The 72089-nt window shown below is 35.6% G+C and overlaps 5 protein-coding genes, 1 long non-coding RNA gene and 2 pseudogenes across 6 annotated transcripts in view; 2 read left to right on the top strand and 6 right to left on the bottom strand.

Moving 5' to 3' along the window:
* The window catches only part of LOC146728988 (uncharacterized), a 1398-nt gene extending 724 nt beyond the window's left edge, over positions 1-674 (bottom strand). The window contains exon 1 of the mRNA XM_085495733.1: positions 1-674. This exon is cut by the window's left edge and continues 724 nt beyond it. Coding sequence (XP_085351859.1) covers positions 1-674 — 674 coding nt within the window.
* Positions 675-805: 131 nt separating this feature from the next.
* On the bottom strand, positions 806-3469 carry LOC146728987 (uncharacterized). Its single transcript, XM_085495732.1, has 2 exons — positions 3355-3469; positions 806-3060 (listed from the first exon to the last, which is right to left on the bottom strand). Exons 1-2 carry the CDS (start codon positions 3467-3469, stop codon positions 806-808), a joined length of 2370 nt encoding a protein of 789 aa, XP_085351858.1.
* Positions 3470-29611: 26142 nt separating this feature from the next.
* LOC100373729 (glutamate receptor 2-like) lies at positions 29612-36327 on the top strand. Its single transcript, XM_085495731.1, has 8 exons — positions 29612-29780; positions 30350-30543; positions 31302-31407; positions 31630-31814; positions 32321-32425; positions 33977-34288; positions 34622-35680; positions 36085-36327. Exons 1-8 carry the CDS (start codon positions 29612-29614, stop codon positions 36325-36327), a joined length of 2373 nt encoding a protein of 790 aa, XP_085351857.1.
* Positions 36328-41658: 5331 nt separating this feature from the next.
* Positions 41659-44497, bottom strand: LOC146728986 (exonuclease 1-like; annotated as a pseudogene).
* A 7201-nt stretch (positions 44498-51698) lies between these two features.
* Positions 51699-52505, bottom strand: LOC146728985 (uncharacterized; annotated as a pseudogene).
* A 2163-nt stretch (positions 52506-54668) lies between these two features.
* LOC146728984 (uncharacterized) lies at positions 54669-56983 on the bottom strand. The gene is made up of 5 exons (XR_014928186.1): positions 56572-56983; positions 55990-56207; positions 55690-55777; positions 55116-55228; positions 54669-54852 (listed from the first exon to the last, which is right to left on the bottom strand). It is a non-coding gene; the product is annotated as an uncharacterized LOC146728984 (long non-coding RNA).
* Positions 56984-59273: 2290 nt separating this feature from the next.
* Positions 59274-61667, top strand: LOC146728983 (uncharacterized). Its single transcript, XM_085495560.1, has 3 exons — positions 59274-59317; positions 59539-59617; positions 60435-61667. Exon 3 carries the CDS (start codon positions 60540-60542, stop codon positions 61053-61055), a length of 516 nt encoding a protein of 171 aa, XP_085351686.1. The 5' UTR covers positions 59274-59317; positions 59539-59617; positions 60435-60539; the 3' UTR covers positions 61056-61667.
* Positions 61668-63119: 1452 nt separating this feature from the next.
* On the bottom strand, positions 63120-67539 carry LOC146728982 (uncharacterized). Its single transcript, XM_085495729.1, has 2 exons — positions 67044-67539; positions 63120-66649 (listed from the first exon to the last, which is right to left on the bottom strand). The coding sequence occupies exons 1-2, from the start codon at positions 67537-67539 to the stop codon at positions 63120-63122; spliced, it is 4026 nt and encodes a 1341-aa protein (XP_085351855.1).
* Positions 67540-72089: the final 4550 nt, after the last annotated feature.

Raw genomic sequence — 72089 nt, 5'->3', positions numbered from 1 at the left:
GTACTGTCTATATGAAAGGTGACACTATCGATAGTGTGTCTAATCTCTGATGTTATCTTCTGTGCTAGTTGAGTGGCTAATACTGCAGCACAAAGTTCTAGACGAGGTACTGACACGGCATGTGTTGGGTTTACCTTTGCTTTGCCAAGAAGGAATGATATGCTCACTTCATCATTGTGATTAATCAGTTGTAAGTATGCGACTGCGCCTATTGCTTTATCACTAGCATCGGAAAAGATATGACACTCTCTTTTCTTGGTCTGTCCAAAGGCAGTTGGACAGTAACAATGTTGCATGTGAATGTTCTTGACGTGTGAGAGACTGTTGCACCAACGAGTCCAATAGTGATGATACTCTTCGGAAAGTGGGTCATCCCATCCAGCACGTTTTGACTTGTGTTCTCTGTCTGCGAGCAATCTGCGTAAAATGTGCTTTCCCTCTATCGTCACCGGAGACAATATTCCCATTGGATCATATATTGAATTCACTGTTGCTAGTACTCCCCACCGTGAGAAAGGTTTTTCTTGTACGCTGACTTTGAATGTGAAGGTGTCTGCTTGCAATGACCACTGTATGCCTAGTGATCTTTGTGTAGGTAACATATCTTGGCTGAAATCGAGACACTGGAGATCTTTAGCATGTATGTCGCTTGGAAGAGCTGTCATGACTTCCATTTTGTTTGAGACTATTTTATGGAAGTTGATATTATTGGTCGCTAGCATATCTCTAGTTCTCTCAATTAGGCTAACTGCAGTTGCGGTATCTGGTTGAGAGGTCAGTCCAGCATCGACGTAGAAGTCATAATCTATGAATTCTTTAACATCTGCTCCAGATGTAGCTTGGTTTTCCTCGCTTGGTTTTCCTCTGCAATCATTCTCAAACCGAATGTGGCAATGGCGGGTGAGGACACATTGCCAAATAAATGTATATTCATGCGATACTCGATTACTGGTTTCTCTGTGTCATTGTCTTCGAACCAGAAGAAACGTAGATAGTCTCTATGTTCTCTATTAACATGGAAGCTGTGAAAGATTTGTTCTATGTCTCCCATTACGACTACGGGCTCACGTCGAAATCTCATCAGGACCCAGAGGAGACTGTTCATTTGGTCAGGTCCCTGCAATAGTGCATCATTGAGAGATACTCCATTATGTTTTGCGCTAGAGTCAAATACAACTCGTATCTGTGTTTTTTTTGGGTGATATACCGCAAAGTGTGGTAGATACCATACGTTGTTGGAGTCAAGCTCAGCTGTCGGTACTGGACTAGCATGATGACGATTGGTAGTTTTCCCGATGAATTCTAAGTATTGTTTCCTCATCTCTGGCTTGCGACCGAACTGATTTAACAAATTGTCAAATTGATTGCGTGCTGACTGACGGTTATTTTTCAGTAAATCTGGTGGGTATTGTCTGAAGGGAAGAGGGAATTCTAAGTTGCCATTTTGATTCACATGAGTGTTCTGCTTCATGATGCTCAGGAACTGTTTGTCTTCTAAGGAGAATGCCTTTGTCTCATCCTCCGGCGTTTCTTCAAATATGTTTGTACATACTTTGATGGGTTGCGGTACTGCTGGGTCTCTGATGTGTATGTGGTTATTACACCCGAGAGGTTCTGTCATCGGTTGAGTTTTGCATATATCATTGTAGCATGTGGTCATGGTAGTGCGGTGTATAGAAGCTCTAAATACACCTCTTACTGTTTCTAGACAGAGTTCACCTGAAACAGTCCACCCAAGGTCAGTGCGTTGAGCCCAGGGTGAATTGACTGGTCCATTTCTGGTTTCTCTAACTTTCAAGGGTTCTGGACAGTTTCTACCTATCAGAAGGTGTATGTCAATGTCTTCCCATACTGTTGGGAGTTTATCTGCTATGGGTTCTAAGTGTCTGAATGATTTACATATTTCTGGAATGGGTATCTCATTCTTGTCATTGGGTATGTCATCATTTTCAAGCAGAACCGGCAAAGGGAATGCTTTCTTGCCATCTATAGACTCAATAATGATGTGGTTACCACGCCTTCCTGTTCTGAGTTCTCCTTTGCTACTACATGTTGAGAGTTCATACTCGTGTTCAGGACCCTGTATTTTCAGTGCATCAAAAAGTTTGGTGGTCCCCATACAGGCATTAAATTGGTCATCGAGGACAGCATATGTTGCTATGGCGTTTGCTGGTTCACCTTGTTTGTATACCTTAACGAGAACTATTTTCCCACAGGAGCGTCCTGCTGGGCATTTACCAAGTTTTGTACACTTAATTGTTGCCTCCTGTGTTTCATAATTTTCCACCAACTGTGTTGGCTGTTGTTTCTTGGACTCTCCATATGTATGGTGGAGGCAAGTTATGTGTTTAGTGCTTTGACATGTTGTACATTTCACCTGAGTGTTGCAGTCCCTTGCTAGATGCTTTTGTGTACATTTGAAACACAAACCTTTCTTTCTACAAAGTTCCATTCTTTCTGTTATTGGTAGCTTGATGAAAGCTTTGCATTCAGTTATATGGTGACCTGAGGTATCATGGTATGCACACTGTTTTGTGTCACTAGAAGTTGTTGTGACATTGACATGTGCTACAGTTCTTGACCGTTGACTGGACCTCACCTTGTCTGATGTGGTGATAGTAACGTAGGATTTAGGAACATCTGGATCATTTTGTGTTCTAGTGACAGCCTTGATGAACTCTGCAAAGAAGCTAAAAGATGGAAATATGCCATGTCTTTGTTTGTGTGATGATACTTGCTCTCTCCATTTGTTGAGTATGAATGCTGGCAGTTTCTCTATGATAGGATTTAATCCATGTGGAGCATTCAGTGTACTAAGGTGGGTGAGTTCTCCCATGTGTGCTACTGTATCAGCACACAGATCAGAAAATTCTAGTAGACGTTTGTTGTCCTCCCCTCTTAATTTAGGGAAAGAGTTCAGTTTTCTGATGATAACACCTGTAATCACAGCTGGGTTACCAAATCTCTCTTGTAATTCTTTCCAGGTTTCTTGATATGCAGTTTCAACGTTGCTTACATATCTGTGGCGGTACCTATCAACCAAGGTCTTGGGTGTATCGGCTAAGAAATGTCAGTTTCTCAGATGTTGGAATGCATGCAGTTTGTACCATTGATTCGAATGCTCTTTTCCAGGGCAAGAACATGATGGGATCTCCTCCATAAACCTCAGGCTCCTGCACTGGCAGACGCTGACGAGCCAAGATTCTAACGTATTCACTGGTCAGTGGTACATAATTATTAGGACTGTCTGATGTGAACGGAACTTGTTGTGGGAAACTTGGTTGTGTCGTCGGCGTCTCCAATGTACCTTGTCTGGTGGAATCAGTGGTGCATCTGAATTAATATTTTGGATACTAAAATGTAAGACATGATCATTTGAGGACTGTAAAGGTGAGGTGAATAACTGTTGTGCAGTTTCGTCCTCCATTGCTTTCTCCAAGGCGTGTGCAGTTGCCTTTGCAATTGCCATTTTTATAGCTTCCAGTATTTTTATGTTAGCTTTAAAGTCAGCTTCTTGTACAGCCTGCGCTGCTTCCTGTTTTGCTATGGTTTTTTTCAAATTCAACTTCCTCTGCTGCTGCAGCGGCTTCAGCAAGGGCATGTGCTCTAGCAGTGCTAAGTTTCGATGATGTTCTGGATGTATAAGAACCAGAGACCGACAGTGAGCCTTTGGGTTCAGGTTTGATAGTTGGAGTCCAAGCACTCTGTCTGATTATATTTTCTTCCAGCTCTGAATCAATGATCTGTTTGTTTCTGAGGAATTTTGACTCCATGTATGATGCATCATCTTTTGTCTCATCTGATTTGTCAAGAGAGTACAGTCTCATCACTTCTCTGAACGCAGTATCATATTGTTCAGTGAGTTTTCTGATTTCACTTTTGTCAACTGGGACTAATGTTAATTGTGCACTGGACAATGTCGTTTTTATCTTTGACCAGATTGTTGTCATCTGTTTCTCTGCACCAGTTATTGCATTGATGAGGGCTTTAGCAGTCATGGTTCTCTGCCTTTGAGGACGCTCTTTTCGTGTGTCAACACCCTTATCATCTTTTTCTGTCACATTGGATTCAAGATCATAATATTCAGTGCTTTTAGGTAACTCATGGTCTACTTCATAATGTGCCATGTTGGTTGAATAGTATTCACATTCAAGTGGAGGTTGTTGTTTGAGATTCTAATTTCCTAGCTACCAACCTGTATCTGGATATTTTCAGATGATTTTCACTGTTCCGGGGTCTATGCTGCATCTATACCCGTACTGTGTCAACCACTTCTCGAAATAACCACCCTCAAGTGCGTTAGAATAGGTATGGTTTAATCAACAAGCGGTAAAACTACAAAACAAAAGTGTAAAAGGTACACTGTCAATAAATCATGGCGACCTGCATATATTGTACAGCGTAAATGTAAACAATTGAAATAAATTGAAAACGACAGTAAATTCGATATAAATTCGAAAATAACTAGTCCTGGGGAAGGTTGAAACATCAAATAAACATCGAGATTAAAAATAAACTTACATCGCTGAGTCTACAATGCGTTTCGACAGGTTGACAAAATGTGTTGAAATCTGCTTGTCGTCTGAAACTTTCCTAAGTAGTATGACCTCTGACCCTAGCTAAAACAAAAGAACTGAGGGCGCTATAACGAAATCGAGAAACTAGTGTACAGCACACATATCTCAGCTTATCCGTTATGGCAGAGCATGTAGTATGTATTCTGATTTTTTACAACGACATCGTCTTCTCTGTTTTAAACTATTAAGTCAAGGAATTATAAGAGAAAGGCTGATCTATGGTAAGTATTATCAGCTGATGGACAAGTATCATGTTTCTATGAAACAGATGGTAATAGAAGCGCTGGATGTCAATTGTCTTGCACGAGGATGACCTAAAATTTACGATTGTGACTCAGAGAGATATATGGCGGGTGCCACATGTGGAGCAGGATGTGCTTACTCTTTTCGAAACACCTGACATCACCTCTTGGCTTGTGCCTTGAGGTCCATGTATCTCTCTCATCGATTTGACAGTGTGTTGTTTGTTTTGTTTGTGTGTCCCCTGTGTGTTCTCGGATTTGTAAATATTGCCTTTTGACATTGATTGGTTGGATTATAATTGGGAATTGTTGCTTTGATTTTTCCAATATATTATTATTAAATTTGTGCAAATCTAGAGTACAATAGTATTGTTTCTGAAATGTTTGCATACAAACTAATGTGCTTTCCTGTTATTTTCATTCACTGTGAGCCACTTAATGTTGGTGAAAATGAAAATTATATTGAGGCGATGCTGAGAGAGTGGCTTAATCACTCACAATCTATTTGTCATCGCAATTTGGAGAAGAACTGACAATGAAGAAATGATGCAGACTGACATGGATGAAACTAATCATGTGTTAGTAGATAGTTGTTATATTACACGCTCAAAATATTAAGCAATTTGTATGTAATTCAGTCTAGAAATAAATACAATTTAATGTACTTTATTTATTTATTTATTTATTTATTTATTTATTTATTTATTTATTTATTTATTTATTTATTTATTTATTTATTTATTTATTTATTTATTTATTTATTTATTTATTTATTTATTAAATATCTTTATAGAGAATTATGGTACTATAAAGGTAAACGAACATTTCAACAAAGAGAGCAGTGTAGTTTTTTTTTTGCCACTAGAAGTAGATTACTTTACAAGAAATAAGAAGATGCAACATGATGATATACCATTTTTGTTGCAGTTTGCTGATAGGAGGTACATGTTCATCCTTTATTATCTTTACTTTTAGCACATAAATAATATGTATGTAATTGTATTTACATAATTAATTGATGTCTTATCAGAAAGTAGGCTTCATTTCAATCTTCCTGCCCCCCAAGATATCAAATGATCCTCCCCTAACACAAACTGTTACTGCTCCCATTTTTTATCTTTTTGGAGACATGTTTTAAATGACATAAGTTAACACAAAATCGGATAAAAAGTGTTCAGACTAACTTATTGTACATGATATTTGCTCCCAAATGTTGTTTTTAGACCAATAATCACAAACACTGGTGGCAGCCATGTTTGTTTTTATTGTTAAAGGACGCTTTCGCGCGTATTAATCATTCCTTATTTGGAATTCGCATTTCTTATTATAGTCAGATGAAAATGCCTTGTAAAATACCGCAAAATTATGGCACGCTATAATGCATTACGGTGACAGATGTTTAATAATAAATAATATATAGAATGTGCAATATTGATAGTACTGTTACATAAACGTAAATTATTAACACACGTAGATAATCATAGATAAATCGTACTAAGGATATTATGAGTTAAGTTAATATTTAATCTGTTGGTTAATATTTGAGACTGTTCAAATTATAAATTTAACGAGTAACGACCATATGTCATGCAGTGTATGCAGAAATTATACAAGCAGCATCTCTGAAAAATGAAATAAACACAAGCACAATAAAAGTTGTTTCTTTGTGAAATATAGTACGTTATGCGAGTACTCTCAGCAGAGATGAACAAACTCTGTATCAAAACGTACTTATAAAAATGAGAGTACGAGGATATTATAATTTGAATATTTACGCATGATCACTGAAACATGCGCGAGTCAAGTGCATGATTATAATCTGTTTTAGTAACCATGACGGCATGCCATTGGCTTTGAATTTTTGCAGCGCATTGCAACTGGCGCTTTATGCCCAACTTTAACAGCCTCGCGGAATTTTATTTGCTTTAATTTTCCTAAACACACAGACGTATGGTCCGAATTAAGGGCGTGTCAATATACGAGTAGGTTAAAGTGCGATAGTCGTCGCGCCACGTATGCGCGAGATAAAGCATAAACAAGATGGCGACATTGACTGTTGCACAGGTCAAAGATTACAAACTGAGACGTTACCAGGTATCGAAGGAGTCACCGGCGGTAATTAGTGCATGTCGCGCCCAGGTTCAACCTCATACTTGTGATTTTCATTAGCATATTGGATTGGGGGAAAATCAATGTTTATCAACGAAAATGTCTCACATGCTCAGTGCGACGACCACCACCCTTTATTAGTATGGCAAGTCGTTGTTATATGGACCGTGTCGTATATAAAACGTAGACAACAAATTGGGAGAATAGTATATGTACATGTCTGTTGAAAGAACGCTTTCACCGCTCTAGAGGCACCGTACAATATTCGTTGCCTTGATCTAACACGGTGGTAGCGCTTTCTCGGTTAACCCGCTGCATACGTACTGTTCAAGGCGTCATCCACTGTAAAACTCCAAAACTCGTGTATTATTTGTGTTTTGTCGTCGGTTTATATGTGTAACTGTGTAGCCTTCGCCTTTCGTAAGCTTTTTTGACTTGTGTTATCGCTGTATCTGTGCATTATATTAATTATGGGTGCGTCGACAGTTTGTCAGATATAGGGGCTAAGGTTGGTGTCTAGGTACACGTACGTCATTTAATATATAACGTATTTATTGCCAAGTGACGTTATTATGGGACAACTTGACTTTTTAAAATCCCACAATACATTCTAACATGGCTGAGCTGTTTCCGCTAGTTAGATAGCATGTTTCGCGATCTGAAATGGTTGTATATATTCCAAAAAATATCAGGAAGTATCAGTAGGTACATGGGCCGCCATCATTGATAAGGGGATCCACGTAAGAACGCTTGCGATTAGACGGGCCGCCATCATTGATAAGGGAATCCACGGAAGAACGCTTGCAATTAGACATTGAACTGGAACATTGTAGTGATGTATATACTGGGTGATGGGGATGCGTTTGAACAATGCTGCTACACACTTGCGTCATGTGATCTAGAACAGACTAGACTAGGCCAACCAATTTACGACAATCCAATTCACTAACAAGAATGAATAAAAAATCTACGGATCTGACGCCAAATTGTAGTAAATTGTCAAATTCATCGTTTTTAAAATAAATTATCATTAAATTGCCAGTGCTGGTTGCTGAAAGATTTGTTGAAAACAAAATTGCAAGCTAAGTATCGAAAAGAAAATGCATGCAAGATGTTGCAGAAACAATTTTTAGCAAAAGTGAAGAAAATGAAAAAATGTACTGATAAGACAACGAGAAGAAAAAAATGCACCAGACACACTACCAGCCACCCCATGATTTCAAATGGTTGACCCCTTATTTCCGATTGGTTGTCGATAAATGTAATCATAGTATCACAACATCGTTTAGCTCTGTGTACATGTCCATGAATGTGAAAATGTTCATTTTTATGGAGACGTTTGTCGACACTGTCAAAACCTCTTAAAACCGCCATATACGCAGGACTACAAACGTTAGTACGGTGTTAAATCCCGGGGAGGAGTAACTCTATATTAAAACCTAACACCATGTGCATTCTTGCTAAAAAGAATAATAGGCCCATAGGGCTGGCAGCACATTGGCAAACCATACCCCTATTGTGGAATAAATGTAAATTTTCATCGGGCCGGCTAAACACGACACTCAAATTTCATTCTTGCTCACGTACTAAATCCTCACATCCAAGACACAAACTATTATGTCCTCGGTTGTACCTGCTGCCCACGCTCGTGAATGTTACTCTGTTTTGTGTATAGGAGTGAAACCGCAAAACACGTTGGTTAACGGTGAATGGGCATTGAGTCTCCAGTTTCCAACATCTGAATGGAAATCATACATAGTCTATATTATAAACAAATTCGAAAAACATTTGAAATTTGAAAGTTTGGTAAATATACGTTAAATTTTCGCAAACCACTTTTTTTTCAAATAACCGTGTTACATATCATGTTAATCTGTAAAGAATTAGTTTTCTTTCTTTCTGAACATCCGCTTCACCTTTCCCCGTAATGGGCGTACTTCGTGTTCATGGCGATTATCTAAAAACACCACACGGGGGTTGGTGGCTGAGTTCCATTTCTACATAATTAGTAGTATATTAATAATAAATTACATCAACTCGTACCACGCAAACGATGGTATTTATCTAATACTCGGTTTGTACTTTAACTACCACGCAGATTAAGCTGCAAGCACTGTTACGACATTTCAAATCACAAGTGTCCAATCACAGCGTCGTTTAAACTCGACGTAACGTGACAGGTTACGATTCATTCATCGGAGGCTATAAAAGCAGACAGGGCGACTCCGAAATCATCACTACAGAGGTAACGCCGAAGAGAGAAACAAGAATCAAACTAAAATTTACAACAAACCTATAATGAGGTAGGTTTTTTATTTTATCTCATGTATCATAGGTTTGTTGCGAAATTCAGAGCGAGTTCGGTTGTCCTACGATGGGAATCACTATCTAATTCTCTATTATTCGTTGGTAATTCTCACGGTTCTCATCTCGTAAAGTGCTCCGTGAAATCGGCTTCTGTGTTGTGTGAATCTAGCGGGGTTCGTTCACACACCTGGAATTGTAGCGTATAATGTCGCGACAGTTATTTAAGGTCAATCGTATCGTCTGCATACAGATCGCATCTTCATCGTCTCTACACACAATATGCCTCATTGTCGGCGATGCAAAAGCATTCACCACATCTTTGAGCGCATCGTCTGAGGTTGCTATTATCGAGGTACATCGTAACTAGTTAATAATTAAACCACAGTTAAAAAAATGCGTGTCATAACCTGCATTTTGTCTATGCCGTGGTCAGAAATCAGCACTAGAAACCCAATTTCAAAAAATGGAAAGTGATTTAAATATAAGCACACATGTAGCCGTTAAACCTACCAAGTAATGCTACTGTATCAACAAAACAAGTGTACCTTATTCAGCGCCATGCTGGGATAAACATATCAAAGGATTAACAGTGGCTGACATGGATACAATAATATATCTTATGTTGCAGCTATATTTTTCCTTGAAAAAAATAGTGAATCATCTGCTTATGTAAATGGAAAATAAACATATATCTGGTAAGCTGCTCTATGATATCTGTAGTAATGAAACTATGCAACGGATAATGAACGCATAGGTTAGCTATGTGATAAACAGAGTAGTTTTATCAGACTTACAGATGACATGAGATATTACATTCATTAAAACTATGCATGTTTACACTTGCTTAAATCGATGTACCGCAGTTTTGAGTTGGAGATTAGATAGTAACAACAGTAAATCATGTTTGCCAATCAAAAATTCAACAGGGATCGCCAGACACTGTTACAGACAGACGTGGGTGTATTTTATACTTATCGTTAGGTGGTAGAACTGGAGTGGGTGTTTACGTATGTTCAGCTTCCACTGACAACGACAGCAAGAAGAGTAAATACAGTTTTAGAGGTGCAACTTCACATTCTAGCTAACAATCGTTTGAGGCAGACTTTGTCCAAGATGTTAGAAAATGAAGTCAATCATTGTTGGTCGCATATGATCTTTAAACAAATTCTCCGTATATTATAATTTAACCCCTCGAACTCAATAACATATAAGTTTATTTTGCGGAAGTTTCATAGCTCTTATAACACTCGCTTATTGCAATTGTGGCAGTCTAGTCAGTTGCATAATAACCCACTATGAATATTCATATTTCAAAAGGCATTCCTAGATAATAGTATAGCTTAGAGTGGTAATGTGATGGCTTAGCCCAAAATAATAAGTCCGCTGCCCTATGGTCATCACTCAGAAGCTTATGCCACACTATTTTTGAGACTTAACTGTCTCAACTAACTCTCATCTTCTCTTTCAACAACAACACTGACACTTCTGGGGAATCTGCTTTAACATTGACCAGTAACACCATGACTTATCTTTCTTTACTGTTGAACATCACCATTGCAAATTGGCAACTCGTTCACTCAAGCTTTGTAAGTTTGTGTAAACGTTCTAGAAGAATTTATGAAAAAAAAAACTTATTTGACGTGAACCCAGTTGTATGAACTCAAAAGGCCAAACTCGGACACCTTCCAGTTCATACCTAAGACGTTTTTTGTGGGATGTCTTTGTATACCAAAATACTCTGCAAGTGAGGTAATTATGTCATTCAAAAATATTATTCCAAACAACCAATGAATATGGCTTGTCCTGGGGAAAGAACTCAATGTCTTATTACGTTGCTCATGACTGAACACACCTGTGTATGAATCGGCTGGTGTCATTCAGTAAAAAAAAATAATGAGATCAACGTATTGACTGACTTTATTGAAACATCTACTAATGCTTGAAGGGATTGTTCCATGGTTACACTTTCGGTTGTCGCGTACTTTAGAAGGCAGTATAAAACAGTATCATACAAAAAATAAAACGATTATTCGGACCACCTCCATTCAGGCGTAGATCTCTTAAGAAGCCTATTAATTTAAAGGCTGTTTTTTTCTGTCCCTGCATTATGCATAAAAAGTAATTTTATTCGCATGAGGATATTGTGGAGTAACAGAGCAAAATGATAAATCACTTTCTGCATATAATGCAGTCACTGGACTTTGTATCATTATTATTACATCACTACTTCTTGGGTAGAATCAAAGGGGCGCATGTCTGACTTACAATTTGCTCGATTAAAGTGCTAGATTTATTAAAACACTCGTCTTAGGTTTGAGTTCGAAACTTGATACGGCCATTTCACTAACATAAAGCTCCTGATGAGTGAGGTACTTGTACCTTACGAAACAGTGCTGTCGAGTTTCAATGTTCATGTAGTCGTGTATTAATTCCTCTACTACCGTATACATATACATATATGTTATTGTTCGATATCCCATACTCAAATTATGAACTATAATGAACAAAAATGTTGTATATTTCACATTTCACTGGCGGCTCGACAAGCATCAATAATAAACATGTCTCAACCACTGTCTTATGTTTTAGAGCAGTTCTTTGCATGCTCTGGTTGCCCGGATGAAAATGAGATTAACATTCATGGCAATAAGTATATCGGTTGCTAGGTAACATGTATTGGTCGTTTTTACACATTTTTTTGTATTTTTTGGAAATTGTTCCCTAATTTGAAAACGGGATCATGCATTTACTATTCACGTCAACACTTGGCATTTTATCACGTAGACACATTGTGAGAATGTCACACTCACTCAAACGTTGCCAAAATCGGGAACATTCGATACTATAATTATATATAATAGCCAAAACATTTTCTCTTTCTTTGTCTGATAAACTATGGAAACTAGTATACAATGAATGATTGATTATCTGATTCAAATTATGGCCTTCCTCAACCAATTAAAAACTCCACATCTGATGTCATATAAAACTACTTAACCACGTGAGCTCTACTGCCCAATCAGTGGCATTCCGCGTAGGCTGATTGGGTATTGAACTAGCCTCGTCGCATCTTCCTTAACCAGTATAGAAAAGTCAAACTTTGAAACGCGTTTGCGAAGAAGACGTAGAAGCTACAGACATGAGCTTCGACCAATACTTCTATTAACACACTCGATTCCTTTTTTGCACATGAGTTTAATCTAATCTTGCTTTTTCCTCTTCAACAGATTTCAAATCATCTCCATTTTGGTGTGCGTGGGTTTAATCTGTATGAAAGGTAGGGTGCAAGTTTCATTTGTTCCGTTCCGTTCCGAGAAGCTCAGTATTATGAATTGTTCCACCCTGAATATTTATATATATTCAGAATAATAAGTATATAATTCTACACGATATTGACCAATAATGGATGGAAATTGATGAAAATACGAATAAAGTGTCCCCACAATGCCATATATGAAATTAGTTTATATTTAGTTCATATTCTTTGAATGTTACAAGCTCAGTCAAGTAAAACATTCTGTTTCATATTTACAATATAATATTTACTTATTGATGATGTTATGTCATTCTAACGCTGGATATGGGGGACAATGCTCTTCATCTAATTCAATATTTTATAATATTTTAGACACAGATGCATGTACCAATGACAACGAGTGTCAGAATGGTGGTACGTGCACGTCTGGTGTTTGTAACTGTGTCGATGGATTTGTAGGAGACAACTGTGAGACAAGTAAGACAACACATGACTTATTAATTATTATTACTTTTTTGTTGGTATTTCAACAATGTTAAAAATACACATTTATATATTTTGGATACAGCTGGATAATTTGTTCAGAACGTGTACAACTAATGCTTGTAGTTGTACCACTGGTTATATGTACAGTATTGTGTACAACTTAATTCGATATCAACAAAAAGCCAAAAAACATTGAAACTAATCTGTGGTGTTCGAAATTCATATAATTCAATTTATAATGCGGTAAATGACAGTCTTGTCAAGAAATCGCGTGTTTCAATATACCAGGACTTCAATAAAGTATGAATTGATTTGCACTCAAATACATGTCCAATTGTCTAGATCAGATCTCATGTTTTCTAATTAGATCGCGGACGATATTTATATGCCCAGAATTCCGGGCACTATAATTTTAATCTCACAAGCCAAACACTATTTTGTACTGAAACGTCATTCATTGACGCAAATAACGAAATTGAAGTGTTTGTTTCATTTGAATATAAATCGCTGCTTAAAAATAAACTAGACGAAATTACTTTAAGTGATAGGAATTGGTCAAACAAAACTCAGACATATTAGCATTCTTTTGTAGCGCCGTGAAATCTTTATCTATACTAATGTATTCCTCAAATTTGCTGTCACTTAGTATTAACGGAACTCAAACTTTTCATTTTCTAGTCATATTGTTTAAAAAATAAAACTAAAAATGAAAGCATGTATGTGCGTACTACTAGTGGCAACTGTGAAACGGGTAATACGAAATATTTTTGTTGAAAGATGAAAATAACAATAACAATTATATATATCTATATTGTGGGTCTAGCAACATGTAGCGGTGACGCTGATTGTCTGAATATTTTTTTTTTATTTTCGTTTTAAAAATTCATTTTCATTTTTAAAATCCCTTTTCTTTTTTAAAATTAATTTTTGTTTTTAAAATCCATTTTTGATTTCAAGATCCATTTTCGTTTTTAAAATCCATTTTCATTTTTACTAATCCGTTTTTATTTTTTTTTATACACGTATTGTTCACGTTGAAGCAAATTTTCCATCAGAATTGACATAAAAATCACTGGATTCTCATTTCGATTCGATATTTGATTTGTGTTTTGTATATCAATTCAACTTAACCTGATAGTATTTGTTTTATTTCTACTAGTGATGTTTTCATGGTAAGGCTTCTTTACGTAAGTTATTCTTCAGGATATAACTTTAGCCGTGGTTCCACGGCGATTTTTGTCCATAAAGGGCTTTTAGCTTCATCGGTCGGCTTACACTTTGGCGTCATATGCATTTGTGGTCAGGCTTGTCCACCGACGACGCTGCCTTGTTTACCTACAATACCCTACCCAGTACCAAAATGCAGCAAAACCACGGCTATAACTTATTCCAATCAACCTTAGAGCTCTTATTTTATCAGCTGTAAGGTTGATAATCAGATTAGAACACGTTATAGTCGTTTTTCTGCTGTGTTATCGTATATGGTATACAAAGCAGCGATGTATATACAGGCATTCGACGTCACAGTGTAAGCCGACAGATTAAGCCAAGAATCATCTATTGATCCAAAAATTCAAAGGTCAACGAAAATGAAAATGGTTTTCAACGGATTTTAAAAACGAAAATGGATTTTAAAAACGAAAATGGATTTTGAAAACAAAAATGGATTTTAAAAACCAAAAATGAATTTTAAAAACGAAAATAAATTTTTAAAAACGAAAATGGGATTTGAAAACGAAAATGAATTTTAAAAATAAAAACGGATTTTAAAAATGAAAATGGAATTTCAAAATCAAATAGAAAATGGCTTCAAAACGTAATTTCATTCTGTAAGTTACTCTACTGTTTAGACAATTTGAAAATTAGACACGAACTTGAGTCGCTACCTTAAACAATGTTACACATATAAATTTTAAATAAAATAAACGACAGTAATTGTCAGAATGTTGGTACGTGTACTGATAATGCATGTGTGTACGTACCACTGTGTATGTAGGAAACAACTGTAATTTCATTAATTATACCTCATTGATTTATTCATTTGAACAAAAATAAATTTCTATATTTTGAGTACAGTAGGATATTGTGTGGGTAACGATGATTGCCAGAATGGTGGTACGTGTACTAATAATGCATGTGACTGTGCCGATGGATTTGTAGGAGACAACTGTGAAACAGGTAAGACGAAAGCAACATTTGTTTTGTGAACTACCTTTAAATGATTTATTTATTTGAAAAGTCTTAAAAATATAAATTTCTATATTTTGAGTACAGCTGTATATTGTGTGGGTAACGATGATTGCCAGAATCGTGGTACGTGTACTGATAATGCATGTGTGTACGTACCACTGTGTATGTAGGAGACAGCTGCAATTTTGTTAATTATACCTCATTGATTTATTCATTTGAACAAAAATAAATTTCTATATTTTGAGTACAGTAGGATATTGTGTGGGTAACGATGATTGTCAGAATGGTGGTACGTGTACTAGTAATACATGTGACTGTGCCGATGGATTTGTAGGAGACAACTGTGAAACAGGTAAGACGAAAGCAACATTTGTTTTGTGAACTACCTTTCAATGATTTATTTATTTGAACAATGTTAAAAATATAAATTGCTATATTTTGAGTACAGCTGGATATTGTGATTGCCAGAATGGTGGTACGTGTGCTAATAATGCATGTGTGTACCACTGAGTTTGTAGGAGACAACTGCAATTTTGTTAATTATACCCCATTGATTTATTCATTTGAACAAATATAAATTTCTAAATTTTGAATAGTTGAATATTGTGTGGATAATGATGATTGCCTGAATGGTGGTACGTGTACAGATAGTGTTTGTGTTTGTGCCGATGGATTTGTAGCAGACAACCGTGAAACAAATAAGACGGAAACAACATTTGTTTTGTGAACTATTGTTCAATGATTTATTTATTTGAACAATGTTAAAAATATAAATTTCTATATTTTTAGTACAGCTGTATATTGTGTGGATAACGATGATTGCCAGAATCGTGGTACGTGTACTGATAATGTACGTGTGTACCACTGTGTATGTAGGAGATGGCTGCAATTTTGTTGATTATACCTCATTGATTTATTCATTTGAACAAAAATAAATTTCTATATTTTGAGTACAGTAGGATATTGTGTGGGTAACGATGATTGCCAGAATGTTGGTACGTGTACTGATAATGCATGTGTGTACGTACCACTGTGTATGTAGGAAACAACTGTAATTTCATTAATTATACCTCATTGATTTATTCATTTGAACAAAAATAAATTTCTATATTTTGAGTACAGTAGGATATTGTGTGGGTAACGATGATTGCCAGAATGGTGGTACGTGTACTAGTAATACATGCGACTGTGCCGATGGATTTGTAGGAGACAACTGTGAAACAGGTAAAACAAAAACATTTTTTTTGTGAACTACCTTTCAATGATTTATTTATTTGAACAATGTTAAAAATATAAATTTCTATATTTTGAGTACAGTTGAATATTGTGTGGATAACAACGATTGCCAGAATGGTGGTACGTGTACAGATAGTATTTGTGTTTGTGCCGATGGATTTGTAGGAGACAACTGTGAAACAGGTAAGACGAAAACAACATTTGTTTTGAGAACTACTTTTCTATGAATTATTTATTTGAACAATGTTAAAAATATAAATTTCTATATTTTTAGTACAGCTGTATATTGTGTGGATAACGATGATTGCCAGAATGGTGGCACGTGTACTGATAATGCATGTGTGTACCACTGAGTTTGTAGGAGACAACTGCAATTATGTTAATTATTGTCATTGATTTATTAATTTGAACAAATATAAATTTCTATATTTTTAGTACAGCTGTATATTGTGTGGATAACGATGATTGCCAGAATGGTGGCACGTGTACTGATAATGCATGTGTGTACCACTGAGTTTGTAGGAGACAACTGCAATTATGTTAATTATTGTCATTGATTTATTCATTTGAACAAAAATAAATTTCTATATTTTGAGTACAGTAGGATATTGTGTGGGTAACGATGATTGCCAGAATGGTGGTACGTGTACTAGTAATACATGTGACTGTGCCGATGGATTTGTAGGAGACAACTGTGAAACAGGTAAGACGAAAGCAACATTTGTTTTGTGAACTACCTTTCAATGATTTATTTATTTGAACAATGTTAAAAATATAAATTGCTATATTTTGAGTACAGCTGGATATTGTGATTGCCAGAATGGTGGTACGTGTGCTAATAATGCATGTGTGTACCACTGAGTTTGTAGGAGACAACTGCAATTTTGTTAATTATACCCCATTGATTTATTCATTTGAACAAATATAAATTTCTAAATTTTGAATACAGTTGAATATTGTGTGGATAATGATGATTGCCTGAATGGTGGTACGTGTACAGATAGTGTTTGTGTTTGTGCCGATGGATTTGTAGCAGACAACTGTGAAACAAATAAGACGGAAACAACATTTGTTTTGTGAACTATTGTTCAATGATTTATTTATTTGAACAATGTTAAAAATATAAATTTCTATATTTTTAGTACAGCTGTATATTGTGTGGATAACGATGATTGCCAGAATCGTGGTACGTGTACTGATAATGTATGTGTGTACCACTGTGTATGTAGGAGACGGCTGCAATTTTGTTGATTATACCTCATTGATTTATTCATTTGAACAAAAATAAATTTCTATATTTTGAGTACAGTAGGATATTGTGTGGGTAACGATGATTGCCAGAATGTTGGTACGTGTACTGATAATGCATGTGTGTACGTACCACTGTGTATGTAGGAAACAACTGTAATTTCATTAATTATACCTCATTGATTTATTCATTTGAACAAAAATAAATTTCTATATTTTGAGTACAGTAGGATATTGTGTGGATAATGATGATTGCCTGAATGGTGGTACGTGTACAGATAGTGTTTGTGTTTGTGCCGATGGATTTGTAGCAGACAACTGTGAAACAAATAAGACGGAAACAACATTTGTTTTGTGAACTATCGTTCAATGATTTATTTATTTGAACAATGTTAAAAATATAAATTTCTATATTTTTAGTACAGCTGTATATTGTGTGGATAACGATGATTGCCAGAATCGTGGTACGTGTACTGATAATGCATGTGTGTATCACTGAATTTGTAGGAGACAACTGCAATTTTGTTAATTATACCCCATTGATTTATTCATTTGAACGAATGTAAATTTCTAAATTTTGAATACAGTTGAATATTGTGTGGATAATGATGATTGCCAGAATGGTGGTACGTGTACTGATAATGCATGTGTGTACCACTGAGTTTGTAGGAGACAACTGCAATTATGTTAATTATTGTCATTGATTTATTCATTTGAACAAAAATAAATTTCTATATTTTGAGTACAGTAGGATATTGTGTGGGTAACGATGATTGCCAGAATGGTGGTACGTGTACTAGTAATACATGTGACTGTGCCGATGGATTTGTAGGAGACAACTGTGAAACAGGTAAGATGAAAACAACATTTGTTTTGTGAACTACCTTTCAATGATTTATTTATTTGAACAATGTTAAAAATATAAATTGCTATATTTTGAGTACAGCTGGATATTGTGATTGCCAGAATGGTGGTACGTGTGCTAATAATGCATGTGTGTATATCTGAATTTGTAGGAGACAACTGCAATTTTGTTAATTATACCCCATTGATTTATTCATTTGAACAAATGTAAATTTCTAAATTTTGAATACAGTTGAATATTGTGTGGATAATGATGATTGCCTGAATGGTGGTACGTGTACAGATAGTGTTTGTGTTTGTGCCGATGGATTTGTAGCAGACAACTGTGAAACAAATAAGACGGAAACAACATTTGTTTTGTGAACTATCGTTCAATGATTTATTTATTTGAACAATGTTAAAAATATAAATTTCTATATTTTTAGTACAGCTGTATATTGTGTGGATAACGATGATTGCCAGAATCGTGGTACGTGTACTGATAATGCATGTGTGTATCACTGAATTTGTAGGAGACAACTGCAATTTTGTTAATTATACCCCATTGATTTATTCATTTGAACGAATGTAAATTTCTAAATTTTGAATACAGTTGAATATTGTGTGGATAATGATGATTGCCAGAATGGTGGTACGTGTACTGATAATGCATGTGTGTACCACTGAGTTTGTAGGAGACAACTGCAATTATGTTAATTATTGTCATTGATTTATTCATTTGAACAAAAATAAATTTCTATATTTTGAGTACAGTAGGATATTGTGTGGGTAACGATGATTGCCAGAATGGTGGTACGTGTACTAGTAATACATGTGACTGTGCCGATGGATTTGTAGGAGACAACTGTGAAACAGGTAAGACGAAAACAACATTTGTTTTGTGAACTAACTTTCAATGAATTATTTATTTGAACAATGTTAAAAATATAAATTTCTCGGTAACACCACAATAATCACAGCTTAATAGAAATATACAATTACTCGGAATGCTTGGCACTTCAAGTAATTGATCAATTACAATATACTGTCATACAAATACAAATCATATTGATTCAATGTAATTACGAATATGTACGCAAACACTTTAGCTCAGTTCGTGAACACAGTCAGTTCCATAAGAAATACCTTGGGTTATGGTAGTGCGGAAATACACAAACGCTGGAACGGCGACATAGAAATACTGTGACGTACATGCACCTTGCAGTTCTCTGACCATACATTTGAGATAGTCAGTCGGCGATGTTCACGCACCTTATGGTTCAGTTGCAGTCGACAAATACGACATTGAAGTACCCGTTGTCTCATGGCAGTTTGTTCCATATTTGAAACACGTTGTATAACCCGCCATCTGTGTATAACGAAATGTGTTTAAGTGGTTTATACTTATTCTGTTGATATACAATAGCACTGTGAGGGCCTGGTTATTTTTTAGATTAGTTTTGTGCCAATACATTTGTGTTTTCAATGCAATCATTCAATATAATTGTTGTTCATTTCTATTAACAGAACTTATTCTTTATTTCTGATACAATGCTTCTTTTCTGATTCACAGCGGAGAATAGTGGTAATATTCAGAAAGTCGATTTCGTCATGATTGTATCCCTGTGTCTGATATTTCCTGCCTGGTTCATATCCAATTAGGAAAATAATGGTGAGTTCATAATTGTAATTTTAATGTGCGACAATGCTCAGTTGTTAATTCTACATTAATTTCGCATTCCGTAAATGAATCTTATAAAATGTAAATATATGAAATTGTATGAAGTATGTGTTTTAATTATTTTTAATTGAAAATCATGTGTTCCTTTTTTTCTTTCATTTTTACAGACGATGTATTTTTCATAAAAAACGAAGAGTTGATGTTGGCAGTTGTTAATAACAATGTTTTTCTCAATTCTAAAAAAATAATAATATTAATAACATACTAAAAAATAATATTCTTTCCAATTGTCTCAGACAAAAATTTGTTTTCATAGAAATATTACGATCGTAATATCGTGTGTAATTGGAAAATCAATGATTGTCACAGATGGAGGCGCATCTGACAGCTGACCTGGAAGTGATTAATTAATAATAAGCAATAATACTATGTATATATGTAAACCACTATCACATTTTAACAGACTGATACTATTTTCTTTTTAAATTTTTTTGATTGATAACAGAATATACACAACGATAAACGTGTAGATTGCCTTTGTTTGGATTTTGATGTCAAAGTAACTTCTTGCCTTGATTAATGACGCCATGCCTGTATGACAACTGATTCGAAGCAGATGACGACTCTTAATGGACGATGTCTTAATAGATGTACATTACATTACGTAATGTTTATCTATAGTTCAAACGACTCCGAGTTCGATGTTTTGATTCAGTAGAAAACTTCAGGTCACACTGACTTGGGTCCATGCATGACGTCATTCAATCAGGGGTCAAGTTATTATCATCGCATCAAGATTTGATTAATGATTTGCAATAAAGAGAAGCAGGCAAATATTTTTCTTGTTTTTGTTTTCTCATGAATGCTGAATTACACACAATCAACTAGTTGGATACTAAACCAAAACCGCGCCCATCCACAGTTTATATTTCAGTGCCGACAATACTCTTTGTAGATCGAAACGATAATGGGCAAGTGCGCAATGTAGCCACTGCTATTAAAATAATACATTTGGCGTAATACATTTGGCGCGAAAGTATTAAAAACAGTTTTTTGTTGTTGCCATGGCAACAATGAGCCAGTATTTTTTTTCTTCAAATTTTTATACCCAACTTAGCGTGAAGGTGTTACCTGCATATAAGTATGTCCGGAATCGGCCCAGCCAAAAAATTACAGAAGAGTTAAAAGCCGCTCCTGGTGAAAAGTTACCACAATTTTTAGGTCAAATTTCTCACAAATGAAACAAGATATCAAAAAAATAGTAACATTGTGCCCATACTCGTGCTCAGTAAATTTAGCTATGTTCCAGGCTGGTAATCGTGAGTATGTAGGTGGAGATACATTTGTCGCGAAGCTATTAAAAAATCAGCTTTTTTGACTATGCTATAGCAACGGTGGGCAGAATTCTTTTCAGATTTTACCTACTAACTAGAGTGAAAGAGTGACCTTCCTGCCAAGTTTGAGCATAATGGCCCAGCCAAACAAATCGCAGAAAAATTAATACATGAAGATACTGGAAAATATACACAGGCAGACGCACACACGCACAAAGAGATTTTAAGCGCAATCCTAGACTTGCTTGCAGTCTGTTGCGATTTCCATGGAAAATTCTTGAAAAATAAATATAAATTGCGTAAACGTGGGGTGAACGCGAAAGTCGTGTTACCGCGAAATCCCAACAGACTTGCCATCAGTGTAAGAGCCCTCCCATTACCGGCCAGATTCGGGCTTGTAAATAGTCTCTGCTGTTAACCGGTGGCTAAATACAACTATTGTGTTGGAAGAAAGTTCTGGCAACATCGGCAATATAAGTTATACAAACTGTTTTTTTATTTTATTCAGCGATTGACTTGGGCCTTACATGCTTTAGTGATTATTAACAAAGAACGTTCTAAAATAACTTGCTGCAACTAAATTATTCCACTTTTTGTTCCCATAGACAGTTTGAGTCAAAGAGGTCGATACCCTTTTAAAAGTTAATTTATCGATCGACCAATAAGCCTATAGGTAATTCACAATTCTTAACTTGTTACGTTTTGTTAGCAGTTGTATATACACAACAATAATCTTTTTTTTATTTGATTTTATTGCTGACAGTTGTATATTTATTGTATTGCATAAATTCTAGCATCTCTGATGGTAATTCAACGAATGAAACAGGTGAATATTTAGTAGTGAAAATTACAGTAAAAAGCACAGCAGTAGTTGCGCAATGCGGATTCGAAATTTCTGTCAAAACAATGTTTTTAACGAAGTTGTAAAAGTCACATGGAAGACACATTATGGTCCCTTGCAGCTACAGTGTATCTCAGATAAGATTCAAATTAAAATTTTAATTAATGCCAACAAGCATGACGAATGATAATAAAGACGGCAGCACTTCAACTAACTGTATAAGAAGAAGCAAACGCGGCAATACGTACATTATGTTGTTACACCCGCGCAGATATGTGTACAATGTAAGTACAGGCATATTACAAAATATAAATAGGTACACTCACGGCCGCAGCAGAGCGTCTTTCCATAGTTGGCGAACCCGTGTCACAGTACGCCAGAGTCACCGACGTTAACAAGTCAGCGCCATACAGCTCCCTCACAGTAACCGGATGAACATATGTAAACCGAATCCATAACACCACTGACACTGACATACAAATATATCTCGGTATTCATGGTTAGTATTACCTTTGCAGTTAAGGTTTCCCCCGGGAACACGAACATGCAGTGGCAAACATCTAAGTGGAACTGATATAAGTACAGGCAAATTAAAACAAACAAACAAAAGAATCCACTCGCCTCTCAGACAACAAACAATTTTTCAGTAATTGTACGCCTTAGATATTTTAAATTCGTGAATTCACTGTAACCACCAGGAAAATCCACAAGCTGGAGAGTACTCTTCTAAATATGTTAAAGGGCAGTAGTCGTCTCGCCACGCATGCACGAGATATATGGGTTGCATATAAACAACGATGGCGACTTTGACTGTTGCGCAGATCAACGAGTACAAACTGAGACGTTACGAAACTTTATTTAGGTATTTTTAGGTGGTTGGAAGGTAACCACCATCAGGAAAATCCACAAGCTCTCCTAATACATTATTTTGTATTATAAAAATAAGCATTAAAAAAGACAATAATTGAAAAAAAATGCAATGGCATCTACATATTAAAACTGATATTTTTACACAATACATAAACATGGTTACCAAATAAAAATATTACAATATGTAAACTGCATAATAGTATTCACTTGTACCAACTTTATAACAAAGCTGAATTTGAAATTGACAATACCAATGTTTAATATCACACATTGTCATGTTGATTGCTAATAAATGAATGATTTTTTTTTAAATTAAACATATCATCGGTTTATTCTGATGAAATCAACACATTCCGATATCAAAATGATTGTCATGTTCACATAATGTTTACATTCGCAGAAAATTTCGGTTATACGTAATTACGGTTTCAGTCATTATTTATCCCTATTAAAAGTAGAACAATTTTTAAAATCCACAAAGGTTTTTCTCAATATTAGTGTGCACGTCGCGTGCTCATTGTGCCATTCTACATATCGTTGCCATGGGTACAATGTCGCTTTATATTGTCTGTCTAGTCTTGTAAACACTTCAAGGCACTGTATATCTAAGCCATTCAGTCAATGGTTGACCTTTAGAACTGAGGCTGCGTTTTATGCACGTAATATTAATACAAGGAATAACCTTTAATCGGCCGTAGTGGGTGTGTTCACCAAAAGGCAGACAGGTCATTGGCGTGATGTCCGGTTTTAAATGAGATTTGTGGTCATATACTGGTGTTTTGTTTCGTAAAACTCGACAAAACTGTTTGTAACCTACTGAAAAGTGGTGAGAATGTGCTGAAGTTCGCCTTGTGTGTGCCACTACGTCAAGTCCTGGATTATCCCACGAATTCTCAACGAATAACGCATTGCCGATTAGGCGGTTCTAATGTTCATCTATGGGTGGTGGTACCTCCAAAGCTGTCAAGTTTGGTTCCAAATCTGTGAAGTCATTCAAAGACAGAGACACGGGTTATATGACATTGGACCTGAAGGACAATAACCTTGATCAGCTACCTGCTACAGTATGTCGTCTGAAAAAGTTACAAGTGTTAGACACCAGTTTTAATGAGTTGTGTTCACTGCCTGCAGAAATTGTGAAGCTCCGACAACTCCGCGCGTTGTTACTTTACTCCAATAGGTTTGAAGTCGTCCCGCAGTGTGTATGTGAACTGCACAGACTCACTGACCTAGTTTTGACAAGAAATAGGATTCAGGCGGTTCCCATTGAAGTTTGTCAATTGACGAACTTGCGGTATTTATCGCTACACGGCAACCGCATAGAACGATTCCCGGAAGTGATCTGCTGCCGTGAACTGAGTGGACTGGAACGACTTGACCTTGGGGAGAACAAATTAAAAACGGTTTCAAGCTCCATAAGCAGGCTACATCAACTAGAAACTCTGATACTGTCAGACAACCAATTGGAGAATGTACCTGACACGATATGCAAATTAACTAAGTTAGTCTCATTGTGGATAAAGAACAATCAATTGACGTCACTTCCGGATAAAATGGCAACGCGTTTAAATGAGTTGGATGAGTTGGTTATTGACAATAACCCACTTCCACGGGAGTTGTTAAACGCCGCCGTGAGAGGCGTTAATTCAGTACGAAGCTATGAAAATACGGTATAATTACTGTGTGTGGTTTTCTTTTTAACTCGGCTCTGTGGCTGAAGTGACGGGAAAACCATTCAGAGGCGGCTGTATGTTATGTGTGTATATGGAACAAATACGATTAGTTCACAATGTGCTGGAAGCAGAGGTCTAGATTTTGTTACTCCGTACATGAAACTTGAGATCTATGCATGAATTCTGGCGATAAAAAAAATTATGTGCTGTGAAATTACCTAAATATTGGGTATAAAACACGCTGTGAAACAGACGAAAGCTTCTTTTTGCATGGCGTCATTTCGCCTCTAGTGGGCGTTGGTTAATGGCGTCACTAAGGAACATGATGTCTTAGCCATATCGCTATTACAAACAAGTACTAGTATCCGACTGTGGCTCTCCCTTTGAAAGCACGTATACGGGAAGGCAAAACTATGGACAACCTGAATAATAGCGAGTGTGATACAGTACTCATTTCGACCAACCTCCCGCTTGCTTCCGTTTTTCGATCGCCTTCTTTTTGTTGAATTCGACCGAATAGTTTTAGCTTCACTCATGTACGCGCACACAATAATAATAGACATTCACTGAAACGGCAGTGATTGGCGGTGAATGATATGAGCAGAAATGGACAATAAAGTATGATGCCGTTCGGCCGGCGAGGGCGCTACTATGTCTACATGTCAGGCTAAAATGAACATAAATAAATAGTTTCCATGCATGGGATAGTTACTCTGCTATAAAATACTAGTACTGCACATTATGAGTTTATTTAGTTTTTGCTGAATATTAGACTTCTGTATTGCCTATGGCAACCAAGCAATCAAGTATGGAGCTTTACAGAAATACAATACGCGTGGGCAATATTTCTATATACATATATATAACAAAATAAGCAAACCAGGAGGGGTAGCACAGAGTTCATGGACTCTTAGATCTATTCTATAAATCTCCTTGACTTTTTTTGAAATAATGACTAATTGTTATCTTCCGAGTATGTGGTAGCTCCCTCTGCCAATAAAAGGATTCTCTGGCGGAAAAGTAACATCGGTGGATGACGAATGTTGTTGTCAAACTTCTAAAAATAATATATTATCTAAAATTTCGACATTCAATGTTTAAAAAATGTTCCGTGTCCCAAATTTATGTTGGAACGAATTCGCCCAAATGAACAGGTACAAGATGTGTAATTGATGTGGGTGTTCGTATCAAACATAAATAACGATTGACATTGCGTGTTGATTGATTTAAAAATACAGCGCATTTAACTTGATTGATTCTCCTTTTATGAACATCTGTGTATAGCCACTGATGAAAGTCGGCCATTCTTAGATCTAACTGTCCCCAAGCATTGTATAAAGACAATTACATAAATGTAATGTAATGTAATGTAATACAATGTGATACAATACAATACAATACAATGTAATGTAATGTAATGTAATGTAATGTAATGTAATGTAATACAATACAATACAATACAATACAATACAATGCAATGAAATGAAATGCAATACAATGCAATACAATGTAATGTAATACAATACAATACAATGTAATGTAATGTAATGTAATGTAATGTAATGTAATGTAATGTAATACAATGTAATGCAATGCAATGAAATGAAATGAAATGTAAGGAACCATATATTCTCTTTTTTCAGTTATGCAATTCAAACAATTTTTTGCTCGAGATATTTGGATTACAATTGGTTGGCTTTGACAATAACAATCGCGTGAGGGCGCACTGAGTGACCGGCGTTTTTGAGCCCTGTTCTTTTCTATCCGACGCTTATGAACAAAGAAATCAGCGATCAAGTAGTACACTTTTTTTCTTTATTTGTGTATAAGTGTATAATAATAAGTTGTAGTTTATCAAAGGCTTCTTCGATGGAACGCGATTATCGCAGAGTGAGTCAGCGGTCGATTCTAACTACGTGTACTGTTGTCATGTATAAATATATATTTGATGTGAGCCGAACTGTCGTGGCAGGCGGCATACAGAAAACAGCATTATCTAAATCGTACGGGGGATTGAACATTCTACCAATTTGAATGTAAAAAAAATATTCATAGACTTAAGGTAGAGATGCAGGTTCGTAGGCACTTGGGAGTGAATTTTTTTTGCTTTTTAATATCCAAACAGTCTTGGCTATAGACTGTTAAAATTTTGTAGAATTGTGAATAGTTGAACATACTCAAAAAACGAGTTTAAAATATAGATAACAGGTGCAAACATTCTCTCTTTTGAATGCTTAGCAAGATTTAGCAAGGCTGTACATAAATGACAAAAAAGAAACATGGTGAAAAAAAATGACGGGATCTCCATATTATGCACTATATTTAACTTTTAACAAAACGATAATACATTTAAATTTCGAACGGTTACAGCCATTTTAATTATGAGCATTAGCAAACTTCTTACTGAGTGAATTGTGTTTCTCTTCAAAACGCCGTCGGGGCATTGTTTTTGGTTGAACAGTGTTACAACAATCGCACAGAAAACTAGTCTGGGTGTTAATTTATGCATAAACTTGAAGTCGTGAAGTTTGAGCTGCTGCCCTGTAAAATTGACAACTGGTAGGCAGTTTTCAAGACGGCACTGTTTTATAGTAAACAGATGTACCCATAAACCAATTTTGACAGGAAACAGAAGCATGATTTAGAAGCTAATTTTTTTTAAATCACTTTTGACCAAAAAAGCACATGTTTGTGCATATTTCAAACTACAGTGTCCATAAAAAAAATACTAACAAAATTTTAAAATTCATACACTAAGCTTTCCGAAAATATATAGTTTTGTGGACAAGGGAGGTCATCTTGCTTTTCTAATTAACTAATTAAAATACCTGTCAGGTAAACTGCATCTCTACCTTAACCAAAGACAAATTTTAATATATACATAATAATTAATGTCAGTATGTTTTATATTTGCATCGAAAAATTCTAGCCTGGAATCGAGTCATTTCAAGTACACTCAAGAAGGGTCTGGTGAGTCGCCATGTAACCACGTCATCGGCACAAAAGTCTGTACCATCACTGATTGGCTGTCTCCATGACTTCACTTCATTACCATGTGAACTCACATGCACAGACTGGCTCATGCATAAGGCCCACCCACAACAATCGCGACAAAAACTCGTTCGTTTAAAAAAATGTTTTTATTGTCTAATTAATTGTTGTATTGTTCTCGTCATAGACGATGGTATTCTTAAAAAAAATGTATCCAGCATTGTAAAATACACTGCGCCCTCTACAAACCAATAAAATATAGAAATGAAAGTGAATCAGCGAAATCAATATGGACCATACATACAGCGGTGCATTAGTTCAGAGGCATATTTACTTTCCAGTGTTTGCACAATAACTAATATTTGCAGAATAACCGGACGAGTACACAGTTAAATTTGCTTCTCTGCAGGTCTCACTTCACTACGATCAGATCGGCCGCTGTGTATTATGCTATCGATGACGGTCTGCGTTTCGCGGTTTCTCCTCATTTGTTACATGTCTGTGTGTGTCTCCTTTTGTACGCCCGTCTCGGTGGGTAAGTAGTTGGTTCATGTTAATTTAATTTGAGGGCACTACAAACAATATATTCTCGTTTTATGATATAAGCTTTACGCGTATACGTTTAATTGTTCAACGTGAGCTGTAATATATTTGTATTTACTAATTGACAATCGTATAGTTTTTGTCTCCAGGCTGGATCCATGGTGAGAATGAACGAATGGATTTGTCGTTTTTCAATGATGTCATTTCTGATCTATGTATCAGAATGCACAACAATACCTGCCTCAATGATATACAAGTGAAAGAACTGACGATATCTGTTCAGAATCCAGTAAGGCAAACAATAGACGGTAAAACAAGTGGTCTCTATTTTTTGAATAACACTGTATATGCCTGCATGGTACCGAGTTCGTCCCTCCTTTTGTCGACAAATTCTTGAATATGTCGATACGATTGGCACACATGTACAAGCCTAAATTGCTACCATAACCGATACTAAATACTAAATCGGTATTTTAACTAGTCTGAATTCAGTCTGGTGCTTGGAAAATAAATTTTACTGATGATACAATAATATGCAGAATTTCTAAGATAAAATATGTCTACATCTACGCGCTGCAATGAGGTGTTAATCGGCTACAGGCTACAAATATGTCATTTTGTCCTCTATGGAAGCCACTCTATAAATGAACATGCATACACAAAAATCAAAAACCAGTTTTGCGCTGACCAGGTTTATTCTATACAGTAAAAAGCTACTTCAGGGTCAAGTAATTGTTAAACTTTCCAGAATGTTTCGTTGCATCCACACAAAAAACATTACAGGTATACCATAACGTGGCCGAATGTTGGTCTATTACTTAACCTTTTCAGCACCAGACTTTCTCGCAAGAATTTTTCTGTACTTTTTTCTTATTTTCTTGAATATTTCTGGAAACCAACCATAATTTTAGGGCCAATAGACAGTATTTGAGTCAATTGTGACTTTTTACTCAAAACATTTGGCTATTTTTGTCCCAAATCTTCTGAAGGAAAATACAAACTATAAACGGGGCTATTTTATGAATTTGTGATGAAAAAAGAGAACTAGTGGGGAGAACGTTAAATATTGACGTAGATTTTGTTTTTCAGTTTGCGAATTCCTATTAAATCATGACGTAGTAGCAGTTATTATCACGAGTTCATGTAGTGATATATGCGACAGTGCCATAAGTTTAGCGAAAGCCATGGGAATTGCCGTCCTTCAGAGTTATGTGTACGAAAACAACGGCAAACAAGACGGCGTTTTACACTTATCACCGAGTCAAGGCGACATTTCCGACGTAATTGTTGATTTGATAAAGTTTTACGAATGGAACTCGGTAGCAATTGTGTTTGACGGTGTAACATATCCAGGTATGTCATTCTAATAATTGACTTCGTCTGAAAGGAATATGCAAAAACACAAATCCACAATTTCGAGAAAGCAGAATTTTATTTAGAAAGATATATATTATTATACATTTATCACCGTAACGCCATAAGTTACAGCATGCCGTAATTTTTACAGGGTATTTTCATCCTACCATAATAGGAAATGCGAATTCTAAATATGGAATGATTACGCACGTAAGTGTCCTCAAATAATAAAAACAAACATGGCTGCCACCAGAGTTTGACCGGATTCAACACAAGAAGTTCGCTGATTCAGTTCTAAACATTTTGGGTTTCGACATTTCCATGATGTATGCTTGGAAGAAAAACGTGTATAATAATAAGGTTATTACGATGATACCTCAAAGTATGCACTCAGACAGTACACCGTCGCATCGACCTTCGTTGCGCGTCGGTCGACACTGCCGCTGTGCTGTCTTCGTGCATAGGTATCCTTGATGATAACCTTATATTATTATTCTGTGTTTCTTCATATTCAAATATATGAAATGTTTAATTAACCAAATTCTGTTCAATATCTTAATTCATAGAGATGGAATTGGTTGCCAAGACAGCAGAGGTAGGGTTAAAAGTAGTCGCCAGGCAACTGAAATTGGGTTCGGAAACCCACAACACTGAAGACGAACTTAAGTACAAGACAGTGCTAGCAGAGATTCGATCTATGAATATTCAACAAATAATTATACACGCACATACAACAACAATCGCCACAGTGCTCCGAGATGTGAGTTTACTGTCTCCCTTTTTTCATTAGTCAAACTCAACTAAAACTTATATCGTCATATTTGTTGAAACATATAGTGTGTCGCGCTAGCTCGCTTTGACCTGGTTTAGAATCCAATGTGACAATGTGGGAAATCACCAATATCTGCAGCTTTTAACACAAAGTGACTATTTTAGTATGACTTTAATCACATATCTGCTTATTTGCATAGCGCTATGCGGTATTCGAACACGCACGTGCGTATGGCTTTATAGATACACGTATACGACATCCTGAGTCGAGTTTTTTTATAATAGTATTATATTTTTATTTTGACAGTGGGGGATGTTGCATGATTTTTTGTTATCCAATGAAATGCAGGGTTAAGACCAATACGCTATCGTTTGACATTTTTGGGAACTCACTGTCTATATGGAAAATGGTGTTTTATGATATTTTGTTACAAAAAGAGTATATTGGAATGAAAATTTGTGCCAATGTAAACTTTCTTGCAGGCTGTGTACCTTGGTATGCTGAGTTATCGATATCACTGGATTATTACGAATGTCGTGAGTACATACTGTATTGATGATAATTTAGTAATTGATGATAGAACAGAATTCTATATGAATGTACATTAGTAGTTCACTGTTTGACACCGTTTAAATACGAAATCAATTTTCCAAATATATATTTTAATATAAATTTCATTGTTCTGATCATTCTTCTACATTAAGACATACCGTGTATGTGTCTATTATTTTTTGTATTACGTACAGGACGTCTCTTACATGAATCTTAGCTCATACATCTACACGAACACCAATTTGACTTTACTTCATCCAAGCTACCAGGGAGGTATCACTGACATCGAAGACGCGGGAGGTAAAACATTGTATATACTTTGCACGTGACTACGGAACGAGAAGAAATGTAATTCATTGCATATTACCATTTCTCGTTCAATCAGGGCTATCGTTCTGGAGATGACAGCAACATGTATTACAACGTTTCCATATCATTTTCTCTGTGTGCTGTTGATGGATTCACAAGACATGTTCATCTAAAAATGCTATTACTATTCACTAATCGTATAATTACTTTCAGATCATAAACTTGATACCTACGAAGTGATATTAGTCTATGATGCCATTAATATCGTGTTATCGGCTATACGGGATTATACATCTAACACCGGGATGATTGATCACCAGCATTCTAATAATGACTGTTTTGCAACTGAACTCCTGGTCCCGGAAACATCAAATGCATTAAGAGCCTACATAAAAGAAGTAATAATAAAACCAGTATACGTGCTCTTCTATGCTGGGGGGGGGGGTTGTAGAGGTTTTTACAATGAATGGATCTATTATCCATGACAGATACTCGATATTGTGAAATGTGTCACCTTTTAATGGCTTAGTAATTAAGAGTAGTTATAACATGGTCTGATTTAACATTTCATTTTCGGAAACCGCCAATCTGGATATGAGCGCGTGAATTTACATTGGCGAGGCGCTTAAAGTGGCAGCGAATTCGTCTCTTATGTTGTTTTTAGGAAATTCATATATATCTGTACATATATTGGGAACAATACATATGTGCGTCCAGTATTTTTAAGATGATTGAATTTAAGCTATTTTGGTGTAATCTTATTATTTGGCGTCTATTTCACCTGCTTAAATTCGAACATCTGAAAGATACAATTCGGTAATGGTATTGATACAAGGATGATTGATGCTTTTTGACTTTGACGCATAATTACTCTGCAATGATTATGACATGTGTATATCTGCAGGTGAAATTACAAGGTCTATCAGGTTACATCTCGTTTGAAAAGAATGGAATGCGGTGTAACGATTCGTTTGATATAATCGAACTTCAAAATGAAGAACTGGTTGTGGTGAGTACAATATTTGTGATCATAAAATTGGATGAATTTACATGGGGTGAATATGTGATATGGCTGTGCCTATATTTTTTCACACTGCAATTATAATTTGTATCAATGCGCTGGGTTATTATTTCGAAGAATATCTTGTTGAGACAGACGGCTTGCTTGTGTTTCAACTGATTTATTTTCATATCGTAAAAAAAAACTAACCGGTTTTACTTAGCTGGATCAACATAGTGAATATTTTTATTACCCATGTTGTTACATTTGCCACAATTGTGTGTTACAATTTCTATTTAATACAAACCATATACTGTTGACCAGTATGACAAAACTATTTAATATTTTACTTTTTAATTTGACTAGACATGCCACTCTTTTAATTGTTCATTTAATTCGGGGTACTTGTCCCAGTAAGTTTAAATTTAAATGACATTTAAATCCGTAACATTGACATTCGTTTATTTCATTGTATAATGCATTATTGAACATGAAATTAGGGAAAAAATGAATTTCATTTTCGAGTTGAACAATTTGCGTTCAATATATCTAAATTAACCGTCATTAGATTCGTATTTTAAATCACTTCTTGTAAGTCTATTATTAAGTAAATTAAATAAACGAATGGCCACAAGATTAACTTCTAAAGTGGAAATGTTTATTTAGTTGTAATAAACAAAACAGCAAAATATTGGTGTTTTAGAAAACCTTTGCACCATTTTCAACATTTGGAATTTGCCCTAATTCTATTATACTATAGAATAAACTAATGGTCACAATATGCTATGGAATAATTTAATTGCAGTAAGATAGACAAATGTAAATGAAATAGTATGTAATTATGCAGCTGTGTGTTGAAAAATATCGGTTCCAACTGGAGGGTCTAACATCGCTTCAAAATATATTGGGAAATTGGAAAACAAAAATCTCACACGTTTGCTTAGCAAGCTTCAAATAAGTTCGTGCTGGCCTCGTGAAGACGTGTAGATGTTATTTGTAGTGATTAGTTCTCTTTGACATTGATCAATTATTTTATAGATAGTTTTAATTTTCATATTGCAACATAAATATTTTGATAAAAAGGTTATTTCAGTCACTTATTAATTTAGTGAGAGATTTAATGTGTATAAAATCTATTAAATACAATGGAATTGATATATATATATATATATATTTATATGTTTGAATAGGAAGCATGTAAATACGTTTATGAATACCTGTCATTGTGGTTTAATGGACCATGTACAGTAGTTATAACAATCGATCTCCATTTTATCAGTATATAATTAATGAACTTTTAATTACAGAATTGTAATTTTTTAATCTTGTTTTCATATAAAACCACTGTCCACTTGTTTGTTTCACTTTAGTAGTGAAACGAAATGACTCATACAACTGATGTACCTTGTCGATTATAATATTAGGTGATATAACAATTAACTTCGCATGCCAAAAATCTACGATATAAATAGATATAATATGACGTAATTTGGTCATAAATATCCAAAATATGATTCAAAAGGCAATTTGTAACATGTATTTTTTGTATATACCTTGCAGGTTGGTTCTTGGACGAGATTGGAACGTTTAAAAATATTTTCTCTCAAAAAACCTATTTATGATTTTGCATTCGGAGATAACCCTTTGAGAATAAGCACAATTGTCGACGACCCTTTCATAATGTGGAGAGATAACTACGAAAACCTAGTCGGAAATGAGCGGTTTGATGGATTTCTTTATGATCTTATAGAGGAACTGTCGAGGCGAATGGATTTCCAATATGAGCTGTACATTGTTCCTGATGGAAAGTACGGTGCACAATTAGATAATGGATCTTGGAACGGCATGGTACGTGAATTGATTGATGGCAAGGTAAGCTGTATATCTTTTTTATTCTAAATAAATAGACTTGTCCGGCTAATCACTCACTGAGAGTTTTTGAATCACCTGTCATTGGTGATAAATCGATGATGTGACATAGGTGGTTTAATCGAAAGTCATTCCCATGTTGTACTTTGTCTTTATGTTCGGTGTTTGGGTGTCATTCTAACAAAGGAAGTGACATTGTCTCGACCATCCATAATTGTCATTTATTCACGACATCAGCGGTTCGTCACTAGGGGTTCTCACGTGTTGCCTGCGATTCCAGAAATCAAAAATTCTTATTTGAAACCTCATTTGCATTTTTGTCCGTTGCATTTACAGGCCGACGTAGCTATGGCTGGTCTAACTATTAGTTCGGTTCGCGAAGAAGTCATTGATTTCTCAGCACCGTATATGTTCCTTGGTACCGATGTTCTCATGCGGAAGCCTGAACCCTCGCCACCAGACCCTTTCAGCTTCTTAAGTCCAATGTCGACTGAAATGTGGTTATGTGTTTGTGGTGCGTTGATTGTGTTTAGTCTTCTACTTGTACTGATCAACCGAATTAGCCCCTACGAAGCGAACCACTTATCACGTCGTGACGCAGTTTCTAAACACGAGGCAACCAACTTGAATTTGGTCAACAGTATATGGTTTGTATTCAGCGCTTTTGTGCAGCAGGGGTCGCAGTTCTCGCCATACTCGTACTCAGCTCGCATAATCAGTGGTACATGGTGGTTTTTTGTTCTCGTTTTCATAGCCAGTTACACTGCCAATATGGCGGCGTTTTTAACTGTTCAAAAACTCGATACTCCAGTTGATTCTGTAGCTGATCTCGCGAAACAGACGACAATAAGCTATGGTTGCACAGAAAGTACCCAAACAATGTCATTCTTTCGCGATTCGAAGATAGAACCCTACAAGACAATGTGGGCTGCTATGAAACTTGCAGAAACAAGTCCCCTTGTTCCATCCAACGAAGAAGGAGTAAGGCGTGCTTGCACCGAGAACTATGCCTTTCTGCAGGATTCCACATTCAATGCCTTCTTCACGAACAGAAATCCGATACCTGACTGTGACTTGGTGGTTATAGGTTCGCCATTCGACAGTAAAGGTTATGGTCTCGCTTTTCCACGAGGGGCAACATTTAGAGATGATTTCTCGCTGAATATTCTGCAACTCAGAGAGCAGGGGTTTATCCTGGGCTTAAAAAGGAAATGGTGGCTGTCAGTCGCATTGGATTCCAGTGGTTCTACCTCTAGCATTAGTGGCCAAAACGTACTAAGACTAAGCAACATCGCTGGGATATTTTACATTCTCGCCGGAGGAGCCGTTATTGGGCTAATGGTAGCATTGGTCGAGATCATTGTATACATGCGGAATGGATCTAAAAAGGATCATGTATGTGAGGATAAATATGTAATCCAAAAAAGGATGTCATGTATTGATGTGTTCAATATACTGTATGCTAACACGTGTTGAATCTTTCCGGTCCGTGTTTCAGTTTCATTGTCTTGTCGTTTAATATGGATTACTAAGTATTTATAATGATCTATTTAAATGTTACATGCAGCCTGCACTGACGGCCTTGGCGTCTGGTCACATTGTTTTTTACAGTATATCGACCCATGAACCTAGCAAATAGTTGTAATTTTGTTCCATGAACCTAGCAAATAGTTGTAATTTTGTTTGCAAGTCATGAATTAATCTGGGTATGAAGAAGAAGAATAATATATCATAAAAAAATCATCCACCATTTCTCAGATGTTCAAAAGTAATCATAGTAAAACGTGTTTTTCTTCTAGGATGAAGGATGGGGTGAAGAACATCGATTGGCAGAAGGTTTTCCCAGCGCAATAAGCAGTAGTGATGTGTTGCAACGATACCAATATACACATAGTGTAACGAGTCAAGTCTATAATGATCAGTTTACAATGAGTTATAATGAAAGTGAACGAGAAGAGCAGACGCCAACAGGAGTCAGCCCGGGGAGGCTGCATTTCACGAAAGATGGAAGAATTTGGGACAGGCCCAGTTTCATTTTTTAAAACAACAAGCTTTTAAGAGAATTGTGTGTACCATCAATTTGCTCTATGTCATTTGTATTTCGAATATGTATTTTAATAGTTATCTTATATATATAGATAAATAGCGACTGTTAGCTATTAAGAATTTACCCGAATTCGGATTGAAAAGTTAAACTTAATATGTATTAGTTGTAAATTATTCGTGCCAGCGAGGTGAAAGCTATTTGAAATATTAAAAATAGTATTAGATGAGGTATTTATAAGCCACCTTCATAGTATGCAGAGGGTCGGCGAGGGGTATGTTCGTAAGCTATAATCAAATGTTCTATTATCGTAATAATGTAATGTAAATATAAACCTTGTAAATTCGTAGACATGGCCAAGTTGTAAAATGTAATCAGCTATTTTATTTGTCCGTAATTTTTAAAAAGATATTATCTGTAAATTATTAAATGGAATTTTCATTTTATTTCCTGTGAAATGCCGTTTTTTATTTCCTGTAACCTGTACCAGCTACCCCCCCCTCTATGCATATATGAGGATCTAGTGACATTTACTACCGAGGTTATCTTTTGTACGCGATGTCAGGTAGCCAATCTGAAATTTGGTTTCGTTGTATGCCTGCGGTATTGTTCAGAGAAAACACGGTTTATGACGTTGTAGTTTAATTGTTTTACAAAGTATTGTCGTTAATTAAATAGCAAATATTGATTGTTACAACATGTACAGGCTAGTACAAGTTATTCTCTGGTGAACAGAAAATACGGTTGTTACACCCTGGTCGTTCTACGTCATTAAATCTCTTGGCTATGTCACCAGCACTGTAACTATTGCACCGAGTTCCAGTTCCCGGTATACAGAGCAATGGTTTGCCTTTACAGGTGGTGGCAGAAAATTATAACACGGATACATTTGGTTACGAACTATTTTCAATCAAATATTCTGTGTATAATAACATTCCAGTCGCTGCTGTACTGAAACATCGCGTAACGTAGTTTATAGGCGTGACGACGCGCGCCAACACGGCCGGTGGGCGATTTCTCAGTTTTTCTTCCTTCGTAACGAATAACTCATTTCCAAATAATATGTATGTTCGCCGAATAAACGGTGTTTATATTTATGTTCACGATAAAAAGTTTTCTATAGCATTTATTTACACAGAAATGTATTTATTTACACATTTATTTACACAGAAATGTATTAATTTACAAATTTATTTACACTGAAATGTATTAATTTACACATGTATTTTCACAGAATTGTCGAAGATCACACGTTTCGTGACGACAATTGCCTGAATGTAAATACAAAGAGCGCGTTCAGTGCAAAGAAAGGTCCTAAAAATAGTCAGAAATAAATAACAAATTCATGGAAGAACCGACAACTTGGCTTGTGCTTGTGATAATAATAATATTATTCCCTGATATTCCAAAAAAACATATTAGAGAGAAATATATAGGCAATTAAAGATTCAATTCCATTTTGATTCAATTAGCAAAAAATGGCAGCCGACATCTCGTGGTGAGAGCGAATGAGCCGCGAGACTTGTTTTTGCTTCTCAAACAGTATTCTATTCTCTCCTGCAGTCGCGGACAATATTTCAAATATCATGGTTACATGGGTTAGGTCTGATTTTTAGCATTTAATTTGTTATGTTGTTGTTTTAGCTCAGCTACACAATAAACCCGCTGTTGGTTAACTTGACTTGGTACAACTTGCTTTTCAATCTACGGCAGTACCATGTAAGTAAATGTTTTCATTCCCTATCGTTGCGGAAATGTTGATATGTATCTAGGACGCTTATTGACACTACCACCGCATTCTCTAATAATCTGTCATTCACATACACACTGAGATAGATAAATTGTTTAGTAGAATATATCCTCAACGAAATATAAACACATAAAACGCCCACTAAATTAAATTGTCAATTTAGGTAAATTATAATTTTACTCCAATATATATGTATATATGTATTAGGAACAATAAATTTATGTACGTTGAATTTCAGGTGTATGGATTTAGATTGATTTACTCTTATGATTTGAATCCGATTTATACCTTTATTGGAAGGTAAATAGATATGATATGAATATGCACATTAAAACGTAATACAGATATAATGTGCATATCTTACGACTTATCAAACAGAATCATTTGATCGCTTCCTTTCTCTACATCAGACTTGGTTTTATGTGTCATCCGGGTTATTTTTTCTTTCATGTGTACATTCATTCCCTTTTCGTTATAACTTAGACTCTTTTATATTGATCTACCCCTCAGAGGTAATTGATTGCTGATCAATCATGTTGAGCATGTGAGTGATTAAATATAATACTAAATGGCACATATAGGACGGGACTGATCACTAATAACTGAATAATATAAATAACTAAACACCGCAATCTTTCATATTATAGACGCTGTAATGTATTTGTGTTTCCCCTTTGCCTTTGAAATAATGACATGTTAATTTTACTGTATTTCATTTGAACTTTGTTGGCTGTAGTCAATTTATTAGCATCTTTAAATAATATTGTATTTTAATTGAAAACATAGTTATAATGCGTAGTATATTTGAACAGTATGAAGATACCGGAGATAGGGCACTAGTTTTCTCTTCATTGAAAATCAAAGTCTAGTTGAGCTTCAATATTTATATATTTATTTCAAACATCACGGACACGGCACGCTTCAGCAAATCCGAAACATAGGAATTATATATGTATTCGTAGAATTATAATTGGAGAGATCAGAATTGATGTGCGATTCAACTAATATCAGAATGAAAATATTTTTATAAAAATGTATTTATTTTGGACATCGATATCCAGTATAAAATGTTAATTGATTGCCGGGAGTACGTTTAATGACTCGATATTACATATATGTCATGTTACATCAAGTCCAGTATTTGAACAATATTCATCAATTTTCTTTTGTATTTGATTTTTGGTCGTTTTCATATGTGGAGGTAGTTAGAGATTATACATCTCGAATTAAAATAAATTTAATTGAATCAAACAAGAATTCAGATTAAGGTGACATTGACGAAAACGCATGCAACATTATGATATATTATAATAGTTCTGATTTCAATTATTTATGAAAACATATTCATTCAGGAAATCATGTGACGTACTTTACTTTTTCCTATGCTCTTTAACTTGGATGACATTGTGGGGAATACTTCATTTACGGCTTTGTAGCCCGTATCGTATGGTTCTAGTTGACTACCTAGAGTACAACTGACCATTGGTTCGCTGTAAACCGGCGTAGAATCCATGACAGAATAAACATAGCTTTGATAGCTTTCCTAATTTCTGTAGGATAGTAATAACGCCAGCAATCACTTTCTCAGTCCGTTGTGAATCTCACCCAATACAGACAACAAATGGAAATCGTCTGCTTCGCAAAACGCCACATATGTATTTGCGACACGTCGTCGCGAGTCAGTGGTTCGAATGTTTTATTTTGCTAGAGAAATAATTCACTTGCACGGGAGAAAGAGCAAACAATTATTTAGTCCCTTGTGACGTGTAATGCCCAATTACTGCGCAGAATGCGAACACTGTGTATTGTAATATCACACTGAAATTATGATACTTATATTTTCTGTCATTCCTGATGGTTCGTGGTCAAGAAAAGAAAGAACACAATGGTAACTTTTCAGGGAAGCGGTTATTCTCGTTTCTCGCAACTATTTGAAAGGTTGGATTAATAGACGAATACGGCTGTGAATATACGAAGCTTTCAGACAATATATATGTTGTTATACTAGCTTGGTTAGTAATGTGTAGAGAATATCTGCATTACAGATCAATTTTTAACTCGTTTTTCCCTAGTTACTGGTTAAGAAACTGCGGTCAGAAAATTGTGGTAATAGACGTGTGTATCAATTGCAGCGATCGACCCTTTAAGTGCTAGTTTAATAATTGTTTGCCTGCGGATATTGCACTAACCTGTTTTCGACCAATTATATACATCTTGTTCGCACGATATAATATTTGATTAAACGTATTGTGAACACTATCGTTATTCGTCAACTAAAGCGGTTGCTATAGTAATATCATGTATGCTAAAACAAAATTTGTTTCCAGATATACGAATTGACAAACTTAAAAGCTACATTTTCCGCCCGTACAGTACTGATCAAGGAAACATTGCAACAGCGACCTCAGGTGTCAAGTTTTGCTCTGTGGAGATGACAATGTGTTTGTTTATTGTAGTTCATTAAAACACGTGTGATAGTTTTATGAATTTTAATATCACATACGCTAGCGCTAATCAGCTTGTTTGTATACCTGACAGGGAATTGCCATTTTAGTGAATGGAAACCTTGATGAAGCACTGTAATGTATTTGCATTCTTTTAATGTAATAATACGTACGATTGTGGGATTTATGCTGTGCAGTGATAAAGTCCAATCACTATCCTATTTTTTAAGAACTTATATAAATAAAAAAAAATAATATTGTATTATGTGAACCCGTTTTCCAACGATCCCCAAGACTATACTGATCACCAGGGTGTGTGATATGCCACCAATTTCTATTGAGACTGGTCACTTCATACTATAACCACGTCTTAGTGTAGTTTACGTCGTTGAACTAGTGTAATGTGTTTAATTACATACGCTAACTTGACGGGATATGTGTCTATTGTTATTGTCCGTATGATTTATTTACGTATTCACTCCAGAATGCGCTTATGTATACGTTGAGACAACTTATGTGCATTCCGTATTGTTTACAAAATATATTTTATATCCGTCTATATTTATTTGATATATTTTGTGACCATCTCTTTACGTTCCTATTCTTCACTGGCAACCAGCTCTGTCTCTATTTCTTTAGAAAGTGTTATTATGAACTTTGACACAACATATTCTATCCCGTTGCGAACGTACTGCATACACGTACAGATATAATTACTAAGATGATTAATAACGATATTACTGCGCTGAACCTGTCCACACAGAGTGCACTTTGTGGGCGTTGTTCAAAATATTTGTTTAACAAGTACAATTTTGGGTTTGTTTTCGTTTTGGGTGATTTTATCTTTACAATATTTGTTGATTCGATGTAATGTGAATGTGTTGCATGGCAACTGTTTGAGTTATTCATAAATAGTATAGTTACATTGTCGAATTTAGTGTTAGAAACTAGCATAAAAGAACAGGGGACCTGGATACCAGGTTACAGAAATTAAATGAAGGTTCCATTTACAGTAAAAAATACTGTTTTTACACACTCCTAATTACATGTAACATTTTTATAATACTAGTCTACTAGATAATTGATAATTTGTGTTCAAGAATCAAAATTGGAAATTACGTACGGATTACGACGATTAATGTGAGAAATGCTTTAAACTCTTACAAAAATAAGATCTAGTTAAACTAGAAATAGACATGGCATCTAAAGGCAGATCATCATCTGAAACTGAAATGTCATCTGAAATTGTCTAATTCCACGGCATTAAAAGGAATCTATTGTTTAGATTTACAGTACAACAATCACTAATAATACATCTTATCAAAGCTGGTAAGTTAAATACACATAGTCTTTCATCTGATAATTTCACTACTCCATGTGACAAATCTGCAAATTGCGATGACTGAAGAGTGAATATCTTCACAACACATAGACCAAGTTTAATAACAGAACAGTATGGCAAAGTCCAAACCAAGGCTTCTTCCAATCCTGTGACAGTGATTTCCAAATTCAGTGACTGAAAAGTGGAGATGAATCCTGGTAACCATTAATTGTACAATATTTTGGAATTGTAATTGCCAAGGGAATGTATAAATCTCCAGAACTGTACCTTGGAGTTGTGAATACATTTGTACATTAAATTAAAGTTTTATTGTCTAAATTTTTGTTAAATTATTATTTCCTCTTTTCAAAAATATATGATATACTGCATACAGTGTAACACCAAAATACAGGTGGATTTAAGAGTCATTTCAAATACATGCAGCTTCAAACTGGTTTACTGTGTTGATACATTTTTTTTCCTTAGGCCAGTGTTGGTATGCTTTGATCACTTGGCAAAATTTTCACATTGTTAAAGTACATGTATATTTAACTGTCATACCCGATTAAAGATGGCTGGTGGGACAAAATTGTTGATGATGAACAAATCTTTAATGGAAAGATTCCCAATAGCAAGGCCAAAGGCCTGATCCTTATTCAGCATTCTATACAAGATTGTGTAAAGGAAAAATATTTATACATTGATGAAACACTGAGATGCATGTACTGTGTTCTTGAAAAATGGTGAAACTCTTTTGACATTCACACAACATCATGAAAAGGATACTCTCCAGCATATGGCATTTCCTGATGAAAGACTTCATAGGGATTCAGGGGGACCAATTTCTGTTGTTCCAAATCAAATGGTGTCTACAAATATCCAAACACTTTATGAAATCACTCACATATCTTTCTGGTATTGTAATTTGGCGGTTCAAATAAATCCCCATTCATGGAATAGCCTGTAGAAGAATAATAATAATGTAATGCACTATGCTTAGAATGACAACATTTCAATGAATCCAGCTCCACAACAATATGAACATTTCTGAACTTGTCCCCCCAAAATCGGAGAAGCAGATTTTACAAGTTAATGAGGTGGAAATTTTGTATTCATTTGATAAAGTGAAAATACCTGAAATATATCCTTCTCTTTTATTGTTTGGAGAAATTCAATAGCCCTCTTGATCCCAATATTTGGAATTGATTCTAAATAATCGCAAATATACATTCGTATGTAAACTTGATAAATGTCCAATTATCTGCATTGAAGCCAATGGAGTGTTGTTATCTATGTCAGTTTTGGTAAAAACCTGAAAAAACAAAACAAAAATATTTTCAATTAGCTAGTAGAATATACACAGAAATAAATTGAAAAATAAAGTAGCAAGTGTTTCTGGAGTGGTTGCCATTGTATTATGAATTAAAACAGTTAAAAATATTTATTTGATATGCACTACCTTTGATGCACCATACAGAAGTACATCAGAATCTTCTGTGATCACACCTTCCACCTTCCCAGACATGCAAAGGAACGCCATTTGTGAATCTGCCTTGCATGGAGCGACAATATAGTCAACATTATGGTTTTGCAGTGACTGTAAATGAATGAAAATTAGTAACATTTATTATGAGGCATGACATTTTAAATTATGTTGGGTAAACAACAATTAAGTCATACTTGATGGTAATCTGTAATGGTGTGGGTGAATAGTCATTAAAATATGAACATCTTGGGAGACAATGCTCTTACAATAGAAGCACATGCAAGGAAAGATAGCAATTTTCAAGGGTCAAAATAAGTTGGATTTAAACATAGCATAATTTTGTACATATGATTCTAACAAGGAGTGGACATTGAATATGAATATGGTATTAATTTTGATTTATCTACCTTTATAACTGCTTGCATCATATCTTCAGTAATACTTGCAGCAGCAAAATAATATCTCTGTGTATCCATGTAACTTCCATTTTTCCAAAACTCCTTAGCTTTCAGCAGTGACAACTGGCGCTTTCTCTGAAATATGAATAATTAGTAATATATCGATACATTTCTTAATGAAATTCCTTGTTAATACAAATTATGTCAGATCTCTACAAATTCTGTTCCCAAATGAAAATGCATGTCCAACTGGTCCAGCAATTTAGATTTACCGTTTACGTTTCTCATTTTCAGCGCGTTTTACAGGGAACTATGTTGTATAAATAGATGTTTTATGTCAATGTTGACCAGATTCAACACCCATTTCATAAAATATCTGATGTACCTATTAAATAAAAAAATCAGACCTAAAATTAATCATAAAAAATATAGACATATTTTGTAATAAAAATGTTTATTTTCTGTATCAAAGTAATTTCAAAATGAGATTGGTGGGATTTTTTTTCAGTCGTGTGTGGCAAACAAAACATCTACAATAATTCAACTCTGCAGTGTGAAAATTCGGTGAAAAGTTGTACAATAACAACTACTGTAATTGATTCTATGTACCCTCAGTTGGTATACCCTCTGCAAGTTCCCGTACACAACCACAGCAACCTTTGTGTAAAACCATTGATGCATCAAGGGACAACGTTTTGCCACTGAAATCTTGTAATCTAATGGGTCGTCTTGCTTCACTCAGTTCATTGTATAGACTCTTAATTCCCATTACGTATCCTAAAACAAAGAACAAAAAATCTACATTTCATGTTGCATGCATAAAACGGTTATACTAACGACTATAGTACCCCCGATCATGCCCTTTGTTTCGTTTTTGAAATTACTATTTATTGCGATGTGTTCTTTGTTTGTCTACAATATAGTTTTTGAACCAGAAATTTACACTTTGAACACTGTCCAATGCTCGCTTTTACTTTACTTAATCTTAAAAACACTGTGTGTATTTAAACTTTAAATTAAAAGTTAGATACGTTAAATAGCAAAAAGATTGATAACAAGTCGAGGTTACATACTTACCGATTTATAAATCATAAAACTACCAATGTTAACTGTAAGAGGTTGAATCGGTTCAGCAAAAGTACGCGAAAACGAGACTAAGAGTTGTTCAAACCGGAAGTTTAATCTGAGTCGACCTAAGGCCAACTGATACAAGTTGCATATTTTCGTCGCCTGGCATATATCTGAATGCCATTAACAATTTGAGCACCATTATTATTCCAACAAAATTATTGGTTAAACATTTTCCATAATATGTTAGACCATTTTGAACCAAATGGACATAATTTTCCATTAGCTACAGGTGTAGATCATAATTTTCCATTAGCTACAGGTGTAGATCATAATTTTCCATTAGCTACAGGTTTAAATCAAAATTTTGAAGAAACAAAAATCTGTAATCAATATAATTTGTTTTATTCTGTGAATCGTAGCAAATACTGACTTTGACGCTCAAATGGTTAATTAGGGGAGGACCATTTTATATCCTTGGGGTGGGGGCAGGAAGATTTTGTGAAAAAAATGCTATGACAATGCTTGAAAACAAATCCTACACTATGTGCATGTAAAAAATGAAACTCTGAGACACCCTTAACAAAAATCAAGACAAGACAAGACAAAAAATAAAATGTTTAAATTATTTTTTATTAATCATTTTGCTCAACAATTTCATCAACTAAACTAGTGTAAACTGTCTCTAACAATGCACTTATTATATCTTCTACAATTACTGCACCCACTGTCTTTAAACCACTTTGCTTTGGTTTTATGTTTTGAAACATGTGTGCGATATCTGGGTGTCCTACATCTATAGTAAGTAGGCGACCGTGTTTTGCTTTTTGATGTGGATTAGTATTTCTGGTAGAAATGTGTCGCCTCTTACATTTGCTTTGATTTTTTCTTTGTTTTCTTGTTTGTTCATTTCTGCCTACATGCATCTTATATATTCCTTGAACTTGTTTAAAATTAACATTTTTTCTCTTGTATTTCACTCATGCTTGTATAGCATACAATAACCTTTTGTTCATTTTTTGAAGAAAAAGTCATATCTTTCTTTGGCACAACTTGATCGCAGATCTTGTTTCTTCACTTTTCAAAACTGCTCATCAAACATATCCTTTGAACGTTGGACACAGTTTCATGAACTTTGTTAATTACATCACATAAAGCATTATATCTGTCAAAATGTCGCCTTGTTTTGAAGTATATAAATCAGCATATCTCTTTTTAATGTCCTTCATTTTAAAAAAAACACATTCTTTTCTTCGTTATATTTATGCCCAGATGACGTTTCAACTATTTGTTGACATTTCTTGAACTCAGGGATTACTTGAACTAGGTTGTTTGTTCGCAGCTTCTTCTCTCTCTGAGCCCAGAACTTGAATTTTTTTCTCCAATGCTATATTTTCTATCCGCATGAGAAGCACACATGCCCAATGAGAATGTGTTAGCTTGAACGTGTTCTCCTTTTGTGGGGGTTTTATGAAAGATAAACTCATATTTATGTTTCAATCGTTCTTCTGAGACAGCTACTATTTGTCCATGGTTTCTGGTGTGAAGTGACCCAAATGATGTTGGTAAAGGTATATTCATAGCTACACTGTGATGTTGTATCTGATGATTTGTGGAAGCAGATGACCTTGAAGCTCTATTCATTTCCAAGTACCTAAATGGTTTTTAAAAACAAAAAGAAATTACAAAAATAAAATAAAATAATGATTTTAATTTCAAATAGTTGTATGCATAGTTTTTAATATTCATCACTCTATTATATTTTAAATTGAGATATCTATTCTCCCAAATATGCGTTCCATAGAAATATCCCTACATTGAATGTCATGAATTTAAATATACATGATTCTTAAATATACATGATTCTTAAATATACATGATTCTACTTGAGTTGATATGCCTTGAAATACTTATCTTCACTTGGATTTAGTTTTAACTGAAAACACTTTACCCCTAACAAAGCAGTGAAAATGATGTTTTTTTCAAATACATTGTGCCTTTATACAACACAGTCAAAATTAGGCCTACATCAACAAAACACCCCCAAAAACTATTTTCAGTAAAAGTAAAATATTTCACAGTAAAATAAACATTGATCACGAATCAATCACTAATGTAATTTTATTTGTCATGTAATACATACCGATTAAATCGTCGTATCTCTATTTTTCACAAACCCCACTCTATCAAATCATCTCCAGACAAATCTGCAAATCTGAGACATAATTACGCCCAACCGATTCTCGTATTTTATCATAATATTTAAAAAGATGTGCATTTTCCAAAAATTTCTGGAGTGTTTTGTCGTCTGCCATCCTGTGTTCACCGGGCAGAATGAGGTCATGGGTAGGGTGTTTTTTTGGTATGCACTGTAGGAAACTCTTCTGATCTTCAAAGATGCTAAAATCAAGCACTGTATCATGGAAGTTTACCTCCACATGTTTTTCGAGATGTTTTTGGGCATTCTTGTTGTTGACTATGATGCTGGTAATTGCTGGAATAGAACCGAATCCAGGGCCTGATACTGTCAGTCAAGACAAGTTGCAAAAGGTAATGGTTTGTATATTATTCATTAGTCTGGTATAAATAATAGCAATTAAAATCTTAGCAGACTGGACAGAGGTATTCTGAATAGAAATCATGCCTGCATACAATTTCTGCAGCTGTCTAAAAAATAAATATATTGATGATATTATGTAACCCTCTCCAAGGATGACAGGAACTGAATATAAAATCACATTTTGTTTGTTACACGTAATATATGCAGACCAGTGTTTCCTTATCACTTGCCAGATACACGAATGGCTAATAAACTGGTCAGTTGGCTAAAAGTTTACACAGCTGTCCAGGCAAACTGGCTAATAATTGTTTGAGACTAAAAATGATAATACTTAAAAATATATTGTTTATGCTCTTTTTATAGTTAAGTTTGTTATCTTACATTTCCTGGCTAGCAATATTTATGAACAGTTAGCCACAATTGCTAAACAAGAAAATTAGCCAGAGGAAACAATGCAAAAGTGAAGTTAAATAGGAAATGGTACTTTACAATCCTCACTATAGATCACCTAACCATTAACCAAATGTGTATGCTACTAAACAATGTATTTCTGCTGTGAAATGATTGGGGTGGTACCAGGACACTTTTTCTCTTGGGTCACTGGAAAAATTATGATTGTAAAATGATATTTGTATGGTGGGTAGCCATGTTGCTATAGATACATTTGAGAGTCTTGCCCTTAATAACATTTGTATTTCTATCATATTTCAGTCAAATGAGGCTAGGAATCAAAGACACTGGTGTGACTCTATTGGACTGCTCTATGTTCGTCCTTCATTTTGTAGAGAAAATCCAAAAGAGCGATACAAGACATTACAGCACAACATAGATGATCCATTTCAAAAGAACCATAAAAAATATGTTGCTCGACAACATTGTCTTATGGAACTAGAAATAGAAAAAATGTATGGAACTAAATGAAGTTTTTCAAGAGTATCGTTCAATGTTATCTGCACCATCACAAGTAAGAAACCATTATTCTGCCAGGCAGGATTTTAGAGACAAATTATTTGCTGTAAATGATTTACCTGTCATAATTGTGTACTGTCAACATATTCAAAGAAACCTGGTCTTAATATCTGATCAAGAATTAGAAGGTCGAGTTAGTGCAAGTAAAACTGTATTTCTATAAATATTCAGTCATTTGAATCTTGAATCAGATTTAAGATCAAAGTGTGATGAACAAGCAGTTGGTCAATATGTCAACACTTTATCTTCTTTACTGTCCTCATCTTTAGACAAAGCAGTTTTTCTGACACTTGAGTTTGATTTTCACTAACACTCATCCAGAAAGACATAACAGGTGTTGTTAGTAAAGATGTATTCCACAAAACAAAGAAAAAGTGTTGTCCTTGTGTGATGAATGCGATAGAAATAAAGAACAGTTTAAACTTGACGCAGAATCAGACTTGCAAGAGGTCATAGCATCTTCAGAAGTGAAAATAAAGAATTCGAAGATAAACTTGATGCTAAGAAAGAGCTTATGCCATAGGATGAATTTGATGAATTCAAACAAGACATTAGTATGAAACATGATAGAATTCACCAGCTTAAGACAGCTTCTTTTATGTATGTTAAATACTCAACATATTCCAAGTTCAAGAGGTGGAAATTTGTTGAAACAAAAAAGGAAAGGCAGGGGAAAGTATAGAATTGCCAAAACAGATGAATCTGCCATATATGATGTCATTGCAGAGCACGTGAAGGCCCACAGTAGGATACATAGAAAATTAGACACAGGTCACCTGGAATATGATCACAGACTACACGATAAAGATTTGAAGATAATAGCCAACAATTTTCTTGGGAAAATAAACTCAGGCAGGTTTATAAAATCTAAAGAAACTGTAAGGTCATGCGAACAATCCAAAGTAAACTACATAGAGGAAATTGTTTGCGTCCATCTCCACCCTGAAAACACTGCATAGTTAAAAATTCTTCACCATACTTTTAATACAATATTGGAGAAGCATGACAATTGTGCCATGGTCATGAAGGCATATAAGGAGACACAGGAAGAAATCGTCAGCCTAAGGGGAAAGGTGGAGTCAATTGGATTGCCCTGTCATAAGCTAATTGACATGCAGTCGTCAGATTCTGGTCCAGGTGTAAGTGTGTCAGAAAAGATTGTTCAAATGAGGATGGTAGAGAACATTCTCATTAATAATTTGCAGTACCAAAGCAAACATTGGTTTGCTCCTGAAGACTTCAGAAGTCACATTGTTCAGAAAGACATGCATGTTCTAAATGAAGCTATTGGTGATGGTCAATAACAATCTAAAAAGTACCATTATTCTCAGAATTTTCTTCGGCAACTGTCCTCTGCATGGCTAGAGATAAATTAGAACAGTACAAAGAAAGCAGAAAACAGAAGGCTGCACAATCTTATGCTGAGAATCTTAGAAAAAGGTACAATAAATATCCTTTGCAATGGTGTCATATTTCACTGCATACACTCCCAGTTATGAACAATGGAAACAATTTTACTATATGAAGACATTTGTATACTCAAAAGAACAACAGAGAAAAGAGTGTACAGGAAGTGCATACTATTCATTCCTCCAAGAATTCTTTCATTCTCACTATATATTAAGTAATGGCTGCATTCAAGCATTCTGCTATAGCTTGTGTAGACAAATGACAGAAATGTTCATATCATAGCAAGTATGAAGCAGTTCACTGGGCACCAATCAATGTTTTGTGGATCAAACAACCTGTACCAGATTACAAACGAACAGATGGATTCAACTACATCAGACTAACTCACCAATGAAGTGCCTAAAGACAAGTACTGCCCTGTAGTTCAACTTGACAAGTATTGTCAACAGTTGGGGAGTCCAGAGCTTATTGACCAAAGATGATAGGAGAAGAAAGATTGAAACATTTCTCAAAGATAGGTAACAGACAGTTACTAAGCTGTTATCTGATGAAAATGTGAATACCTTTGTAGACAGATACACGATAGCTCGCTAAAGAATGCAGTAAAAATAGACTACATTTGTATAATAAGACTGTAGGAACTTTTGTGAGAAAGACTACACATGCTTTTGAGAAAGAAGAACAGCTTAAATCAAGTGATGAGCATGACTGTACATTAGAGAGAATTTTAGTAACACTCCTGTTGGTGTAGTTGGTGGATGTGTATGTGCCTATAATAATACAAAGCTACACAGAAAAGGTTTTACTAAGTAAATAAAAAAACAATGAGACTCTTAGAAAACCAACCACAGTAAAACGAAAATCTCAGAATGTAAAAAAAACAGCAAAACAGAGGATAGTTCCACTTGTTCATGTTCCTTCTTGGGAAGGAACTGTTTTTACAGAATTGTGTCAAGTTAACCATCTAAATACATGCCCAATTGACAATTGGTTAACATTTTTCTATATTCTGCTGAAAAATTGTGCTATTGACATGTCAGGAGTTGACTCACAAGTTATAACAACACTGACCACACTAGTTCAACTTTTCAATAATGGTCAATTTGTTGAAGGCAAACTAGAATGGGTTAATATGACAACAGTGACTGACCCACACTGCAAGATCATTGATATGAATAGAAACAAGTATGCAACATTTGTTCATACAGCCATAAACAATACTAAAAAGCCACTGTTCATCAAAATATTGCAGCAAGTCTTGCCAGAAAACTACATTATCAGCTTTATCGGCCTCATACCTTGACATTCACCTCGAATTTGACAACAATGGTCATCTTTCTACCAGACTTTATGACAAAAGAGATGATTTCAATTTCACTATCATCAAGTTTTCAAACCTTAAGAGCAATATACCTGTTTTCCCCGCTTATGGCATTTACATATTGTTCCGGAGTCTATGCTGCATCTATACCAGTACTGTGTCAACCACTTCTCAAAATAACCACCCTCAAGTGCGTTAGAATAGGTATGGTTTAATCAACAAGCGGTGAAACTACAAAACGAAAGTGTAAAACGTACACTGTCAATAAAACATGGCGACCTGCATATATTGTACAGCGTAAATATAAACAATTGAAATACATTGAAAACGACAGTAAATTCGATATAAATTCGAAAATAACTAGTCCTGGGGATGGTTGAAACATCAAATAAACATCGAGAATAAAAATAAACTTACATCGCTGAGTCTACAATGCGTTTCGACAGGTTGACAAAATGTGTTGAAATCTGCTTGTCGTCTGAAACTTTCCTAAGTAGTATGACCTCTGACCCTAGCTAAAACGAAAGAACTGAGAGTGCTATAACGAAATCGAGAAACTAGTGTACAGCACACTCCCCGCCCAAAAACAATGCTAAGTTTTTACTATACTATGCTATTATAACTCTAACTAATCTACAATATCTACTTATCACTATTGTCCACTTTAACACTTTCAATCAGAACGAGTTCAGTGATGGGTCTCTGGTAGATGTGCCGGACATTGTCTCTGCAAACCATTACATCGGTTTTCCTGACCTTGTCGTCTTTACTATGATATACTTTCACCACGCGAGCGAGTGGCCAGTTGTTGCGGTGTTGTTCTTTGTCTCGCAGCAGAACAACATCTCCTTCTTCGATATTCACAGTGATTTTGTTCCACTTGCATCTGGGCTGGCGGCTTTGCAGGTATTCGTTCCTCCAGCGAATCCAGAACAGGTCAGCTAAATATTGCACACGACGCCAGCGTTTTCTGCTGTATAGGTCATGCTGAGTGAATACTCCAGGTGGTGGGGGCACTGATTGGGTCTTCATGGTTAGAAGCATATTAGGATTAAGTGCTTGTGGGTCGTTACCATCAGCTGGTATTGAAGTTATAGGTCTAGAATTGACTATTGCACAGACCTCAGCCATCAATGTTGTCAATAGATCATGTGTGAATTGTGGCTTGCCGAGTTGGACATACATGGCTTCCAAAACCCGCCTGACTGTGCCGATTTGTCTTTCCTATATGCCTCCGAAATGCGAAGCTTGTGGTGGGTTGAAGGTCCACTCACAGGTATTATTTGTTAAGAACTTCTCTATGCGATTCTGGTCGAACTCATTGACGGTGGTTTTGAGTTCATTCCTAGCGCCAATAAAATTAGTGCCTTGGTCACATCTGAGTTTCTTGACTGGACCGCGTATAGCTATGAACCGACGAAGGGAATTGATAAATGCTGATGTGTCCATAAAGTCGATGACTTCAATGTGTATAGCGGTAGTGTAAAGACACACAAAAATTACAGCCCATCGTTTGGCTGCTGCTGTGATATTTCGAGTCTTTCTGGTTGCTACACTCCATGGTCCAAAAACATCCATACCAACATTTGTGAATGGTGGAGTGTTCTCCACTCTGTCTGCTGGGAGATCAGCCATTATCTGGGTTATCGGTTTTGCTCTTAGTCTTTTGCAGGTTTTGCACTGATTGTGTTGTGCAAGCCAAGTATCCAGTAGCCCTTGGTTCTTGCTGAGAGTGTGAGGAGACGGCCTTGATGCTGTACCTCTTTGTGTATATGTTCGATGATCAGCTTAGAAATATGGTTCTTCTTTGGAAGTACAATCGGATGGCGGCCAGAAAGTTGAATGTCTGCATGACGTAGTCTTCCACCAACACGTATGAGTCATTTCTCATCCAAGAATGGTCTAACCGGTAAAGGGGACTTTTTCTTGGCAGTTTACCATTACCATTGTCTGACTGTCTGGTTGACAGTATCTTCAATTCCTCTGAAAAGGTTTCTTGCTGGACAGCATGCAGTATAGTTATTTCTGCACATGCTAACACTACGTGAAATTGCGAAAATACAGATTGTATTCATCAGTAGATTAGCCTGTATTATCAGAAAATCAATGAGAATACAGGGAAATGTAACATTTTATTCATGTAAATACAGTGTGAATACAGGCTGTCTTCACGTGTATTTGCACTCATTTAATACAGGGATAATACACTTCCTTTATGGACCTGCATTCACAGTAAATGCATTCCTGTATTTACCTGCATCAGTGTTGTATTTTCTGTGAATAAATGTTGATACAGGAAGTCTATTATTCATGTATTAATTTAGTGTATAGATACAGATTAATACAGGGACTTATCTTCCTGGATTCATACTTGATCAGCTTAATACATGGAATGCATTCACATTGATTTGTATAAATACAACCCAATTCGAGATCTGTATTTTCATGCATTTATACGAAACCAGCTTAATTCAAACCCTGTATTTTCGTGGAATCACAAGTACATGGAATGCATTCACATTGATTTGTATAAATACAACCAAATTTAAGATCTGTATTTTCGTGAAATTAATACAGGGAAGCATTTATATAAAATATTGGTTGATGTAGTAATGGTAGCTGCTGTATCACTTTCATAGAGGGCTACTTCATTCATGGTTTCTGGGAAAAGATATTTGAACCATGGGCGTATTCCACAGAGGTGCTGAACCCTCAGTTTAGTTTTTACACAAAGAATTCTGTGAAAGGTATTCATATGCCCACATGATTGGCGCATGCATTCTGAAGTAAGAATGGTGAGGACATTGTTATCTTCTTTAGAGAACTTTATGAAGAAAACAGAATCCAGATACAGTCATTTAAAATTATTAGCTGCAGCAATGATAGTGGGGTTATTCCTTGTAACTCATGGGAACAGTGGCCAGCAGTCGCATACATAGATGCATACATTCAGCACACACACACAAATCTATATTTTCCTTAATATAGAAAATACATTATGATTTATTAGTACTCATCACAAAACAATGAAAACGTGTAAACACATAAATGTTTGAAACCTTTGCAAAAAATACTCCATAAATGTTAATAAATAAGACACCACCCCTCTATCAAAATTGAATGTGTGTGAATCCCCCCTCAAAAAAAACAATAAATGTGAAAGAATTTCTTAAAACTTGTAAATAATAACATACAATCCTCCCACACATGTAAATACAATAAGAAATAAAAAAAACTCGATCCCATTCCCCATGTAAAAATTAAATGTGAAAAATCCTTTAAACTTGTAAATGATGGCATAACACGTCTCTCGAATGTAAATACTATAAAATAATGCCCCCCCCCCCAATGAAAATAATAAATAAATGCGAAACATCCATTAAAACTTGTAAATGGTAACATGTCAGTGTCTCAAATGTAAAAAAAATGAAAACACTCCCCCACATATAGTTAAAAAGAAACACTATCAAAATTAAACACATGAGGAAACCCCATCCCTCAAAAAAAAAATTATCAACACATGCAGCTGGTTGGATATTTTTTTGCTGGTTTTTGCCTTTCTGTAAACACTGTTGAGCGGAGTCTTTTTTTAACCAATCTTTTCATAATGCCTTTGTCATGAAGACGACGATCTAGTGAAGAGATGAGCTCATTTTTTGGAGCAGCTCTCCATCTTGTTGATTTGAGGAGAGAGCCATCCTCCTGGTCCTCTTCACCAGACATCAATTCAGGGTCCACTTCTTTCCACATGGCTCTCTCCTCTTCATTCTCTAAGACTCATGCGTCTCTGCATTGTCTGTAAGAAAACATTCGATGACATAAATACTAATGTAACAATTACAACTTATAGTAAAGTGTCAAGTAGTCAACAAAAATACAATTGTAATTGTATTACCGATAATCAGCAAAATGTTATTATTACATGAAAACAAATATATAACTGCTGATTATGGTGAAATAGTTAAATCACAATAAATTAATGTGATAAATTATTGAGTGTTGGAGTACACAAATTTATTCAATATTCTAACAATATATTTATAATTTATCACAACATACCTGCCAGCGTAGTGTGTTTAGACGCTTCGCCATCTTATTTTTGTTTTTTAATGCTGGGTTTTGTCCTTCTCTAGCATGTATTCTCTTATTTTCATAAGCTCTTCGTACAGCAACTAGAAAGATATTGATAAAGCAACAGTACTACAATGCAACTAATATAGAATGAGTTGAATAGTATTCTTCAATAGTAATATATTCAAGTTACTTCATAACTCATTAAAATTCATCAAAAATTTAAACAAGTCATGTCTCTTTGATAGCACATTGAAACACATGAAATTGTGGTTGGGTATCACAATAGAAGACAGGATTTGCATGAAACAGTCAAGGTTGTGTTAGTTTGCCATAGGGATACATGTAATTTCAAAGAAATACAACAGTACTGTGACTCAAAGAGAAGATTAAACGAATCAATAACGAATAATTAATATGAATAAAGTGTTCCCGATAGGAATCAACTATTGGAACATCAATGAAAACCACAAAGCAATAACCATATGGTTCACTTCTTGAGTTACAGGTATAATTGTCAACAATAAGCAAAGCAGTAACTGATAATTACATTTTTACTTACATTGATACTCATTTTCTGAATATTTGTCGTCAAACTTAATTGGTCCATAATCTTTTCTCTTATCTGTCTGTTGTGTTCAGCATTCCAACTATTAACAAAAAACTAATGCTGATAAAAAAGATAAAATTACCTAACGATGACAAACCATAGACCCTTTAATAATCTATTATAAAGTACATGGACGAACATAATATGATACACATGAACCTGTTGAGTCATTAAACTACACATATTTGCAAAATAATTCAATAAAGCATCAGATTGATTTGTAGCATGTGTAAATGTTTAAGCAACACTTACCGAAAGCTCTGATGGTGTTCTAATTTTTTGTTTTTTTTTGTTGACTGTGTCTGACATTGTTGTTGCCGATGCTGCCTTTGTTGTAGTATAGAATCTTCAAGTTTTTTTCAGATTTTTTAATCTAGACAATATGCAGTCTTTCAAATCTTCTTGCTGTGATGACATGTTGCTGCAAGTTTCCTGGAGAGAATTAAAATTCTCATATATAAATTGAAAGTCTGTAAAGAAGCATATATGCAAATTTGTTAATGTGTGTTCAAGTTCTAAACAAAAGAGAGAGTACATCCTGTGAAGAAGCCTATTGTTTGAAACTATTGTGTACTTGACTTTTAATCAGGATCCACAACATATGGTACACAGGATATGCTGACAAAACAATGCTTTGAGTGTCTATGCCCATACATAAACGAAATATAGGAAAGGCTACTAACATAGCAAATATATCAGATAAATACACCAACACTGTAGGAAAAATTAAACGTTATATATTTAATCTTAGATCCAGGATCGGCGCCACAAATAACTAGAAAGGTGCAAATGCGATTGATCGAAATTAACTTACATATAAAACTGAACAATTACCTGCAGTCTGACTATCTTGTGCATACCCCACAGTATTTGAATTCTGTTGTTGAAGTGGCTGTCTTGGCGTTGACCATCTTGGTGGCTGGGTTGTCTGTGCATCTAGGTATAGAGTGGATGTTGAGCATGAGGCTGCTGTGGCTGAACCATGATGAACTCAACTAGCCGGGTAAAACGGAGTACTACTATTGAAATCAGATTCGGCAAAACTTGATGAAGCGTTTTCTTCCATAATGTTGTTGAATGCTTCATTAGCATTTAGACGTCTTCTTGAATTCATGTTAGGATGTTGAACTTCGGGTGTAAAGTTGAAGAAGACTGTTCACGTCAGCACGGATGCAATGACAAACATAGACTGACCCTTCACTAGTTTGTGTACACGAAAGGTTGTCGTATGGCGGCGCTGTTGTGACTACCTAGCTGTATCATTAAAACGTGTGCCTAATTCTTTCTTTTTTTAAGTGTTTGTAAATCCACAATATGCAAATATCGCATATAAAAATTAATTTTCAATCCTTGATGTGAATTTGTTTCAATAAAAGCTGAAGACATCAAGTTTACCTCTACTTAAGTAAGAATACAGGCCGGTCTAGAGGACCTTTCTATGCCAGTGAGGTCAACAATGTGTCTTGTCACACTTGACAATGACAACAGTTATTCTTGTTTCACGATTATTGTCCCATAAAATATACCATACTGTATTTGAATCACTTTTCCGTTGTCTGCAAAGTTTCAAGCATTATTATAATTTAGTTAGTATTGCTGAAGCACGTCGAAATTAGCATGTCAGAACTACTGTCAAAACAATGCTTATATGAATGCGGCCACTGTTTTAGATGGATGGGAAAGTCCTCGTTTTACAACCACAAGCGTACTTATTTCGAACCTTACGGTTACTGGGCTGATGATGATGGAAAAAAGATTGAAGTCGAAACAGGTAAGCATGCTTTTGCACTGTTATGTTTTCCATCAGGAACACCAGTATGATATGCAAGATTCAAATATCTACACAGACAGAAATTATAAAGTTCTTAGCAGACGGTGTTAGTAGGCAATTGGCATTGTATTGCTTTACAATAATTTTTTTTCTTTGTGGGAGGGGGGGGGGTCAATACCACACCAACAATGTCCATGTGGCTGATAATAACAATGTCTTATAGAAAAACACAAAGTGGGATATGATCATATAGCACTGTCATCTTCAAGATACACAAAACTTACAAATAAAAAAAATGTTGCTAATAAATTTGCTTGATTTTAAGTTTAAAGGCTGCTCAACACTAATACAACCTAAAATTTGTCCAAATCTCAGTATTTTGTTCACTGAGTCAGTGTATATTTATTTCTGTGCAGAAAAGGTGGGTTAACCATACAGTTTCAAAAGAAAAACTAGGGTATAAAATAGCACTGATAGTGTTTTAGAACTTTTTACCAATGGTTCTTATAGCGAAGATTTGTCTTTGTTTCACAAATCTTTGCTGGTGACATGGGGGTAATAAAAATATAATATTGTGGCTCATGAGCACTTTTTGTTGTCTGAATTTATTTTGAAAATCTAGATTGTGCATATATATTTAAAATGAAATCAAACATGTTCTATGGGCATGTTTTGAGTGTCACAAGGTGGCGAAAGTTTTGTCATTAACATGCAGTGTTTTTTGACAAATGGGACACATTTCTGGGCTGTAAATGCGATATCGATAAAAACAAGGATTAGAATACCACTTTAAAGCTGGATGTGTACTGACATTAGAATTTCAGCTAAAATATTGATGTGAACAAAATGAAGGGTCTTCATACCTTATAATGTAAAAAAAAAGACATAAAATCTGTTTGTGGTAATAATTTTTTAAAAATTATTAGGCCCAAAAAAAAATAGATCTGTTTCTGGTCCGAAGTTTCTTAAAAATCAATGCGGTGATACGTTTTTTTTTCCCTTTTTTTTTTAAATTGAGTTTTAGAAACAAAACTGGATGAAACTGACTTGTCATACGCTAACACAGACACTATAGAGAGAAATCAAGAAATTCAATCTGCACATGCGTGAACAAGATACTGTGCCATCAACGACAAGCATACTTCACTTTTTTTTTTCTTTTTTTCAAATTAAAAAAAAAAAAAAACTTTCGAGAGCGGCCTTTTGAACTGACGACCAGAAACAGATCTATTTTTTTGTTCTTAGTCAAATATAAAAAGAAAATAAGTCATTGTATTCCATATTATTTTGAAGTAATCTAATGCTATACACTGTTGTCCCATTGAACACATTAAAACAGAATTACAAATAAAAATAATTTATTTTAATAATATGTAAACAGGATTATCATGATAAAGTTAAATCACAAAATTTAGTATAAATTAATTGAATGTTTCTTTTATTCAACTCATAATTCTTAGTTTTTTGCAATAAGTTTAGTATTTTATTTAGTTGCAGCTTTACATGAAGTTGAAGTACATCCAGTTCATGTGCCTGATGGCAGTGATGCTGTTGCTGTCCAAATTTTACCAAAAGATGCCCATAACCAGTCATTACAGAAATCAGATGAACAATGTTAGGAACAATGGTGAGATGATTTAACTTAATGATAAAAATTCAGTCCCAAATAAAGGCTCTACAGTATAGAATTTCAGTATGGAGGTCATTAGGCCTGTATGGTTAAACAGGAAGTCTGCCATGCTAAAGGCACTCAAACTATCTTTTGTGTCTATGGCATTGTATTTTTGCACTCTTTGACACTGCGCTGCTGTAAGTATTTGGTGTATGACAAAATTGTTTTACAGTCTGAAAAGTTGTTACATGTTGAATGTATGGAAGAAATTCAGTCTGGCCTCCAATATGGATGTCATATGATACTAAAATTTATGTGAAATGGGGCAAGTGAAAGACATGTATTGATCAATGTTTCATCAAATAAAATAATCCTTATAGTTATTGTACTCATTTATATTTTATGGCATCATTTCCAGTTTAATCACTGATGTTGAAGAAGATCACAGTGAATTTAATGTATATTCTAGCTCTGAAGAAAAGAAAGATAGCAATGAAGTAAGTCTATGATTATTGAGGTGTGGCTACATCTTGCAGCACAGGGTAGATGGTTTCCTGGCCTTTGTTTAGTATTTAAGTGATTGTCACTGTTCAGTCATGTAAGCTTTTCTACTGTGACATTTGCAAACCGTTACATCAGTTTTTCTCACAACAAAATTGTGATATATGTATACAATTACTATTCATAATTATCATGTTTAATCATGGTATTTATATTCAAAGCCATTCATGTCAACATTTTCCATGATTGAGTAACCCAAATGCTCCCCAAAACACAATGACAGAACTTTACCAGTCTGAGAGCTGTTTACAACTGCAAATAAAATGGCACACTGCCTAGGTGGGTGAAATAAATGGCACACAGTCATACTTTTAAAAACGCAAGTTCAATCAGTTAAACTTTATTTATGAAATCAAAGATTTTGATCATTATTAGATCAATATAATTTATTGATAAGGGACACAATTTGAATTTTTTCTTTTTTTTTTTATTGTCTATTTTCTTCTCAATTTTTCCTATGACATGGACAATCATACCAAGCTATGTTTTTTGTTTTTTTTTTTGAAAAATGAAAGTGTGCCAACTACTAATCCTCCATTGGTTAGGTGTCATTTTATACCCAATGTTGAAAAAGTACACAATAAAAAAGTAAGAAAGCGTCTCAGGTCATTAAATACAGAACAGAAGAGCACAGGGACTGTGCATTGTAAACGCTTGTCCACTTAACCAATAGATTTGTTGACATGATCACAGCTTGTTGAAAAGTGTATACTTCTCCCCAATGCTCATTAACAGTGTAATTTTATTTTATAGAGATCAATTAATTATGATAGATGTCAGTCATCAGGAATTGGGCCATCAATCAATAAAGAAAATGTACAAGAGGTCTGGGTAGATGAGGCTGACATCAAGGAAGCCATGCAGTTCAACAATGATGTGCCTGACAATCAACATGCTGATACAACACAAACGGATCATTCTCATTTGATGACTGCAATATTATTGTTTATTCTTTCATGGCAACAAACCTATGTTATTTCTGATAGAGGTATTCAGTGCCTTGTGGCATTCATCAAACATCTGCTACTGACAATAGCTACGATCTTTAACATTGATGCGCTGACAAAGTTTGTAAAAATTTTACCAGGCACATTGTTCACTATTAGGAAATTTCTGGGACTTGACAGAGACGCATTCAAGCAATATGTGGTATGTGCTAAATGCCATAGTGTTTATTTATTTGAGGATTGTTTTAAAACCAAGTTTAACGGAAAGAAAGTTTCATTAAAGTACCAGCATGTTGCCTTTCCACAACATCAACATCGGTCACGTCAAAAGCAATGTGATGAAGTGTTACTCAAAAAGGTAAAAGGACAAAATGGTCGAAAGTACAGTACTTGTATCCCAAGAAAGTTTATTGTTATAGAAGTCTAGTTACATCCCTGGAAATGTTTGTTAGAAGACCTGGATTTACAACTGCATGCAACAAGTGGAGAGCAAGACAACCAGGAAAAAACATTTTGAATGACATCTATGACGGGAAAGCGTGGAAAGACTTTTTCAATGAAGAATATTTTAAAAGTAAATTTCACTTGTGTCTTACATTGAATGTGGACTGGTTACTGTACCATCTGATGGCCCCTGTATTTCAGTAATAAAATGTGTAAAAATTGCAGATGTTTTGTGTCACAAAAGAAAAGTTACTGTATGTGGCGTCATAAAATGCATTATAGGGCATACTATTTCAGTATCTTGGATTTTCTTTGATAACAGTTGTGAGAGAGCGAATACATTTTTCAGATTTTGTATATAATTGTTTATTATTTTATTATTTTATATGCTGGTCTGCTCTACATAATCATACTTGTTTACTCAGAATGTGATTTTTAAAAGTTTACCTTGGACTATAATCACCCATGCCAGCAGTCTCACTGAAATTATTTACATATGCTTATATTGGTAATACGCTTCTAATATGCAAATTTTTTTCTGTTCATGTGCTTTAAAATGTTTTTAATAAATCATTTTGTTTTGCAAAACAGAGTACCATGTTTCAGGTGTTATTTTTTGATATACACTTCCCATTTGATTGAATAAGGTACTGCATGTGCTTTATTGCTATGGTAAACCTGCCAGTCTGTATTTTTATTAATATTTGGCGAAATGTTTGAGGTCCACCTTTACCAGAGATGTAACTTTTTAAATATGATGCATTCTGTGTTTCAAAATAATTTTTTTAAATGAAAATTTTGTGAATTTGTGTTGATTTTAAGTGTTTGCATTGTACACGTATACAGCACTGGTCAATATGCATCTTGAACTTCAACACAAAAGATTCTACCAACCATTGAGTTTGTGCCAAAAAACTTGATTTGGTTCATTTTAACTTGAAATTAAAATGTTTTCTGCTGCACAATGCCCCCCCCCCCCATTCCATTCATGAAAGTATCTTACAATGCAATGTTTGTTAGAAGCATTCATGACAAAGTAGACTGGCCCAGCTGTGATGACTTTTTTTCATTTAAATGATAATAATAAAAAAAAAAATTGGAAAAAATAATTTTGCAAAATTTCGCGGTTAAAGGGGATTTTGCAGTAACACCTCCATTTCGCTATTTTTTTTTTCTTAATTTTAAATTAAAAAATAAATTATTCGCCCAGACTGTGCCAGTCTAATAACAAAGCAATGTTACATCCCCTAAACATGGCTGTCAGTATACATACTAGTCTTGCACAATTATAGTTACCATAAATGATTTAATGTCCAATTCCCAATCAAGTATGGCAAAACATGCAGGAAAGCAAAACAAGGTTTGGACTACATATATAGCGAAACTAATTGCCCAGGAGTAAATAACAACCTGTCAAATTTGTACTTTTTTATCAAGCAATAATGCACAGCATGGGCGAGTTTGAATTGGGGGTGTTGTGTCGTTTTGAATAAGGAAATTGTTATTTCTTGGTATACCCAAGGGGTCATACCGGTAACAACATATAAATACCCGAGGTGAGATGTGTACTTATAGTTTTTCAGTATAGTTCAAAACATGTCTTCAAATTTCTCAGCATGTACAGAAACAGATAGCCCCGTTAAGATCAATTCCATATGTTGACGATGTATCTGCACCCCCCCCTGTGTAAACCCACCAGTCCGTCAAATCAAATCAAATCCCCTCACCAGTAGAATTATGTGCCAGTATGTATCAGTATATAATTAGATGCATATGTATTTACTTGTATTTGGCTAATACAAGTAAATACACACCGTAGAAATAAATGGTAAATACATCAGAAATAAACCATGTATTTATAGTAAGTATTTACCTGTATTCACAATGTAATCACCATGTATTTACAAGAGTGCAATTACAGGTGAATAAAGGTATGAATACAGGAAATGTATTTCCGTTTCCTGTTTTCATGTGTATAATCCTGTATCTACCTGTATTTACCAAAAATACAGGCTTTAATAAATGTCTGTACTTAACAATATTTTCGCTATTTCACGTAGTGTAATGTATCTATCTTGAGTCGTATAATGTCTTTGTTCTTACAATGTAGTATTCTAGTTATAATCTGTGCCACTGCACCTTTGAAAGCAGCCCAATTTGAGAATCGTTGGAATCTCTCTGATCCAAGGTGGTTGGTTTTGTGTGGTGTTTCATCTTTGTGCTGTTTTATGTTTGTAGCTAATATACGTGTATGTTTACGCACTTCAGGGTCATTCTCACTAACTTTACTTTCACTACTGCTCAAAGGCTGAATTCTGTAATCTGCTTGCCAAAGGAAGTGCGGTCCTCGTAGCCAGATTGTAGAGTTGAGTTTACTTGCATGAACTGATCGAGTTGCAATATCTGCAGGATTCTGATCTGTAGGCACATGATGCCATTGACCTGGTGACGAAAAGTTCTGTATTCTCTGTACGCGGTTTGCTACATACACATGGAAGCGCCTAGACTGGTTATTTAGATAACCAAGGACAATTGTACTGTCTATATGAAAGGTGACACTATCGATAGTGTGTCTAATCTCTGATGTTATCTTCTGTGCTAGTTGAGTGGCTAATACTGCAGCACAAAGTTCTAGACGAGGTACTGACACGGCATGTGTTGGGTTTACCTTTGCTTTGCCAAGAAGGAATGATATGCTCAATTCATCATTGTGATTAATCAGTCGTAAGTATGCGACTGCGCCTATTGCTTTATCACTAGCATTGGAAAAGATATGACACTCTCTTTTCTTGGTCTGTCCAAAGGCAGTTGGACAGTAACAATGTTGTATGTGAATGTTCTTGACGTGTGAGAGACTGTTGCACCAACGAGTCCAATAGTGATGATACTCTTCGGGAAGTGGGTCATCCCATCCAGCACGTTTTGACTTGTGTTCTCTGTCTGCGAGCAATCTGCGTAAAATGTGCTTTCCCTCTATCGTCACCGGAGACAATATTCCCATTGGATCATATATTGAATTCACTGTTGCTAGTACTCCCCACCGTGAGAAAGGTTTTTCTTGTACGCTGACTTTGAATGTGAAGGTGTCTGCTTGCAATGACCACTGTATGCCTAGTGATCTTTGTGTAGGTAACATATCTTGGCTGAAATCGAGACACTGGAGATCTTTAGCATGTATGTCGCTTGGAAGAGCTGTCATGACTTCCATTTTGTTTGAGACTATTTTATGGAAGTTGATATTATTGGTCGCTAGCATATCTCTAGTTCTCTCAATTAGGCTAACTGCAGTTGCGGTATCTGGTTGAGAGGTCAGTCCAGCATCGACGTAGAAGTCATAATCTATGAATTCTTTAACATCTGCTCCAGATGTAGCTTGGTTTTCCTCTGCAATCATTCTCAAATCGAATGTGGCAATGGCGGGTGAGGACACATTGCCAAATAAATGTACATTCATGCGATACTCGATTACTGGTTTCTCTGTGTCACTGTCTTCGAACCAGAAGAAACGTAGATAGTCTCTATGTTCTCTATTAACATGGAAGCTGTGAAACATTTGTTCTATGTCTCCCATTACGACTACGGGCTCATGTCGAAATCTCATCAGGACCCCGAGGGGACTGTTCATTTGGTCAGGTCCCTGCAATAGTGCATCATTGAGGGATACTCCATTATGTTTTGCGCTAGAGTCAAATACAACTCGTATCTGTGTGTTTTTTGGGTGATATACCGCAAAGTGTGGTAGATACCATACGTTGTTGGAGTCAAGCTCAGCTGTCAGTACTGGACTAGCATGATGACGATTGGTAGTTTTCCCGATGAATTCTAAGTATTGTTTCCTCATCTCTGGCTTGCGACCGAACTGATTTAACAAATTGTCAAATTGATTGCGTGCTGACTGACGGTTATTTTTCAGTAAATCTGGTGGGTATTGTCTGAAGGGAAGAGGGAATTCTAAGTTGCCATTTTGATTCACATGAATGTTCTGCTTCATGATGCTCAGGAACTGTTTGTCTTCTAAGGAGAATGCCTTTGTCTCATCCTCCGGCGTTTCTTCAAATATGTTTGTACATACTTTGATGGGTTGCGGTACTGCTGGGTCTCTGATGTGTATGTGGTTATTACACCCGAGAGGTTCTGTCATCGGTTGAGTTTTGCATATATCATTGTAGCATGTGGTCATGGTAGTGCGGTGTATAGAAGCTCTAAATACACCTCTTACTGTTTCTAGACAGAGTTCACCTGAAACAGTCCACCCAAGGTCAGTGCGTTGAGCCCAGGGTGAATTGACTGGTCCATTTCTGGTTTCTCTAACTTTCAAGGGTTCTGGACAGTTTCTACCTATCAGAAGGTGTATGTCAATGTCTTCCCATACTGTTGGGAGTTTATCTGCTATGGGTTCTAAGTGTCTGAATGATTTACATATTTCTGAAATGGGTATCTCATTCTTGTCATTGGGTATGTCATCATTTTCAAGCAGAACCGGCAAAGGGAATGCTTTCTTGCCATCTATAGACTCAATAATGATGTGGTTACCACGCCTTCCTGTTCTGAGTTCTCCTTTGCTACTACATGTTGAGAGTTCATACTCGTGTTCAGGACCCTGTATTTTCAGTGCATCGAAAAGTTTGGTGGTCCCCATACAGGCATTAAATTGGTCATCGAGGACTGCATATGTTGCTATGGCGTTTGCTGGTTCACCTTGTTTGTATACCTTAACGAGAACTATTTTCCCACAGGAGCGTCCTGCTGGGCATTTACCAAGTTTTGTACACTTAATTGTTGCCTCCTGTGTTTCATAATTTTCCACCAACTGTGTTGGCTGTTGTTTCTTGGACTCTCCATATGTATGGTGGAGGCAAGTTATGTGTTTAGTGCTTTGACATGTACATTTCACCTGAGTGTTGCAGTTCCTTGCTAGATGCTTTTGTGTACATTTGAAACACAAACCTTTCTTTCTACAAAGTTCCATTCTTTCTGTTATTGGTAGCTTGATGAAAGCTTTGCATTCAGTTATATGGTGACCTGAGGTATCATGGTATGCACACTGTTTTGTGTCACTAGAAGTTGTTGTGACATTGACATGTGCTACAGTTCTTGACCGTTGACTGGACCTCACCTTGTCTGATGTGGTGATAGTAACGTAGGATTTAGGAACATCTGGATCATTTTGTGTTCTAGCGACAGCCTTGATGAACTCTGCAAAGAAGCTAAAAGATGGAAATATGCCATGTCTTTGTTTGTGTGATGATACTTGCTCTCTCCATTTGTTGAGTATGAATGCTGGCAGTTTCTCTATGATAGGATTTAATCCATGTGGAGCATTCAGTGTACTAAGGTGGGTGAGTTCTCCCATGTGTGCTACTGTATCAGCACACAGATCAGAAAATTCTAGTAGACGTTTGTTGTCCTCCCCTCTTAATTTAGGGAAAGAGTTCAGTTTTCTGATGATAACACCTGTAATCACAGCTGGGTTACCAAATCTCTCTTGTAATTCTTTCCAGGCTTCTTGATATGCAGTTTCAACGTTGCTTACATATCTGTGGCGGTACCTATCAACCAAGGTCTTGGGTGTATCGGCTAAGAAATGTCAGTTTCTCAGATGTTGGAATGCATGCAGTTTGTACCATTGATTCGAATGCTCTTTTCCAGGGCAAGAACATGATGGGATCTCCTCCATAAACCTCAGGCTCCTGCACTGGCAGATGCTGACGAGCCAAGATTCTAACGTATTCACTGGTCAGTGGTACATAATTATTAGGACTGTCTGATGTGAACGGAACTTGTTGTGGGAAACTTGGTTGTGTCGTCGGCGTCTCCAATGTACCTTGTCTGGTGGAATCAGTGGTGCATCTGAATTAATATTTTGGATACTAAAATGTAAGACATGATCATTTGAGGACTGTAAAGGTGAGGTGAATAACTGTTGTGCAGTTTCGTCCTCCATTGCTTTCTCCAAGGCGTGTGCAGTTGCCTTTGCAATTGCCATTTTTTTTAGCTTCCAGTATTTTTATGTTAGCTTTAAAGTCAGCTTCTTGTACAGCCTGCGCTGCTTCCTGTTTTGCTATGGTTTTTTCAAATTCAACTTCCTCTGCTGCTGCAGCGGCTTCAGCAAGGGCATGTGCTCTAGCAGTGCTAAGTTTCGATGATGTTCTGGATGTATAAGAACCAGAGACCGACAGTGAGCCTTTGGGTTCAGGTTTGATAGTTGGAGTCCAAGCACTCTGTCTGATTATATTTTCTTCCAGCTCTGAATCAATGATCTGTTTGTTTCTGAGGAATTTTGACTCCATGTATGATGCATCATCTTTTGTCTCATCTGATTTGTCAAGAGAGTACAGTCTCATCACTTCTCTGAACGCAGTATCATATTGTTCAGTGAGTTTTCTGATTTCACTTTTGTCAACTGGGACTAATGTTAATTGTGCACTGGACAATGTCGTTTTTATCTTTGACCAGATTGTTGTCATCTGTTTCTATGCACCAGTTATTGCATTGATGAGGGCTTTAGCAGTCATGGTTCTCTGCCTTTGAGGACGCTCTTTTCGTGTGTCAACACCCTTATCATCGTTTTCTGTCACATTGGATTCAAGATCATAATATTCAGTGCTTTTAGGTAACTCATGGTCTACTTCATAATGTGCCATGTTGGTTGAATAGTATTCACATTCAAGTGGAGGTTGTTGTTTGAGATTCTAATTTCCTAGCTACCAACCTGTATCTGGATATTTTCAGATGATTTTCACTGTTCCGGGGTCTATGCTGCATCTATACCCGTACTGTGTCAACCACTTCTCGAAATAACCACCCTCAAGTGCGTTAGAATAGGTATGGTTTAATCAACAAGCGGTAAAACTACAAAACAAAAGTGTAAAAGGTACACTGTCAATAAATCATGGCGACCTGCATATATTGTACAGCGTAAATGTAAACAATTGAAATAAATTGAAAACGACAGTAAATTCGATATAAATTCGAAAATAACTAGTCCTGGGGAAGGTTGAAACATCAAATAAACATCGAGATTAAAAATAAACTTACATCGCTGAGTCTACAATGCGTTTCGACAGGTTGACAAAATGTGTTGAAATCTGCTTGTCGTCTGAAACTTTCCTAAGTAGTATGACCTCTGACCCTAGCTAAAACGAAAGAACTGAGGGCGCTATAACGAAATCGAGAAACTAGTGTACAGCACACATATCTCAGCTTATCCGTTATGGCAGAGCATGTAGTATGTATTCTGATTTTCTACAACGACATCGTCTTCTCTGTTTTAAACTATTAAGTCAAGGAATTATAAGAGAAAGGCTGATCTATGGTAAGTATTTTCAGCTGATGGACAAGTATCATGTTTCTATGAAACAGATGGTAATAGAAGCGCTGGATGTCAATTGTCTTGCACGAGGATGACCTAAAATTTACGACTGTGACTCAGAGAGATATATGGCGGGTGCCACATGTGGAGCAGGATGTGCTTACTCCTTTCGAAACACCTGACATCACCTCTTGGCTTGTCCCTTGAGGTCCATGTATCTCTCTCATCGATTTGACAGTGTGTTGTTTGTTTTGTTTGTGTGTCCCCTGTGTGTTCTCGGAATTGTAAATATTGCCTTTTGACATTGATTGGTTGGATTATAATTGGGAATTGTTGCTTTGATTTTTCCAATATATTATTATTAAATTTGTGCAAATCTAGTGTACAATAGTATTGTTTCTGAAATGTTTGCATACAAACTAATGTGCTTTCCTGTTATTTTCATTCACTGTGAGCCACTTAATGTTGGTGAAAATGAAAATTATATTGAGGCGATGCTGATAGAGTGGCTTAATCCCTCACAATCTATTTGTCATCGCAATTTGGAGAAAAACTGACAATGAAGAAATGATGCAGACTGACATGGATGAAACTAATCATGTGTTAGTAGATAGTTGTTATATTACACGCTCAAAATATTAAGCAATTTGTATGTAATTCAGTCTAGAAATAAATACAATTTAATGTACTTTATTTATTTATTTATTTATTTATTTATTTATTTATTTATTTATTTATTTATTTATTTATTTATTTATTTATTTATTTATTTATTTATTTATTTATTAAATATCTTTATAGAGAATTATGGTACTATAAAGGTAAACGAACATTTCAACAAAGAGAGCAGTGTAGTTTTTTTTTGCCACTAGAAGTAGATTACTTTACAAGAAATAAGAAGATGCAACATGATGATATACAATTTTTGTTGCAGTTTGCTGATAGGAGGTACATGTTCATCCTTTATTATCTTTACCTTTAGCACATAAATAATATGTATGTAATTGTATTTACATAATTAATTGATGTCTTATCACAAAGTAGGCTTCATTTCAATCTTCCTGCCCCCCCCCCTCCCCAAGATATCAAATGATCCTCCCCTAACACAAACTGTTACTGCTCCCATTTTTTATCTTTGTGGAGACATGTTTTAAATGACATAAGTTAACACAAAATCGGATAACAAGTGTTCAGACTAACTTATTGTACATGATATTTGCTCCCAAATGTTGTTTTTAGACCAATAATCACAAACCCTGGTGGCAGCCATGTTTGTTTTTATTGTTAAAGGACGCTTTCGCGCGTATTAATCATTCCTTATTTGGAATTCGCATTTCCTATTATAGTCAGATGAAAATGCCTTGTAAAATACCGCAAAATTATGGCACGCTATAATGCATTACGGTGACAGATGTTTAATAATAAATGATATATAGAATGTGCAATATTGATAGTACTGTTACATAAACGTAAATTATTAACACACGTAGATAATCATAGATAAATCGTACTAAGGATATTATGAGTTAAGTTAATCTTTAATCTGTTGGTTAATATTTGAGACTGTTCAAATTATAAATTTAACGAGCAGCATCTCTGAAAAATGAAATAAACACATGCACAATAAAAGTTGTTTCTTTGTGAAATATAGTACGTTATGAGAGTACTCTCAACAGAGATGAACAAACTCTGTATCAAAACGTACTTATAAAAATGAGAGTACGAGGATATTATAATTTGAATATTTACGCATGATCACTGAAACATGCGCAAGTCAAGTGCATGATTATAATCTGTTTTAGTAACCATGACGGCATGCCATTGGCTTTGAATTTTTGCAGCGCATTGCAACTGGCGCTTTATGCCCAACTTTAACAGCCTCGCGGAATTTTATTTGCTTTAATTTTCCTAAACACACAGACGTATGGTCCGAATTAAGGGCGTGTCAATATACGAGTAGGTTAAAGTGCGATAGTCGTCGCGCCACGTATGCGCGAGATAAAGTATAAACAAGATGGCGACATTGACTGTTGCACAGGTCAAAGATTACAAACTGAGACGTTACCAGGTATCGAAGGAGTCACCGGCGGTAATTAGTGCATGTCGCGCCCAGGTTCAACCTCATACTTGTGATTTTCATTAGCATATTGGATTGGGGGAAAATCAATGTTTATCAACAAAAATGTCTCACATGCTCAGTGCGACGACCAGCACCCTTTATTAGTATGGCAAGTCGTTGTTATATGGACCGTGTCGTATATAAAACGTAGACAACAAATTGGGAGAATAGTACATGTACATGTCTGTTGAAAGAACGCTTTCACCGCTCTAGAGGCACCGTACAATATTCGTTGCCTTGATCTAACACGGTGGTATCGCTTTCTCGGTTAACCCGCTGCATACGTACTGTTCAAGGCGTCATCCACTGCAAAACTCCAAAACTCGTGTATTATTTGTGTTTTGTCGTCGGTTTATATGTGTAACTGTGTAGCCTTCGCCTTTCGTAAGCTTTTTTGACTTGTGTTATCGCTGTATCTGTGCATTATATTAATTATGGGTGCGTCGACAATTTGTCAGATACAGGGGCTAAGGTTGGTGTCTAGGTACACGTACGTCATTTAATATATAACGTATTTATTGCCAAGTGACGTTATTATGGGACAACTTGACTGTTTAAAATCCCACAATACATTCTAACATGGCTGAGCTGTTTCCGCTAGTTAGATAGCATGTTTCGCGATCTGAAATAGTTGTATATATTCCAAAAAATATCAGGAAGTATCAGTAGGTACATGGGCCGCCATCATTGATAAGGGGATCCACGTAAGAACGCTTGCGATTAGACGGGCCGCCATCATTGATAAGGGAATCCACGGAAGAACGCTTGCAATTAGACATTGAACTGGAACATTGTAGTGATGTATATACTGGGTGATGGGGATGCGTTTGAACAATGCTGCTACACACTTGCGTCATGTGATCTAGAACAGACTAGACTAGGCCAACCAATTTACGACAATCCAATTCACTAACAAGAATGAATAAAAAATCTACGGATCTGACGCCAAATTGTAGTAAATTGTCAAATTCATCGTTTTTAAAATAAATTATCATAAAATTGCCAGTGCTGGTTGCTGAAAGATTTGTTGAAAACAAAATTGCAAGCTAAGTATCGAAAAGAAAATGCATGCAAGATGTTGCAGAAACAATTTTTAGCAAAAGTGAAGAAAATGAAAAAATGTACTGATAAGACAACGAGAAGAAAACAATGTACCAGACACACTACCAGCCACCCCATGATTTCAAATGGTTGACCCCTTATTTCCGATTGGTTGCCGATAAATGTAATCATAGTATCACAACATCGTTTAGCTCTGTGTACATGTCCATGAATGTGAAAATGTTCATTTTTATGGAGACGTTTGTCGACACTGTCAAAACCTCTTAAAACCGCCATATACGCAGGACTACAAACGTTAGTACGGTGTTAAATCCCGGGGAGGAGTAACTCTATATTAAAACCTAACACCATGTGCATTCTTGCTAAAAAGAATAATAGGCCCATAGGGCTGGCAGCACATTGGCAAACCATACCCCTATTGTGGAATAAATGTAAATTTTCATCGGGCCGGCTAAACACGACACTCAAATTACATTCTTGCTCACGTACTAAATCCTCACATCCAAGACACAAACTATTATGTC

This window comes from Saccoglossus kowalevskii, chromosome 22, assembly GCF_978046115.1.
Source record: "Saccoglossus kowalevskii chromosome 22, keSacKowa6.1, whole genome shotgun sequence".
Lineage (NCBI taxonomy): Eukaryota > Metazoa > Hemichordata > Enteropneusta > Harrimaniidae > Saccoglossus > Saccoglossus kowalevskii.
Note: the sequence above shows the minus strand (reverse complement) of the source record. Positions and strands in the feature narration are given on the sequence as shown.

Excerpts from the sequence above, each read along its gene's own strand:
- LOC146728983 (XM_085495560.1), top strand. The coding sequence starts at position 60,540 with ATGCAGTTCAACAATGATGTGCCTGACAATCAACATGCTGATACAACA.
- LOC100373729 (XM_085495731.1), top strand. The coding sequence starts at position 29,612 with ATGGGAATTGCCGTCCTTCAGAGTTATGTGTACGAAAACAACGGCAAA. Across the intron at positions 30,544-31,301 it reads TCGCCACAGTGCTCCGAGAT|GACGTCTCTTACATGAATCT; the intron begins GTGAGTTTACTG and ends TATTACGTACAG. Across the intron at positions 34,289-34,621 it reads GTGAATTGATTGATGGCAAG|GCCGACGTAGCTATGGCTGG; the intron begins GTAAGCTGTATA and ends TTGCATTTACAG.
- LOC146728987 (XM_085495732.1), bottom strand. The coding sequence starts at position 3,469 with ATGGCAATTGCAAAGGCAACTGCACACGCCTTGGAGAAAGCAATGGAG. Across the intron at positions 3,061-3,354 it reads TGATCATGTCTTACATTTTA|CCGATACACCCAAGACCTTG; the intron begins GTATCCAAAATA and ends GACATTTCTTAG.
- LOC146728982 (XM_085495729.1), bottom strand. The coding sequence starts at position 67,539 with ATGACAACAATCTGGTCAAAGATAAAAACGACATTGTCCAGTGCACAA. Across the intron at positions 66,650-67,043 it reads AAAAAATGGCAATTGCAAAG|CCGATACACCCAAGACCTTG; the intron begins GCAACTGCACAC and ends GACATTTCTTAG.